Source organism: Stylophora pistillata, chromosome 4 (genome assembly GCF_964205215.1).
Source record: "Stylophora pistillata chromosome 4, jaStyPist1.2, whole genome shotgun sequence".
NCBI lineage: Eukaryota > Metazoa > Cnidaria > Anthozoa > Scleractinia > Pocilloporidae > Stylophora > Stylophora pistillata.
The window spans coordinates 29,087,643-29,158,570 of NC_142522.1; the positions used below are offsets into that span (position 1 = coordinate 29,087,643).

General features: G+C 38.2%; 4 protein-coding genes and 2 long non-coding RNA genes across 10 annotated transcripts in view; 4 read left to right on the top strand and 2 right to left on the bottom strand.

The window, feature by feature from the left end:
• Positions 1–1,104: 1,104 nt before the first annotated feature.
• LOC111328893 (uncharacterized) lies at positions 1,105–15,582 on the bottom strand. Its single transcript, XR_002694657.2, has 3 exons — positions 15,396–15,582; positions 10,456–10,560; positions 1,105–1,694 (listed from the first exon to the last, which is right to left on the bottom strand). It is a non-coding gene; the product is annotated as an uncharacterized LOC111328893 (long non-coding RNA).
• Positions 9,282–11,575, top strand: LOC148733235 (uncharacterized). The gene is made up of 4 exons (XR_015999631.1): positions 9,282–10,083; positions 10,278–10,385; positions 10,501–10,614; positions 10,848–11,575. It is a non-coding gene; the product is annotated as an uncharacterized LOC148733235 (long non-coding RNA).
• A 394-nt stretch (positions 15,583–15,976) lies between the features above and the next one.
• Positions 15,977–29,781, top strand: LOC111328872 (protein zer-1 homolog). Of its 2 annotated transcripts, XM_022933410.2 has the most exons (20): positions 15,977–16,763; positions 17,314–17,549; positions 17,858–17,979; positions 18,695–18,844; positions 19,719–19,777; positions 19,996–20,061; positions 21,077–21,131; positions 21,242–21,295; positions 21,791–21,901; positions 22,023–22,049; positions 22,404–22,454; positions 23,676–23,717; positions 23,899–23,950; positions 24,259–24,329; positions 25,020–25,067; positions 26,756–26,817; positions 27,332–27,464; positions 27,555–27,607; positions 28,366–28,463; positions 28,846–29,781. In XM_022933410.2, exons 1-20 carry the CDS (start codon positions 16,102–16,104, stop codon positions 28,989–28,991), a joined length of 2,298 nt encoding a protein of 765 aa, XP_022789145.2. In that variant the 5' UTR covers positions 15,977–16,101; the 3' UTR covers positions 28,992–29,781. The 2 variants fall into 2 exon arrangements, with proteins under 2 accessions (XP_022789145.2, XP_022789146.2); XM_022933411.2 differs by lacking the exon at positions 22,023–22,049.
• A 7,490-nt stretch (positions 29,782–37,271) lies between these two features.
• LOC111328847 (uncharacterized) lies at positions 37,272–54,876 on the top strand. 2 transcript variants are annotated; one of them, XM_022933380.2, is made up of 16 exons: positions 37,272–37,397; positions 43,158–44,033; positions 44,906–44,953; positions 45,161–45,313; positions 45,592–45,724; positions 46,005–46,090; positions 47,543–47,584; positions 47,795–47,901; positions 48,439–48,623; positions 48,826–49,107; positions 49,808–50,099; positions 50,616–50,820; positions 51,050–51,337; positions 51,463–51,521; positions 51,865–51,994; positions 52,210–54,876. In XM_022933380.2, the coding sequence occupies exons 2-16, from the start codon at positions 43,227–43,229 to the stop codon at positions 52,642–52,644; spliced, it is 3,252 nt and encodes a 1,083-aa protein (XP_022789115.2). In that variant the 5' UTR covers positions 37,272–37,397; positions 43,158–43,226; the 3' UTR covers positions 52,645–54,876. The 2 variants fall into 2 exon arrangements, with proteins under 2 accessions (XP_022789115.2, XP_022789114.2); XM_022933379.2 differs by lacking the exon at positions 37,272–37,397 and adding an exon at positions 39,522–39,919.
• LOC111328848 (octopamine receptor beta-2R) lies at positions 54,240–60,564 on the bottom strand. 2 transcript variants are annotated; one of them, XM_022933382.2, is made up of 2 exons: positions 60,453–60,564; positions 54,240–56,732 (listed from the first exon to the last, which is right to left on the bottom strand). In XM_022933382.2, the coding sequence occupies exon 2, from the start codon at positions 56,627–56,629 to the stop codon at positions 55,538–55,540; it is 1,092 nt and encodes a 363-aa protein (XP_022789117.2). In that variant the 5' UTR covers positions 56,630–56,732; positions 60,453–60,564; the 3' UTR covers positions 54,240–55,537. The 2 variants fall into 2 exon arrangements, with proteins under 2 accessions (XP_022789117.2, XP_022789116.2); XM_022933381.2 differs by having other exon boundaries at positions 54,240–56,649; positions 60,453–60,563.
• Positions 60,565–61,777: 1,213 nt separating this feature from the next.
• Positions 61,778–70,928, top strand: part of LOC111328854 (uncharacterized) — an 11,586-nt gene continuing 2,435 nt past the window's right edge. Inside the window, exons 1-6 of one of the 2 annotated variants that reach the window (XM_088758715.1) lie at positions 61,778–61,943; positions 64,861–65,989; positions 66,627–66,926; positions 68,332–68,619; positions 68,939–69,238; positions 69,979–70,290. In XM_088758715.1, the coding sequence (XP_088614841.1) occupies positions 61,941–61,943; positions 64,861–65,989; positions 66,627–66,926; positions 68,332–68,619; positions 68,939–69,238; positions 69,979–70,290 (2,332 nt within the window). In that variant the 5' untranslated portion in view covers positions 61,778–61,940. The remainder of the gene's footprint in view (positions 61,944–64,860; positions 65,990–66,626; positions 66,927–68,331; positions 68,620–68,938; positions 69,239–69,978; positions 70,291–70,928) is intronic. The other variant, XM_022933389.2, reaches the window with a different exon arrangement.

A 70,928-nucleotide genomic window follows, 5' to 3' on the forward strand; every position in this document is an offset into this window, starting at 1 on the left:
TTGAAATTTGGCGCGAAACGGTTTTCTGACCCATTTTTAGCAAAGGAAACTGTTTTAACTATATGAAAAAATTGGCTTAATTTATGGTCCAAACATTTTCAAACAGCATGTTTAGTAAAAATTATCCTACTTGATTTTCTATATTGTAAATTTGACTGCGTTTCGAAATTTAATTCACTCTTTCCAAATCAAATTTCCGCAAAGAAAAAGCTTGCGAAGGACCGTGCCTAAAGTTTGGCGCGAAGTGGTTTTCTGACTCTTTTTTCCCGCAAAGAAAATGCTTCCTTTCTCCAAAAAAACAGCTTAATTTGACCGTTAGTTTCTCTATTTTCTACATTACTCTCCTCTTTTAGAATCAATTTTTTTTTTCACAAAATTATTGAAATTCTAGTTTTTTAATTTGGCGGGAAAGGTTTTCAGGTAACGAGGTAACGAAATAATTTTTGGGGAACAGTTTTCAGTTTAAACCATCCTGAATCTATCATGAAACGTTTCTGTCGTCTCGAAGGGAAAAAAAAATTAATGACCTTTGTTTTTATCATCGTAAAAAAAAATCCTGATATCATCTCAAAGTTCAAATTTTTTGTTACGCATCCTGTACTCCTAAAATACTGTAGCTCGCTTTAAATTCTTTTGCGTTTATTCTAGTTCCTTTTTACTCGAACAATTGCGAACAGTTTCATTAGGGTTTTCATGAATACTCAAAACTGGAGAGCAAGCCTCTTGTTACATTTGCTAACTTCTATCAGCTGCGAGTTTTGTAAAAAAATAGCATGCGAACATGAAGTGTATTTTTGATTGAAACTTTTTCAAAGCTTCTTTGTTACGCTACGCGTTTTGATTGCAACTTTGCTTCACATTTGGTAGCAAAACTCTTAATCAAGTTCGCGAAACTTCTCTGTAATTTGTTAGCTCTAAATTTAGCTGAGCTCCACTCGAGAATTACACATGTGATTGATAGGGAGTTAGGTTGGTTTTCAATGCTTCCTTGTTACGCTACGCGCTTTACATTTTTTGGGATCGTTCTTCCGCCAGACATAGAATCCTAAGTTTAATCCATGTAAAATTGTTGAAATGATTTAAGCATATCAAACTAGAAAGTGGTAAATTAACATTGAAACTTTACTGAAATTCTAAATGCTTTGCAAGGCATAATACACCAACAGTTCTTTGTTTCTAACATTCAAATGGTTTATCTCATCTCATTATGCACTGTTTATGACCCTTATAAATGGTTTATCGAACATAAGCGCGCTAAAAATATAATTCATCTGTTAAATTGGCCTTAAAATTAAAGTGCATAGATTTGTGGCTAAGTCATTACAAATGCAAACTCTTGAAGACCCTGATATCTTTAAACAGGTCTCATTTATCAGTCAATATTGGTTAAGAAAACCATTTTTCTTTACATTTTCAGCCTCACTTCACTTCAATTGGAGGGCAGATCTTTAATGTGCCATCCATAACAAGCAGCCACTCCACAATCCATCCACAGGAATGACCTAACCACTATGGAGGAGTGCAGTCAATCTGAGTCAATAGCCCACTTCAGTGCAGAATTGATCAACCTTGCTCCTGATGAGACAGGTCCACAGTTAAAAGTGAAATAGATCCGCCATCCTCACCCAAGAGTCCACTCCAGTGTTGACCTTCCCAAACAAGTGTTCTCATCTTGGCTCAAATCAGACACAACCCTGATGACAAATCAAGGCGGTGGTTAGTGAAATTGGGACGGGATGGGAGGGAAGATAGAGCTCTGGTTGGGCCTTACAAAGCACACATGCATACACTTTCGGAAGAAGTCCATGTACTTCTGGTTCGGCTTAACATAATTTTTAGTTAATTTAGTTAATGGACCCCTGGGGAAGGGATGGGTCCTTCCCTTTTCCTTTTTCTAGTAGGGTTGCTTTTCAGGTTTATTCGACTGGCAAACGGACATTTGAACTGTGGCACATTTTATTCGGCTTCGATTTGCTTCATTTTGGTTTAAGTTTAACTTCACATTGGCACGATTTCAACTCTGGCTTGGACACATTTCGACTTCCTAGGACACATGCCTGCATTGATGTCGCATTTGACTCCCTGCTCAGTTGCGCCCAGGTCAATTATTTATCTTTTACATTTCACTTAACAGACTTCACACTGATAAGTGAAATATTCTTGGTAAGGTTCAACCAGATAATAACTTTTAATCCATAAAACCTAAACATTGAAAGAGTTTGGTTTTCACCGCGCCATTCTAGTTTAGTGGTCTATTCTAAGTAAGAACAATTCATCAGTTGTCCAAGGTTAGGATTCTAGGTACATATATAACCTCATGCCTTTATTTCTGCATTGCAGGCTTAGAATTAGCAAAACATTCCAAAACTGAGCTGATAAAAAATTTGGAGAGGATTTTTTTTGTAATCATTTTTTCCAGATTAATTTGAGGAAGTCTTGAAGGAAAAAAAAACAGTGAAGGAGAGAAATTCAAAGGCATGAGGGATAGGGACTATGGGACAATGCACACACCTCAGAATAGTTTTTTTTTCTTAATCATTGGAGAATCAGCCAATCAAAAAGAGGAGGATATATAGTCAAGCAGTTACCTTAAAGATACAGGCAGTTAGCATACTGATAGCCTTATGCAGTGGCAGGTAGAGGGGAGAATTTTGGTCACTAAGGCAATGTTGACACTTAGTTCATCACAGGTGTCTTCTTGTCAATCTTGCCTGGTGGTAGAAATCACCTCAATTCTAGATGTTCAACGGGTAATCTTAAAAGAAACAACCTATGGTAGACTAGTAATAGGTACATGTGCAAGGAGCTTCAAGACGACGACAAGCATGGATGCCTGGCACAAGATCATTCTAGTTTTTTGGTGCCCAGAGAATTGAAGGATTTTGACAAGTATTGCTCTGGACTGAAGCTTTAGTACATGCATTAGTTGCCAACCAGAAATTATGATGGTTGCCTTAAAAGAGGTTTTAAGCCTTAAGGCATGATCTCTTTTGCTATAACCCTCCAGTGTGTAGAGCTGTTAATAGCTATTCAAATTATTATTCCGGCCTAATTAATGGAACGTTAATGGAATGTTAGCTCTTTGAGATCTCTCCTGCCAAATTGTTTTTGGCAAAGCTTATAAATAAATAAAATAAATAATCCAATGTAATCTTTTCGTTATCATGGGTAATGCCACTATCTTGTCTCATTGTCTGCATGAAGTGCTCCTTGCCAAAATTTCGCTCTGCCACTCCTTTTACCTAATATTTAAGAACAACGATGGAATAAAGAAATAAGATAGACAACTGATGAAAGAAAACTTTCGACTGATGACTGAAGCAAGAACACAGAATAATGAAGAGATAGAAGTTAAGGGAAAAGAAAGAATGAGGAAAGGAAATTGAAAACAGAAGATCATCGAGTAAGGAAGAAAATAAAAGAGAAAGGGCAGAATAACTAAGAAATGAGACAAAAGAGGGAAGATAAATGACAATTGAGAAGTAATAATGAAGACTAAAGAATGAGGACAAAAGTGTGAAGAAAAAGAGAACAGTAATGACACAGGACTAAAGAAAAGACTATAGAAAGCTGAGGAAAGAAGACAGAAGTAAAGAAAAAGGAAAGGAAAATGAGGAAAAAAGAAGACAAAAAGACTGAAGACAGAAAAAGGAAGACTTGGAGCTGCAAATATATGACAAAAGAATAGAAGAAAGAATATAGAAGAAAACATATTGAAGCAAGAGAATGAAGACTGAAAACAGAAGAAAGAAAACTTAAGACAAAGAAAAAAGACTGACCAAAGAAAAAAGAACACTGGGAAGGGAAAAGAGGAGACTAAGACCCAACCCTAAACCTAACCCTTAACCCTAGGAGGAGGTTGACTAAAGGAGAAAGATGATTGATAGCGGAAATGAACAAGACTGAGAACTTATGAAGGAGGTCTTAACACAGAGGAAAGAAGACTAATGACAAAAGAAGGAAGACAAAGAACAATTGCCAGAGGACTAAGAACAAAAGAAAGAAGACTTAAGACAAAACAAAGAAGATATAGAAAAGAAGAAAGAATGAGGAAAAAGAAGGCTTGAATCAGAAGAAAAAAAGTGAAAGAAAAGAAAAAAGACTGGAAATAAAAATGAAGGCAGGACAGAGGAAAGAGGATTGAAGACTGAAGACAGAAGAAACAGGTCTAAAGACTAAAGACAGAAGGAAGAAAATAGCACAGAGAACAGAGGAATGAGAACACAAGAAAGAAGGATGGGTACAAAACAAGGAGGATATAAAAAAGAAGGCTTGGATCAGAAGAAAGAAGACAGAGGAAAGAAAAAAGAAGACTGGAAATGAAAATGAAGGCAGGACAGAGGAAAGAGGACTTAAGACTGAAGAAAGAAGAAACAGGTCAAAAGACTAAAGGCAGAAGAAAGAAATTAGAACAGAAAACAGAGGAATGACAGCAGAAGAAAGAAGACTGAAGACAACACAAAAAAGACATAAGAAAAGAAAAAAGACTGAGGAAAAGAAGGTTTGGATCAAAAGAACAAAGAGAGAGGACAGAAAAAAAGAAGATTGGAAATAAAAAGGAAGGCAGGACAGAGGAAAGAGGATTGAAGACAGAAGAAACAGGTCTAAAGACTAAAGACAGAAGGAAGAAAATAGCACAGAAAACAGAGGAATGAGAACACAAAAAAGAAGACTGAAGACAAAGCAAAGAAGGTATAAAAAAGAAGAAAGACTGAGGAAAAGAAAGTTTGGATAAAAAAAAAGACAGAGAAAAGAAAAAAGAAGACTTGGAAATAAAAATGAAGACAGGATAGAGGAAAGAGGATTTAAGACTGAAATAGAAGAAATAGGTCTAAAGACTGAAGACAGAAAAAAGAAAACAACAAAACAGAAGAATGAGAACAGAAGAAGCAAGACTGAAGACAAAACAAAGTAGATTTAGAAAAGAAAAAGACTGAGGGAAGAAAAGGTTTGGATCAAAAGAAAGGAGACTAAGGACAGAGAAATGAAGACTAGAAGTAAAAATTAGAAAGGACATGGAAAGAGAACTAAAGACAGAAGAAAGAAGAGAGAACAGAAAACAGAGGAATGAAAATAAAAGAAAGACGACTGAGGACAGAAAAAAATGGAAATAATAATGAAGAGAAGACAGAGGAAGGAGGTTTGAAAACAGAAGAAATACAACATAGAACAGAAAACAAAGGAAAGAGAAGAGAAAAAAAAGAGGACTTAAAAGAAAAAGACATAGAATAAAAGAAAGAAGAGGAGAGAGAAAATGAAGACTGGAAATAAAAATGAAGATGGGACAGGGAAAACAGGACTGAAGACTGAAGTCAGAAGAAATAAGACAAGGAACAGAAACCAGAGGAATGAGTACAGAAGTAAGAGGACTTAAGAAAAAATGAAAAAGAGTCTGAAATAGAAAAGAAGAAGACTGAGGACAGAAAATGAAGGATGAGATCAGAGTAAAAGAAGACCAAGGACAGACAAACAGAACACTGGAAATAAAGAATGAAGACACAAATTTAAAGTGGAAAGAGGACTGAAGACCAGAGAGAGAAGAAAGGAGACAGTGAACAGAAAATAGAGGAAGGAGAACAGAATAAGGAGGACTGAAGACAAAAGAAATAAGAAATGGATAGGGAGAAAAAAATCTAAGCACAGATAAAAGATGGCTTGGATCAGAAGAAAGAAGACTGAGAACAGAAAAATGAAGACTGGAAATGAAGAATGAGGACAGGACAGTGGAAAAAGGACAAAAGAACAGAGACTTGTGACAGAGGAAAAAAGAAATGAGACTGCATGGAGACTGAGGAAAGAAAACTGACATCAGAAGACTGAGAATAGAAGAAAGAAAACTGAGGACAGAAGAAATATGCATGAAAATAATAAATGAAGACTGAAAAGTAGAAAGAAGACTGCATACTGAAGACAGAAGGGGAAAGACTGAAATCAGAAGGGAGATAACCGAAGGCAGAAGGGAAAAGACTGAAGGCAGAAGAAGACTTACGATGGAAAAGAAGAATGAAAAAAACAAAGACTTGACAAAGAGGAAAGTAGACTGAGAATAACAGACAACTGAGAGCATAGTAAAGAGGACTGAAGACTGAAGAAGGAATATTAAAGACAAAAGTAAGAAGATAAAGAACAGAAAACAGGAGAATGAGAAGAGAAGAAAGAAGACTCAAGACAGCAGAAAGCAGATTGAGAACAGAAAGAAGACAGAGAAATGATTAGACTCAACACAGAAGAAAGAACACTACTAATGATGACTGAAGAGCGAAGACAACACAACAGAAAGATGACTGAAGATAAATGGAATAACATTGAGAAAAGAGGACAGAATGACAAAGATTGACTATGCAGAGAGAAGACTGACGACAGCAATTTGAAAACTGAAGACTGAAGAGAAAAGACTGAAGACAGAAGAGAAGAAAACAAGAATTTGATGCGGAATTGAGAGATTTAAACAAAAAGATGATACTCCTAATCATTTGATTTAAGGCATTATCAGCAATTCTGCTATTCTGCATCACTGCTCTTCTTCCTCCGCTTATGACTTAACACTATTGCTAAATGTAACTGAAGTGTATGTCTAGCAACTGCTTGTTGATAGGCCATTATTCCTGGGATGAAAGGCTGAATGTGAGTGCCATAAGGTAGGTTATACAATCTGTTCCAAGGTATGTGGAGAGTGCAATCTGTATGTTATATCCAACACAAAGCAACATCAGAACTCAATCTTCACTCAGTACAGTTTGCACAATGATGACTCCTATTGCATTGGCTTCTGGAATACTTCTACTTTTTAAAAATTTTGTTTTTTTTCATATTTGGTTGATGAGTAAAACTGTTTTTGCACATCCTTTCCCAAGAGAAATGTGAGGCTTGAAACTTGATGTGTTCTTGTTGCGTGATATAACAAACAGTTGCCTTAGTTAAGTAACTTTAAGTTTCACTTTCAGTTTTCGATTCTTTCACATTCCATCCTCAATTGCGATCTTTCAAGCTATTGGCACAATAAAGCTTGGTATCTACATTTGTTTGATAGCAGGCAAATCTTGGAAATGTGAATGGTTCAGAGGGCCCTGGGTGTTCCAGGACACAGGGACACTCTCGGCTTTTCGTGACCACAAAATTTTTAGTGTAGGAGCGCACTCCCCAACCATAGATTATTTTAGGTCCTGTGGATTTCAATCATGTTTGTAAAACAGTGTTGTTATAACTGAAAAGCATAGTAGATACATCCATCAAAGAATGGTACGGCTCATTTTCGGGAGCATTAGAGAAGTAAAGAAGACAGCAAGAAGTCATGAAGAGAAAGGACTATAATATTATTGTAACTAAAATATAATAAAATTTAATATTTCAAATAGAAAATAATAAACTACAAAACATTGTTGTCTGTTTGCCAATTCTTACTGGTTAAGCTTTTATTTTACACTAAACTTTATAACGCTAACCAGTGAGATTGTTCCATTTCAGCAATATAAATTTTTATCTTCAACAGGTGTATATTTTGTCTGCAGCCCACTTTCGGGGGCACAAAAATTGAATTGTACATTTTCGGGGACTGAAAAATTATTTCCATATGAAAAAGTTGTTGTAAGATGTGAGTTCATTCATTCAATAAAAGGCAAAAACATGATGGATTGGTTTATTTTATCAAAACAATAACTATACTAACAATAGGAGTAACTTCTTTTGCAGCTTACTAACAAAAGAATTTTATTTCAGGACACTATATGTTGTAAGGAATTTAATTCCTTACAACATATTCTTCATAAAAGATACATTGCATGAGTTCTTTTTTTTAACAATTTCATAGCTTAAAGCAGATTGCTAATCACTTTCTCTTTTCTTTTTCAGAAATATTTTGCCTTCATTATTGCAAGTCTAACACAATGTTTTGCAGATAAGGAGATCCAAGGGTTAAAAGCTGTACCTACATTTAGCTTAAAAGAAAAGGTTGATCTAATCTTGTAGCAACTTCATTTTGCAGGTTTGCCTTGTGTACAGCTCAACCATCAATAGATATTAATATCATTGAATCATGTCCTTCAACAAGAAAATAGGTCGGTATGCTTATTGGAAAACAGCCATCAAGTTGACTGTGTTACTAACAGTTTCTTGTAGATGTTCAACCGAAAAAAGTCATTGCATGGAACAGGAACCAAGATAAATCTTTCAAAATAATGCTGATTGATGCAGAAACATTAACCAAGACCTTACAGATGCCTACCGTCTCGAAGTACAAAAAGCTATTAATACAAGAGGAGAGAAACAGCCAGATCACCCAGGTAACAATGCCACAATTTTTTTCTCAATAACAATTACTGCAATTTAGTAGTTTTAAGAGAGCACACTAAAGATGGTAAGAGAAATCAAATCATGCTTTCATACTCACAAATTCATGTACTTTAGATAACAATGGGAGGTCTTTAATCAGCAAAAAATGCTACTAACACTAAAGTACAGTTAGAGTAGGAAGTATTCCTACCATATTGGGAGGGTCATTGGCTTGAGAGGGAGAAGAGGGGGGGTGGGGTGGTTAAGCACTGAAAGGAAATGCCTTGGACCTTCAGGGAGGAGAGTCACTGAACATAATTGAACAACCAAACAAAATTCTATGGAAAGGGTATGGATACTTCCTGGAACATAAATTGGCAAGCTACAAACTCATCACAAACTACTGACGTATTCTTCTGTCTTGTTCTTGCAAAGATAACAACAAAAAGTACCTGTCAGACCAAACAACTGGTATGCAAGTGCTACTTAGGAATCCTGGCGAAGGAGTGGCAACTAAATGAGATTTAAATTCAAGATGTCCAGAGCTATATGACTGTGATGCAACCGAAAAAAAGAATTGACAGTGGTTTCATCCTGTGAATAATTCACTTTTTTGTGTTTTTTTAAGCCAAGAATAGTAAATAAATAGAGGCCAACAGGACCACTAAAGAGCTACAGCAGCAGCTGATATATGCAACTATATTCTAAAAGTTATAACATCTGGTATTACATTAAAACTCTTATAGGGAGAGGATAGGATAGTCCAACTTATTGAAAAGCAAAATGATGCAGAAATATCAATTTCAGTCTCAAGTCACTTATGAGTGGAGTACTATAATTACAAATATCTTAGTCGTAATAATTATTGCATTTCTAATCAGTGATTTCTAATCTCTCTTCCTTGCAGGATTTATAACTTCAGTGTCACATTGGACTGAGATATACAGTTTGAAATCTTGTTGAGACTCTACAACACATTCTAGATTTCCATCTTCAACAGAGTCTTATATGGACCTGACCATCCAGCATTTTTTGAAAAAAAATTGTGAATTTTCAAGAGATGTTGGCTTAGACTCTTAGCAGATCTTTTGGTAAATCCTATGATCCCCTAGGAGTCACAAAACAAACTTTTATTTGAATGGATTTCTGAATAAGCAGCTAACATGATTTCCTGTGGAATCACCTTTCAAAAGTAACCCTAGACTGAATCTCATCATCATTATTATTACCATCATTAAATTATTATTATCATTATTACTAAATCTATAAGAGTTTATTGCCCAGCTAAAAATTAACTATTTAAACAAAAGCTTTGGTTAAAAAATAATCAAATTCAAATAAACAAAAAAAATTAATTTTAATTCAATTAAATAAGTATAAATGTCTTGGGTGAACATGAAAGAATCTCAGAAAATATGTTAACTGCACAAACGTCATATCAAAGAACCTTGAAAAAGTCTAATGAGAACTGATGTTTTGCCATAATCTTACAGGAACTTCTAAGAATACGTCAAAATCAGGTAGGTATCTCAAAAGGACCTCATCAAGGATCTCAATATGAGAGCCGGAAAGATTCAAGAAGTGTTTTAGAACATTTCTAATGCAGGCAAAGCAAACTAAGACTCACACAAGAAGTTGTGAGATCTTAAGAAGATTCTTAGAATTTTGTAATCTTTCAACATGATTTCAAACTGACAATTAATAGCATCCTGAGGGATCAAGAACAAGAAATGGAACGACCATAGAAGGAAGATGAGTTAGCAGAGGGAGAAGAAACCCAGAAATGCATTACAGGGAACATGTCTACAACTGAAGGTAAACATTTCCTAAATCCACATTCCATGTCATGACACATACACTTCAATCTTTACCCAGAAGATCCACCTTTTACAACACTTACAAGATCATATTTATTATTTTTCTTTTGTCTCCGGTATATCAGTATGAATAAACTTCATTACAAGATTACACACCATCTGAAACTGATTTTTCAAAATTCATTGTTTCAGAATCACAAAGCAGGAATGAAGCTGTTGGAAGTTTGACATAGCTCAAGCAACCATGCACCTAAATTGAAGAGGATGATGCTGCCTACCAAAGGAACATTCCTTCTGTTGGTAATTTGATATTAAAATTAACAGATTGAAGTTGAATTGAAAATGATGAAACAGTGGCCTGAGCTCTTACCTTTTTAGTACTCTTCATCCTAGTCCAGAGTTTATTTTCCTCCAGGAGATAAGTTACAACTTACAGAACTAACAACGCTGATCAATTGTCCTCTGTTACCTCAATCTGTGGATGGAACATTCGAGTCACCTAGTTGTCAGAGGAGAAAACAGCTGCAAGGTATGGAGATCTATTTTGCTATATCTCATAAAAGAAATTAAAGGGAGGAAGAGTGGGGATTGGTGAAAAGAAATAAAACTTCCTTTACCATCAAGTAAAAGGATAACTTAACTAGGACAGCTTGCTTACAGTAACACAAGTGTTTGGCTTTATTTGTAAAAGAGATAGCACTCCTTCACCTACAAATTGCAGCAATGGCATTTTCTAATAATTGTCCTCATTGCCATTTACAGGACTGATATCAAGAAACAACAGCGAAACTACATGACAGCCTGAAGCCACAACTCTTGTTTCTTGAAGATAACTGTGTTGAGTATGCTGCAAGTTTGGAAGAACTGGTCAGAAGATGAAAAGACTTTCTACATTTGTGCTGGAAAGAAGTATCATTTTCAGAGAACTTACCAACAGTTGTAATAACAAAAGACATAAATCAAGATGAACTGGAAAAGACAAGTGAGTTTCCATAAACATTGAACTCTTAAGGACATTTGCAGTTGCTTCTGCTGCACATTCTCATTGCAAGTGGTGGAAGTGAAGCCTGCTTGCCCTTTCACTCCCATGGGTGACCAAGACAGAATTTCTCATTACATATCAAGCAGACAAGTGATGAGAATAAGGAAAAAGAAAATCAGGGGATTTATCAGTTGATCCAATACCAAATTCTCCAAACTAACATCATAAGAACTGTATGGCAGATGGTATGGAGAACTATCAGTGATATCTTAGGTCGGAGTGAAAGGGTTAAGAACTTTGGATCAAATTGTGAAGTTAAAATAATAATATTACAAAAAAAGTTAGTTTAGTGGCTATAAGAATATAATAATATTAATTTCAAAGATCGAAAAAAAAAATTTATTAACAACCTCTGTGAATTATATTTCTCATGGAGCATGGTATAAACCATTTGAAAATATCAATAATACCCTTTTTGATGAAAATGCTGATGTCCTTCCCCCCCTTCCCCCCCCCCTTCTCAATGGAGTGCCACTCAACTTATGATAAGTGCCAAGTACAGCTGTCAGGGTTATGCATGAGTTGCTACATTAAACAGTCCTCGACCCTTCAATCAACAACAAGGATTATATCTTCTTTTATGAGTACATGTTGCAAAATTCCCCGCAGTTATTCAACATTAATAGGTGTCCCTCAGATCATGAGAACATATCAGGAAATTCTTAGCAGTTTTTCAGTTTGAAATCATTTAAACAATAACAGGGATAAGTATATACCACACAGGTGAATACTGCTTTTCGCTTGTGCTGATTGGCTGGTTTGGAGGTAATTAGCAAGTATTATTCATCTCCAAGCAGCCAAGGAGACAAAATCGTGCTCAACAATTTGATTTCTGACCAATTTTTTGGTATATTGACAGAAAAACTACCTTTTTTTTATTTCTGTGTGGTATTTACTAAAACAATTATGCAACTTAGTGTCAGTGAAAGTGGTGGATATTTACCTCACTGCCCCATGGCTTAGTAAATATGCACCACTGTTCACCTCCACTTAGGTGAATAATATTAACTATGTGCCCTTCAGCTCATGAATTAATTCCCCATTAAAAGTTAATTAGCTTTTGGAAAGTTTATGCTTTGGACAATAACATCTTTTTGAGCCTTTATTCATGCATAACAAAGAGAGCTGTACATCATTTTGAGGGTTATATTTAAACAAATTCGAGCAGGGAGATCCAAACCAATTGATGAGGAATGTGATAACTAACAGAGGCTGTGAAATAAAAAAAACTGTTTTTGAGTATCACCAGTACTAGTTGTGAGGAAGATTTGTGAAGACCACAACAAAATTCAGTCATCTCAATCAAGCATTACTTAAAAGTGCATTTTAAATCTAATTAACAAATTTGTAGAAAATTAATATTGACGACTGAATTAGAAGGTGTGCCTTGAGCAGTTCTCAGGAAAATAAGGATACTCTATGTTGGTCAGTCTCAAGCATCAACTTAGTCTAAAAATATTTTTCTAGTTACATAATGTGTCTGCCAATAGTTAGTTGAACCTTTTCCTCAGGGTATTGTGCTGCTGCTATAGTTGAGGAATACGTTTCCACCTATTTATTTACCACATCAGTTGAGTGGGGGTTTTTTTTGGTGGTTTTGCGTATCTGGCGTAGCACAGCTTAATCAGAATTGAGAAATTTTCCATTGAGTGTGAAAAGTAATGCAAGAGATATGCAAATTAGTTTTGTTTTCCTTCACTTTGTAATTAATATAGAAAATTGGCACCACCATTTTAACCAGTCAGATACAAAACTACAGCTGATTGAGAGTTGGTCACTTGTATCTTTTCTGCACTCATTTTGTAACTTAAATGTATGGGTAGAAAAAATTGCTGATCTTTTGTGATTAAGTTATGGTAAAGTCAAATAAAAGTATGTATCAGAGGCAGAATATTATCTGTTGTTGAAAATTCTCTTTGAGTAGCTTAGTGCAATTTCAAGCGAGTGTCATGAAACTTAAGTGACCCAAAGAAATCAAAAGGACAACTGCTTCACTTTTTCACAATTTTCCAAGGGAGCAATTGTCCCTATAAGAAGTTATAACACCCCCACCCTTCCCTCAAGAAGGTGATGCAGGCAACATGTCAATAGACAGCTACGTGGTCGAAATTCTCACTCTTTGCCAGCAATAAACTTGAGAGCTTTGGTGAAATGTTTCCAATTCCTGAGCCTGCGGCAATAAATTTTTTATTTTTGGTCGCAGAAATGGGTGGAGAACAATAATATTTTCTTGTACAGTGCAGTAGTGTGTGTAGCTATGGAATCAATATTGTCTCGATATACCACTAGATTCTCATAGCTACCACACAATGAAAAATGAAAGGTACTAGCTGAGTTCGGAGAATTTGCATTTACATGCTTTAGTCCATCATTCTCCTTTCGTTTATGTTTTACATTAAACTTTGAATCTTCTCAAATTTGATGAGCCAAATTGAATGAGCATGACAAAAACCACGATAGCTTCCTTGACCTTGACATTTTGGGATGGCAAGTACTTCTCTTTCAAGAAAATGATAAGTAATGGTTGTTTGGGAGGAAAAAGTCTCACCCAGCCGATCCAAATTGAATGGCGACTCTAAAAATTGTTAAATATTCGGCAAGAGTACCATATAACCCCATATATTAATTATGCATTCAGTCTTTGTTCAATTAAAACAATAGCAATAACAATAGAACTCCGCAGAGACTAGTAGTCTTTGTTTTCAAAATTCACATTTTTTTTTTAAGTCTTTTTTGAAACAGGGTAAATTTGGCGCGTTTTGGCTTTGCAAAACGGAAAACTAAAGTAATTTTCCAGAGGTTTTTAATTTTGAAATATAACTGAATGTTCAGTTTCGCTTTGAAAGCGTAAAATTGGCCGGAAAATAACGTTAAGTCTACGGTCAGGCTTTGAAGTTTGTCAATGCAAAGTTTAAATAAATGTTGTGTCTTACCTGTTCTTGTGGTTTTGGTTGATTCTTTTATTATCCTTTCGTGTCCTAGTGATGAAAATTGTTCGTGAAGGCCGGTGCATACAGCGACGCAAAGAAACCTTTGTATCTAGTCTTTCTGGACTTCACAAAGTTGGGCGATGTGTTCGCTAATGTTTCCAAAGGGATCGTTTCCGTAGTGCTGACGCCACATATATTCTTGTAGGTAGCCATCGAAAAGTCCTTTGGATGTTCCTGTTTGGGGCAAACCTCGCTTGATTCCCCACCATGTATTTTCGATACCCTGTGTGTGCGCACCGGTGAATTCAGGCGCATTGAAGCCATTCCATCGCAACCCTTTTTTGAACATCGCCACTCATACCCGTATCGCGATGAAGCACTTCGCGTCCAGCTAAGTTCATTGCTGCACCCAGCTCGAGGACATTTTACCGACTTCACAAGCAGTTTGTGATCCTTACACCACTGTATGCACCGGTCGTGATCCAATAATATTCGAGAAAGTCGAATAAAGTTCAGTCTCCCCATCTCCGAGTTGTTGCTCTTCTCCTTCCTTCTATCTTCTTCTTTCGTTGATGTTATTAGAAAGAGGTATGAATAAATTTTGTTTTCTATGTGGTATTTGGCCAATCATAGAGAAGAAGAAATGCATTCTTTAGTGCAAAGGGGGACCTTTGGTGCATTATATCAATGCACATATTGTTATGAAAATTTTTTTACTCAAAGGTAAAAGAAAATGTAGCTTTTGGAGAGGAACTCCTAACTGGTTTGCGTAGCATAGTGGTAAAGCTATGGTTTGATAATTGTCTGATAATAGCGCGTTGTCTGAGGAGCAATGGTTCAAGGCTCAGCAGAACTGCCAAGAAGGTAAAAAGGAAAGGAAAGAAAAAAAAAAACCGAGGAGAAGTTAGGAACGAAGGGGAGAAGGGAGAGGAACGTGAGAAAGGAATGGAGACGAAAAAGCTGCTTTCAATCAATTTCTCTTTTATTGAAGCAGTAAGTACTTATTACTAATGTATATATGCTAAACCCGTGGGAATAAGTCATTGTCTTAAAAACAATGGGGTGCATACATAATTAATGAAATTGAATGTAAAATTAATGTATGGGGTTATATGGTACTCTTTCCAAATATTCTTTTACTCTTTGGGTTAATTGGTCCTAACTTTGCTTCAATAGTCTTATCAGAATTCATGAGAGCACTTAAATTGAAACGAGGCAACAAGGACCAATTTGAAAGAGAGTGAAAACAATGATCTATTTGGTTCTTTAGTTTTGGGGCTCGCGCGATAACATGGGCTATCGATCAAATTATGAAGTAAAATTGTGTGGAATACCAACCTTTCTGTTGCCGATCATAACATGGCACTTCTCCGTGCAAGGACTGTGTCGCCAACTTATTTTAACTCTTTGTTACTTATCAAATGGATGAGTTGTGAGGAACTTCTTTACCAAACCAAATTCACCCTCAGAGTTACATAGCCTTCAGGCTGCAAGCTGACACGCGCGGGCTCGCAGAGTGCGGGCGTGCACGATCTCTTCGCTGCCAGTCCTTCTCGTTCAGCTGAACTGGCTTCCCACTTCTAAGAAGCTTACCACCCTGTGTGTGTCTTGACACTGGAATTCGAAACATGCGGTCGTGATTCGGAAAAAAAACAGAGTTTGCAACTTTTAGTATAGATTAGAGGCTATGAAATAATTATTTAAAAAAAAACCATCAACCAACTGGCACTTGTCCAACCCCCATTTTATGATGGAAAGCCAATTTCTCTTTGGAAAATTTTCCCACTTCCCATCAATATCAGGCTTCAATATGATAAAAAAATTTTTCTATGAAATGACTTTGCACCTTCTGTGACTATTTTTATATGAGTGTCGAGACCCCCTTCACCCTCGTCTGACCAGGAAAGAAATTTGGCCGTGTTACTACTGGGAACTACTTAAAAGTGAAAGAGTGAAAGACGCTACGAAAGGAAGAACATTTATTTTCATCATCTTACTTTTGTTTTTCGATGAGTTATCTTCTTATTACGATGGGAAAGCGCTGATGTCATCGTCAGTAAAGATGACCAAAGATTCATCACGTAAACAGAGTGTTTCATCTCTAGCTGAACTGTGTTTAAAGTCTTCTTTAAAATACCTTGAATCGTTTAAGATATGGGATGAACGATTAAATACCTTTCTACCTGAAGATATTTGTACAGCACTTATAAGTAAAAAGCTGAGTTCGGGACATTGTGATGATGAATTTGTGTCGACATATTTGGCTGACGTTAAGACAAGCAGGATTACGAAGGTCCACATGAGTGGGGCACGCATAACAGACCTTGGACTGGAATTCATTTCTCGTCATCCTCTGCGAGAAGTCGATATATCATATTGTGAAGTTTCAGAAAAAACCCTCGTCTCTTTGGCTAAATGCAGAAACACTCTGACTTCTTTAAAGATGATTCATTGCCGTCAAATCACTGAGTTTAAGGAACTCCGTCATTTGATTGGTCTTAAGAGTTTGGACGTTTCAGACACTTGGCTAGACGATCGAAATGGAACTCGATGTTTTGCAGATCTGGTCAATCTGCGAATGTTGAACTTGAGTGGAACAGAAATTGTTTCGCTGGATCCATTAAATACTCTGGCGATGCTCACAAGTCTCGACTTGTCGTTATGTAGGGAGATCGAAAGCATTAAACCATTGGAAAATATTCGAGGGTATGATTTGTTTTGTAATAATAAACACGAAAAAGTCTTTAAAGGGTGATCAATTCTTTTTGAGTGTCTTTACCAGGTTGTCTCTCTGGACTGGAAGCCTTGACTAGAGTGTGAACTTCATGGTGCTCCACAATCAACATTTTGGGACTAACATGGATAAAGATCCCATCTGCAAGGATAATAAAACTCTCCTGGTTGCTTCATGCAAAAATTCTATTGGGATGAGCAGTGTGCTCCGGAAGTACTGACCAGCAGCTGGCATTTTTAGCAACTACTTTTTTCTGAAGTGCTAGCTGCTTTAAATTATAAGCTAAAACAGTAAAGCTCTGTCTTGATTAACACTGGAAAAAAACAATAGATAAGAGCAAGGGGAATAGATGCCAGCAAAAAGATGCTTGTACCCTTTGGGCACAAGCACTCAAAAAGCTTAAGTTGTGCTAGTTATGCCTAAAACTTTTGGCATATGATATCATGATGAACTAATACTGATGAATTAGCCAAATGTTAAATTAAAAATGAAACTCTGTCTTTCACCCTTTTTTGTTTTTAGGTCCCTTCAGTGGTTGTCTCTATATAATTGTAGAAAACTGTTTTCATCAAATCAGACATTACTAGAAAGCTTAGGGAACTTGACCAAACTGCAACATCTGGACTTATCAAAACACGATCCTGATGAAATAGTGGAAATGGAGGGATTCCTAAATTGTAGTGCAGTCTTGGTGAACAGACAATTTCTGGAACGATTACTACCATCTCTTCCAAATTTAGATTGGTTGGACCTTTCAGGTTTGGGTTTTGATTCTTCAATAATGTATAATCATTTTGATTGCAGACTTCTCTTACTAACCTCTTTAATCCCATTATGCTAAGCTCAGTTGGTGTCCCAGGTGTGGACTTGTGTCTTCAGATACAATGGATGTCTGATATTATTAACCATATTTACCTGTACAGAGTTGTCTTAATAAGCTGGCAACTGGTGCATTCCACAGTCTACTCTGAAAAACACCCCGGCTATTCCAAATGCTTGTGGAAGCATGACATTATGCAGCTTACGTGTGGTTACTTAAAATCCGATTTTTTTTTTTTTATGGCAGGTAATGCCAAGTTCAGCTATAGGGACTTTGATCTCTTTAATCAGTACCGTTCAAAGATGCTGAGATTCTTGGGCCTGTTTGGGACAGAGATGTGCCTTTTTCATGAAATTCCTGCAGATGAGGCAAGTGTGAATATGTTATTGGACTAACATTTATAATGATGGGGGTAAGTTTCTAAACAAACTGTGGTGCTGCATCAGGTGGGGGAGTAGAACAAGGTAATTTTGGTTTTATCAACTAAATTGATAATGTAAATTGGCCACTCTACAGAGTTTCAAAGCTGACATTTCAAGCAATAACCCTTCGCCATTTGCTCTAACGCAGGGCTAACGCGTTAGAGCAAATGGCGTTAAGAGCGGCCAATTTACTTATATCAAATCAGCGGATAAAAACAAATTTACCTAACATTTGAAATTGCAAGATTTAATTTGATACAAGCAAAAGAAAACAGGTAAGAGGAGCAGCAGAGAGGGTGGCTCCTGGTCTAGTCTGAGGGACTTTTCAGTTGTGACTGTGGATGCTTTTATTTAAAAAAATAATAAACTTATTAAACTGGTCACATAAACAAACTCATGAAACTTAGTTAGAAGCAGCTGTTTCTCTGAATATGATATAAACATGGAGTCATGACTCGAATTGAATGCTCAAAGCCATCACTATTTTACTACTAGTTTGCCTTTTTGACTTGCAATACTCATCATCTAAGTGCAGTTAAATTTGACTCAAGTCTTAATGACATCAGATTTTGGTATATAAGCTCCTCTATCCCTAACTTAGGTCGTGATATAAGGATGTGCAGTAGATAACATGGAATTCCTTTTATTTTCATGGTGATAGGTGTCTGGAAGGAGGAATATGAAACAGGTCACCTTTTCTGTGTCAATTTATCATAAGAGACCTGAATTTCTGGTCAGGGCCCTGCAAGATTTGTTTAATTTCCTCAGTATGGATGGAGATGATGGCTTCAGTCCAAAGTTCGTTTGTAATGTAAGTGCCCAACTCTGTCATTAATGCTATTTAAGGGAAAATACTGAGGTTTAATGAATGCTAGATTACCTTTAGTTTAATAATTTATGATAACTTAACATATTTCTCTGTATATGTTGTAGTTCAACTTGATGCTTGGTTCAAATTTTATTTTCCTTTGTTCTCGGTCATGTTAATGTATGATAATGAGTTTGAAACAAAGGAAAAAAAAATTTGAACCAAGGATAAAATTGAACTACAACATATACCTTGAAAATTGATTGCTCATTCAGGAGTTTCCCTTACAATAGTTCTTTAGAGTAGAGAATACATACATACATACCGGTACATATACTTTATTAATGCTCGAAATTTACAGAGTAGCTGTAGAGCTAATATCTTCCAGAAAATACACTAAAATAAAATATGCTATATTACAATTCCAATATTATTTATAAACTATGTACAGAAAATTCTGATGAGCTTACAGACTATCCTTATTTACCTCTCACTTTCCTTTATAAGCCCCTTGATATTTATTCACCCCCCTCTCACCCCCCCATGGGAAAACTAAGGGGTTGGAAGCATCTCTCTCCCTCTGGGAGGAGTGATTATTTATGGTATAGAAATAAGCTTGGGTAACAAACATCTGGGTAAATAAAAGGAAAAGCAAGGATTAGAAAGATGGAAATGAGAATCAGATCCTAATACTAAACAAGACTTACACACACTTGGGGGATGTACAGACTTTTCTTTGCAAGTACATGAGGAATATAATGATAGTAGATCCATTATGAGACATGAAATTTGGAAAATATATCAGAATATTTTAGGTGAACTGTTTCTTAACTCCTTTTTGAACCATCTCATCTTTTATTTCATTGCATTTATATAGGTTGTGTTAGGTGCCATGGAGAGTCGCCCAAAAGATAAGCGTGTTCAACTTGCTGGGAGGTAATAACCAAGCCAGTTACACACAGTCACCTAATTTTTTGCAGTCCTTTGCATGATGGGGTCCATGGTTACTTATTTATTTTTTTTTTTTAAACATGTAGAAAAATTGTTTGTACCACATAACAATCTGTTGTTTACTTAGGTAAAGAAAATGTTAATTATCAAAAACAAAAAACCTTTTCATAATGGTCATTGATTAATCCTTATTTTGCTTTTAGTGCATCTTTGTATCATCTATCCAGAGATGAGGATGGAAACGTGAATCTGTCTGAGGAATTAAAGAGGTGACTCCATTTTCCATTAGTCCAATAATACAGGTGTACTTAATATGCAATACTACTCTTTCTCCTTTTTGAGCACCTTCCCATGGGAATCCAAGTTAGGAACCATTGGATACTGCTTAACAGGCTGCAAATGAAATTTCTAGTTTAGTCTGTTTATTTTAACTAATACAAAGCATCCAAATATTCAGTATCTCTGGGTATATCTTAAAAATCGAAGTTTGCAAAGTACTGAGGATTGTGCCGTATAGTTACAGTATGAATTTTTTTTACCATGATTGTATTTCACCAAAAGCATATATGTTTCTGATTTCAGTAATTTTATTACAGTTGAACCTCGATTTTCCTGAACTTGATTATCTGGATTTCTTGATTATCCAGACTTTTTCCTCTGATCCCAATTTTGTCATGAATAGTTATAAGTATGATCAAGATCAGCAGCCATATTCTTTTTAAAACTACAGTATTGAAAAGTGAAGTAGATTCAAGTTTGTTTCACTCTCAGAAAGCAAAAGCAGCACTTGCACATGTCGTAACTAATGAAGAACATTTGAGTGATGTCTGATTGGCTTATAGTTGCTTGTTGCAAAGTGAAATGGTTGTTACCTGTATACCATATTTTGTTCAAAATGATTTATAAATGTTTTGTTTTTATGATTAAATGTTGCTTTCTTATTTTAATCAGTTTTTGTTCTTCATTAATATTCATATTCTTGATTATCTGGACTGTTTTGTCTTGTCCCAACGAGTCCTGATAATCAAGGTTTTACTATCAGTAGAGTTATAATAGACTCAATTAATTGGATAGATTGGTAGGTGTCTGTATAATATTATAATCAAAAAGTTTTTATCGCTCTATATTTTAACAAATGGATCACCTGATATACATACACTCTTTCAATGCCTAAACAGGCATAAGCCTTTTTTTATTTTTTTTCTCTTTTTCTGTGTGACTGAAAGACGAGTTTAACTTTTTATAAAAGTCGGACTATATTTTTGCTTTATTTATTTTTCCCAGACGTATTATTGAGGTGATTATTGGTGCAATGGATTATCATGTCGCTGAGGAGCAGGTATTATTTACAAAGACAGTTTGAGTATGGCAGTTACAGTGAAACCTGTTTCAAATTGTCTTTTTATTTTTAAAAGTCCAGATATACATGGGCATGAAAATTTTCTTTAGTTGCAGAAAAACTGTTGTCTCACTCTTTGCAACTTCAGAATTCCAAGTGATCTGGTGAGTATGCTATCATCCAATTTAACTTTTGTGCACAAGATGAATTGTCTATTTATTTACTACTCTGGTTTTCTTGCTTCTCAAAATGTGCTCAGTATCAAAATAGATGGGTAATTTTGTTTCCTCTTAAAGAAATTAATATTATGGGTGGCTTTAAGTGGTTAATACATTTGATCTCAGGTTGAGAGGTTCCCTTTCAAGCTTAGGTATGGTCAATGTATTTTTTCTTTTTTCGGTGCCTTTCAAAAAAATTTCCGTTAATGGTAGAAGCCCCCCTTGAAGCAAGCTGACCTTTAGTTGATTACCAAAACCTACTTATGGGGTTTTGTATGAGCAACAATTCTGACCCAAATTTTATGTTTCATATACTCTACAAAGGTTTTCTGATTTTAAAATGTGATTTGTTACCTGCCAAAAAACCAAATTTTTAGGAGGATTTGACATTCCCTTTTTATCCTTGTGTGTATTTTAAAAGGATCTTTTCTTAACTTGCAGCCTTCTGACTTCAGAAAAATAGTGGAAGTTTTACTGCGGACTGCCACGATACATAAACGTGACCTCATTCAGAGGATTGCCATTGGAATTTGTAATATGGTGGTGTGTCAGGTAATAGTTTGATATGTATGACTGTGCAATCATTGCAACACCCCAAAAGTGTTTCTAGAAAATAAGGTAAAACTGAATACAGAGTGCAATTTAAACAAACTCTTTTGTTTTATTTTTAAAGACAACATCAGAAGTAGGAATATGGGAGGTAAGATAAACATGATTGAGAACAGAGTATCCCAACAAATCTTCTGAAGATTGTTTACATAGTGATAATGATTGTAATTGCACCAGTGGTATTAAAAAAAAAAGTTTAACATGTAACTTATTGTCACAGAAGTGGGTTAGCATCCAAAGTAAAAAAAAAAAAAAAATTATAATTCCTAATTCAGTTTGAGATCCTTGATGTGAAAGGGTAAGAAATAATACAGGGAGTTAGTAATATCTCTTGAGTCTTCTTATTTAATCTGGCTGCCTCTCAGGCCTGTTGATCTGATGACAGGGTATATCTTACATGAAGATGGTAATTAATTTTTTTTTTCTTATGTCTCAATTTATTTAGATTCAAGATTCACCCAAAATCGTTGTGGGTAGAGACTTGAAGGGTGTGGAGGTAACATCATGATACTTCTCGTATCTAAAAGCGAAATATTGTGTTAGTTATGGGTTCAGAAGGACTTTTATTGGAGGATGACCTGACTATGCTGTGATATTAAGGCTTTTTGAAGGACCTTTATTGGAGGATTTAATTAATTTAATTTAATTTATTCAACTTTGCCGACAGGCAGGACACTGCGACAGCTTGCGCCAATTACCGCAGGCCCAGTAAACCCACCCATCCCACCCCAGGGGAGGACATCCACCACACAGTAATCTCGTGTGTGGGAAATTAACGTCTCCTACCCCTAACCCTGCAGGAGACGGAACCTCCATTTATTCATCCCTATCCAAGAAGACTAGAATATCTAACCATTTATTTGATGTTATAGAAAAGTAGCATATTCTTCTCAATTATTTTAAGACCTTGAGTGTTGGTCTGGCCGGGGCGCGAACCCTCGACCTCCCACACAACAGTCCAGCGCTCTATCCATTGAGCTAACCAGGAGGCAGTAGTCAGGATGACCTGACTAATCTGTGATATTAAGGCTTTTTGAAGGACCTTTAATGGAGATGGCCTGACTATGCTGTGATATGAAGGCTTTTTGAAGGACCTTTAATGGAGATGGCCTGACTATGCTGTGATATTAAGGCTTTTTGAAGGACCTTTAATGGAGATGACCTGACTATGCTGTGATATTAAGGCTTTTTGAAGGACCTTTAGTGGAGATGGCCTGACTAATCTATGATATTAAGGCTTTTTGAAGGACTTTTATTGGAGGATGACCTGACTATGCTGTGATATTAAGGCTTTTTGAAGGACTTTTATTGGAGGATGACCTAACTATGCTGTGATATGAAGGCTTTTTGAAGGACCTTTAATGGAGATGGCCTGACTATGCTGTGATATTAAGGCTTTTTTTTATCCCATCTGTATTTGTAAGATACAGTGCCACTCCTTTATAATGAAGACCTCCCTTAACAAACGTTGGTGTTACCTTTTTGGAGTATAACTAAATGGTATTTTACAGTGTCCCCTTTAGAGTGCTTTTCAATAGATTGTAGTTATTGTTAACTATTAACTGTGAAACCAAACCAAAATAATCATGCAACGGTCAATCACTAAGAGAGCTTCTTAGCGAGAGGAGCAGAGCTGAAAAATGGTGTCTTTTGGAGTCGTGTATCATCTGATCAATTAATAATTTTCTTATTAAACAAGCGTGTGTTTTCCTTGCAGAAAATTCTTCAAATTATACGATACAAGATGGGAAACAACCCGGTAACGATTTCTTGTTCCTGTTTATTTCCACTTTACTGATATCTATTGCAAACAATGGGTAACCTCTGGAGGGTCTTCTTTCATTGAGTTTATCAGACTGGATGTAATTCTACGTAGTGATTGGCTCTTGAGCATACAGCTTCAACTGATGTGACTGATACACTAAATAACTTTTGTGTAGGAGCTCGGTGGCGTCATGGAAGGCTGTTGGAGTGCTTTGTGGAACATGACAGGTACAAAAAAAGTGAATTAAGCAGTGTTTGTGAAGACTCAGTGTGCTCCTCTCCAGACCCTCTTCTTTTTTTGAAAATTTTAGTTCCTTCATGATAGACAACCAATAGAGCAGGTTAAGCAAAAATCTCATAATTCCCAGTTACAGCCCCACTACAAGTCGCATTGGTATCTACCTACTCTGATGAGAGGTGATGTAGCCATCATAGAGGCAAGCGTTGAGTAGGAAATATGACTATCCTTCGATATTGACGTAGTAGTGGTTAGATAAAAAAAATATTCAATTGAAGTTCTGTTGTACCTCACTTAGATGAAACGCCTGAAAACTGCGCACTGTTTATAGTTCACGGAGGACTAGAGCTATTCAGGAAATGTCATGAGGTAGGTTTTCGTATCTTAAAATTCTTTTACATGTAAGATTAGAGAAAATAGCACGAGGATCCCCTGTCATTGGATCCTAAGTGATATGCAATGAAACGATGTTCTTGGCGGTGTGTGCAGGTGGGTGGAAGTGCACAGGGGAAAAGTTCTGTTTCTCTCTTCTCTGAAAGTTCTTCCAAACCGTGATCTTCTTTAGTTCTTGTATTTTGATAATTTATATAGGTAATCACATGGGGTCGAGTAAAATTAAGGATTAATATCACTTGTGTTTTCGGAAGTTGCTGAAATTGCCCGAGTCGCGCAGCGACGAGGGCAATTTCTGCAACTTCCGAAGACACAAGTGATATTAATCCTTAATTTTACCAGGAACCATGTGATTACTTGTTTATAATATAAGGGGCAAAATGTTTTCTTACTGATCTCGCGCAAAACGGGACGCCATTGTTACAAAACAAACAGAAATTTCTTTACCTTGGCAGCCATTGCTAAGCGATTTTCAGTCAATCATTTTCAAGTAATTTTGCCCGGGGCAATTACAAAAATTAAGAAAAAATGCCCTTTTGTCTTGACCAATCACAATTCAGTAATTTCGCCCCTTATATGATAATGATGTTTATTATTGTTATCATTGTTGCAATCATCATCATCAGTAAGAGATATTTTTCCTCATTTTATTCCTTTTTTTGACAGAGAATGAGCGATCGACGAGATCTGGTGCGGAACATGTTAGGACTTATGGTGAGTGACACCCCCTTTCCACTGGGCTCTAAGACGTGATTGGCATGCAACTTTTCGTGACAGTGCCAACACATTATCCATCGAATAGGCGAGCAAGACTGAGAGACAAACGAATCAGCTAGAGGGCGTATTCTAATCCAGCACCAAACTGTCCTATGTTACTTAAAAGGAAGTTAACAAAAGCTGGAAAATTGGGAATACTGTCAGACTTTTTTGCGTCTCGTAGATGTTGTAGAGGCGTTGTACCTGTCTTTGAAATCGTGGTACTAGTGGTTCTTTGGGGCAATTCTATCCACTGTAACCTTTAGAACTTTTATGACGACTGCATTCTGGGTGTAAAGAAAACTGGTGGGACCACTTTTAATCTAGTCTCCCTCGCAGCCGTTTTTTGGATGTCACGCAACGCTCCCCCAAAAGAACGGCTGCTGACATCCGAACTACATTCCTTTCTCATTGTCCTTGCGGTTTGTTTGCGGTCTATTGAACAGACCAATCACATACCAGAAAATCTGAATGACGTAAGGTTTCACGTGAAAATGTGGATGTGGCAGATGATCTAGCTACCATGTCGGGAGAAACACTGAAGAAAATTGTCAATGAGAGCTCAAAATGTTTCACATGTTCATCGTTGTGCCCTGGTAAAGATAGAGTATATATTTTTGGGAAAACTTCTCACAATTTCGTTGAAATTATAGAATCTACGCTTAACATAGACGTCAACTGCTACGCCAACGACACGAACGCTAGATTGTTTGAGTGATTGTTAAAGTTTCAGCGAGCAACTGAGAAGTAGAAGCTAAAAGCTGAACTGAAACTCTTTATTCGCACTACTTCAAGAGGTTACTACAGATTATAAAAGTCAGAATATATAAGAAACAGTAAATTACATCAATAATCAAAATGAAATACAAGACGCATTTCAATCGAGGCCAAGGGTTAAACGCTTGCTTCGCCCTACAGATGGAGATCAGGAGGAAAAAAGCGCGTGCTTGCCGTCAACAAACCGGGCGAAGGCTCTGAGAACACTGCAATTTAGGTCGGCCAACGTCTCCTACACTACTTGTATTTCTTCATTTGCCAGTCCGCTGCTAGCTGGAGTGAACCCGATTAGTTATGTTCGTTGCTTCTTATCACCGGTACAGGAAATCGGCCCGAATTATCGAGTGTTTCCGCACGTTGGTACAACGCAACAACAATAACAATAATATGACCACTTTCATCGGTAACATGGTCAAACACGAGCGGGAGTGCTTGATATATTAACGATTTCCCGGATCCTGTAGGCAACTTAACAAACACATCTTCTTTCTCGACTAAAAATTTTCTAATTGCAAGCTTCTGGTGAGCATTAAGCTCGAAAATTTTGAACTTTGACGACGCTTTGCGAGAAGCTCCTTAAAGCACCGCCATTTGTCTTGTGTTTTCCACATGAGGATCGCGATAGAAAACGATATCTGATTGGACGAATCTCAAAAGGTGAGTCTGGCGCGAAAAGGTTCCTGAAAATGGAACCCGAGCTGTGATTGGCCAATTCGGAGAAAGGAATGTAGTTCGGTTGTCAGCAGCCGTTCTTTTGGGGGAGCGTTGCGTGACATCCATAAAAACGGCTGCGAGGGAGACTACTTTTAATCCCGTGCGCATTTGAAACCTCTTTCTTTCTGTGATCTTTTCCTTTTTGTCGTTGTCAGGGTAATGTGGCAGAAGTGGCTGGACTACGACCAAAACTGATGCCATTTGTTCATGTTTTCTAGTAAGTTTAGCTTGTCGCTAAATTTCCTCAGAGTTAAAGAATAGAAAGCGTCAACTTAATCCAGAGAATTCTGCAAATCTGATTGAAATAAAAGTGAATTGTCAGCGGACTGAAGAAACATTTGAATGATTAACTATTACCGACAGTAATCTGGGATTATTTTGGGTTTTCTCCCCTCCGTTATGTGATAGATCCAAAAGATTCGCGCAAATTTCCACTTGGTCATCGGCAAATTCCTGCGCCATGGGCAGATGATTCGTTTTTACTGAGTCCACTTTAGTTCCTTGATATATTTTCTGATATATTTTCTTTTGCTCTAATCGACCTTTGTGATTATTATGATTTTGGTTTTACGCAAATCAATAGAAAAGCATTCTTAAAATACACTTGACGGGTGATAACTTAAGATTAAGACCCTTGACAGCAATCATTCTCTTAGCTTGATCTTCTTGTGCACGAGCCGTACACTCACAGAGAAGCTCTTTAATTTTTTCAATTAACTTGTTCCTCTTAGCGAATTGTTGCTCACTGAGGGTGAACTGGAGGTGACATACAATGCAGGAGGGATAGTTAGTCACCTGGCTTTTGATGGAGTAAACAACTGGACAAGTCACACCGTCTCTCGTACACAAGCGCTGCAAAGATTGGTAGGTTAATGTTGAAGCCCACTTTGTGTTTTCTGGAGTTGTTTGACACATTACTAACCGCTTACTTTACTATCATTTCTCTAACTTCAGGCGGAGACAGTGGATAAATGGGACATTGAAACAGCACGACAAATGAGCTATCGGTAAGATGATTAATCCATGAATTAGTCTGCGCGACAGACGACAATTTTTTTAACTTATCTGGCGAGCGGAGTGCAAGGCGATTGCAAAGGACGATTTGCACACTAGAAAAAGGGCGAGAAAAAAACAAATAACGACGTTTTCTTTTTCGCGTGCTTCACTTATGCGTTACTGATGCACGTCAGAAAAACGCAAAAATGACGCCTGATCTTCAGGCTACCCAATCAAAGTACTCGATCGTGTAGTGTGACCGTCCGGGCATGCGTGGTCATGAAAGTCAGATGAAGAGTTGTTTGTCAGTCAAGTGTTAAAAGTCTGGTCCGTGAAAACTGACTGTTCGGCTTTGCTATGATGCTATTGGCTGGAATGCTGCAGTGGTGTTGGTCAGTCTCAATCCGTTAGTGACATAAAATCGCTCTGTTCAAAAAACAGACTTACAGCATTCGACAGACAAACAATTTCTTATTTAACATTGATGATGCTCTCAGTTCAGGTCACAGTGTCAAAGCGTCTATCACTGTCTAGACGGCAGGACAACAGTCTTTTTCAGTTCTACTCTTATCTGGACGATTTAGCTACACTATCCCATAAAAGATTTATTGGGGCGCTCGCTAGAAATACTCGATCGGATCTTGACTTTTTTTTCCCACAAATGGTCCACTTTAGTTCGTAAAAGTGAGCCATTTTTTTTAAATAATCATAAATTGTTTCTGTTATATCGTTATTTGTGTTCACTCTTTTTTTCCCTTTCATTCTTCAGCTCCTTTGCTCCAATATTAAAGCTGATATCAGGCTGTGATACACCAGAGATACATTACTGGGCTACCTGGGCACTGGCTAACCTCTGCAATGTTGACCGTAAGTTAGAAGTGTTGTTTCACTCTAAAGGCTCTGGTTGTTCAAAGAGCGGATAACGCTATCCAACGGATAAATCGCTATCCAGCGGATAAGTGTTACCAAAACGTACTGCACTATCCACCGGACAGAGATTTATCCAGTGTATTGCGTTATCCATCCTTTGAACAACCGGGGCCAGATCGTCGAAACAACTGTGCACTCTCTTCTGTAGGACAATCTTCATACTTTGATTCCCTGTGTAGTTTACTACAAGTTGATCAGGCTAAAACAAAGAGTAATAAAGAGAAGTGTACGAAAAACGCCTTGATATGGGATTCAATGTTTTCGCTTTTTTTACCTTGTCTTGTATTTGTTTAAGCCCTATCATTTGATCCTATTTCAGCTGAGAAATATTGCAAACTGGTCACCGACGAAGGTGGTGTCGAGTTATTGCAAGATCTACACTGCAGCCCCAGGACTTCTCAGAGGGTCCGAGAACTCGCCGACCAGACTCTTCGTCGGTGCCGACTACACGCCGGAAACGTCTAAAACGTGGAGGTTGTTTGTTCATACTTAGGCAAATCAGTCGACTGTTAGTGGTAATCAGCCCTAAGAGGCTATGAACTGGGTTACTTAATGTAGGAGGAATGTTTCAGCAGGTGGTCTCTCGCTCTCGCCTTATTTTTTGGTCTGTTTGGTGTAGGAGACAAACCTTAATTAACGATTCAAATAAATCTTGATGAAGTTTTTAATGAAAAGTTCTTAAATGCAGGTATGCAATCTGTATGATTTCTTTGTAAGGTACGTTTGGCTAAAAAAACTGTGCCAAATATAAATTTTGATATATTCAGAACGGTAGCGTCGAGATAAATACAAAAAAATGATAAGAGAAAGTCAGTGGCGGAAATTAAGCTATCCATACTATGAAGGAAATCCTGCTAGCCTGCGGAGCAGGCATTCTAGTGGAGTTTGGGCGAAAATTAGACCGCGCGAAAAATGGAGCGAGGCGAAAAATTTGGAGGTGGGGGAAGGGCGGTAGGAGAGAAGAGTTCCCCTCTCTCCTCTCGCCCTCCCCCCCACCTCCTAATTTTTCGCCTCGCTCCATATTTCGCGCGGTCTAATTTTTGCCCAAACTCTACTAGTACGCCTGCTCTGCAGGCGAAAATCCTGCTAGCGAACTGCTCTCACTTTCTCGAGGCCTAAGAGATATTGTTTGTATGTAGGGAAGATGAAAAATGCTTTTACCATCGAAAGGCTTTAAAATTAATCGGTTTAGGAGTCAACAGCCTCATTGTCGCTGGACGTGCTGCAAAGGAATGAATAAATGTTACTAATCCAAGTTTGTTTTGTTTGTTTGTTTGTTTGTTTTGTTTTTTTTTTGTCGTTGTCGTCGGCGGTGTATCATGATTGCTTGTGAACTAATTATTGCAAGAAGAAATAGGAAACATTCTTCTGATTTACAAGTATGAATTGCTGTTAACTTTCTCCAAATAAGGCGAAATACTCTTTGTGCGCTCTTGTTAGAAACGAGCTTTCCCAGAACCACGCCAGGACAATATGAGGGACCTAACGCAACCACGACGGCGACGGCAACGAGGACGTGGAAAAACAAGAGATCTAATTGGCAGAACAATAGCTCAGCACGTGCGTTTTAAAACTTTGTACATTTCTTAGCCGTCCAATGCAAAACAACAACGTGAAATCGCCAAAATTTGCGTCGTCTGCGAACCGAAACCGCGACGCCAAATTATTTTAATTTCCATTTGGAACTCAACGCTACTTTTATACGTCATGCTGAAGTTGAGCCGTGGCGCCGTATAAGACAGTAAGCTCCTGCAACCATTTTTAAAATTCTAACTAAGAGTATAAATTTATTTTTTAATCGAAGTCTTCCTTAGCGTTGCCGTCCTGATTGCGTAAGGTTCCTATTAATTTTGAAGGAATCAGATCGTATACCTAACTGTGTACAATACGTCCTATTATGAGAGGGGTAAATCCTGCGCACATTTCACGCATATCGAAAAATAGAAATAACAGAAAAAGCAAAAAATTCACGTTTCACGGGGTTTTAATGTTGTATTTTCACTGGAAATTAAAAACGATTGATCCCGTGCCCACCTCCATCAGTCCTGACAATCAAGCGTTTGGAATTCTGAACAACACTCGTCAGTGGACTTTTTTTCCATGTCCACTACTGTTCTGCTTTGAAAGTATATTAATTTTTAGATAATGAGAAGGAATTACAACTTGGTCGCCCCAGAGAGTGCGGGATTCAAAGACTACTTCATCGGCTAAATTTCTCCTCCTCATCAGTAATCACTTCTGTGATAATTTTGCGCCCAGATTTTCCGGTCTCCGTAAGCATAGATAATAAAGTAACAATCCTGGGCAGATTTTCCATGGTCGGTGAGTGGTGTGTATGCATAGTTAGATTTTATTCAGGTGTGGTGTCATCATTAGAGTTAGAAATCTTTGTTAAGAGCAGGTACAATCACATTGAACAAGCTGTTGGCACATTTAAGTCGTTTTATTCTATTTGCAAAAATCAGTCACATGGACTGGACTCATTTTGTGTCGTAAGTGATAAGCCGGGAAACTTTCACCATACCATCAGCCAATCAGATGCCGTTAACAAGTATTTACAGTTGAGTTCTTATTGGCTATTAGAGAATGAATCTTTGTTGTGGTTGGCCGTTGTAGTTACTTTGGTTTTACACCGGAAACTCAATCGGAAAGCTTTTCAGCTGCTATTTCCGGTTAGCCCAGCACGTACGACGTTGATTTTCCGCGACCAGTCAAGTCATCTTTCAACAGGGACACCACGCTTGGGATAAAGTTTTTTATACTATTATTTGTATCCAGTCAAAAACAAAAGATCGCACTCGTTTATCTTCATTTGAATTCAGAAACATGCTAGAAAAATTTGTCTTTTCAGCAAATTCGCAGAATAAACGGATGTCCTTAATACCCGGAATGTGGGGTGATTGAAAACTGAAAGATACTGCGGATTTTCTTGGAATTAGCGAGGGTACTTGATCTTACGGATGGGAAAATAAAAATATTTCTCGTAAAGAATCTCCAAAAAGTGAAAGCTGTTTCACATTTTGGGGAAAAACAGAAGACTACTGTGAGAGCATTTTGAAAAGATTGCTTCGAAGAATTTCGTAGAAAACGTAAAATTGGAATCTTTACGCACTGTGGAAGTCTTCAACTCAGGTAACTCAAACAATTCTTAAGCAAATGATCAGAGCTGAGAAGTACGTAATCTTTAAAACGTATTTTGAAAACAGGTCCCTTGAATTCAAGAGAGTAAATACCTGTTCAATTCATTCAAGACTTGGGTAAACTATTTTTACTCTTTCTCTAGCGGGAAAATTCGATTGTGACCCAAACGTAGTTCACGTTTCCACGAACCAAGCAAGTTTCCGTGCCCTTTTGTTTTGCGCCTCAGTTTTGTAAGTTGATCTGGATCGCCGGCTGAGACTTCAATGAGCAGTTATTTGGTCTCAGGCGTGTTTCATTTCAACATATTTCGATGACGGATTTATGGGAAGCGATTCCACTTGAAAGCTGTATAAACTAAGGAGTCAAAATGTAGACTAAGCGGAGCAGTAAAGAAATGTTACCCTCTTAAGCTTCTTAATTACCAATTCAAGTAGATTCATCTAAAAGGGGTCTCTTTTATTCATCCCTTTTATTTATGGAGCTAAACTGTACATAAGCGACCCGTAAATAGCAAGAAGAACGTGAAAAGAATATATAATGTTGGAATGTTGAATAGTGACCAAACTCCAATCGGTGTATTTAAAGATATTATTAAAAAATGAAAGAAATTTACCACAAGCTATGGGGGCACCTTCGAGGAAATATGGAGGTTGGTTTGCTTTTTGGCATCTCAGGTTGCAATTTTTGAAGTGAAAATTATGGCCTAATTGTTTGTCGATTGGTTTTTGCTTTCTTGATTCAGTTGCCAGGTGGCAGAGAATCACATTACTTGTCCTATATACTGATCAACATTTTATAAAAGCTTGAAAGGCCCACATCAGCGCCGCCCGCACTGAAAAATTTAAGAAACTAACACAACGAAATTTCTTAATCGTGTTAAAATGCAAGCAGGTCGACCGCGTTGTTTAATGCTCTCAGGAGACGTTTTTGTGAGCATAATTGAAATTACGCTTAGATTCTATTATCGCCTAACATTCGACCGAGAAACATTTTATTAGAAAACGCTGCAAGCTGTAGTGTAGTCATTGCGACTGCAATATTTCACCTTGAACAGTGGAGAATGAACGAATTCATCAAAGCAAGTAAGGAGTGCCGGACATAGGTGAACCGTGCATACCAAGTGTACTGAAGCTTTATGACTGTGCAAATCACAGCACGGATCGCATATTCTTTTAGTACCTCGTCATCACGCTCTTTCTTAAAGAGTTGTTACACTTTGCCGCATATCTGCGCAAAACACTTATTTAATTTACTCATTATTGTAATGGGTAAAATGTTATGATACAGCTTCCAACTCAGTGCGTGCCGGTCATCGCGGAAATCGGGGAAGGTACTTTAAATAGCGTATCTTTCAGTTTATTTGTTCATTAAGGTACCCATGACACATTTAATGCACCTAGATCCTTCAAAATCTTTTAATTCTTCGTCATCTGTTGGTCTTGTCCTAGCCCTTTCGGGGTCGGTCTACCCTAGCAATCCAATAATTATTCCTTTGTTTCCATGCAATAAATGGAATTTTTCATCGACTTAGAAAAGGAAAAAAAACAACTCAAGAAGTAACTTCCTCACGTAGCCTTCTTGAACTTGGGATAAACTCTGATACAAAGCCATCAAGCTCGAAATAACGAGATAAAAAAGCATTTGTATGTAATGCGAAATATTCTTCACGACTCACGATTTCGAGGTATTCTCTTGTGGATTATATTCTAAGTCGAAGATGAGACAAAAAGCTTCCTGAGCCCCTTCCGAAAATACTCAAGATACGTTTAGGAATGTGGACCACAGGGGATTGTAGCAATTGTGATTTATTTCCCTATGGTTTTTCATGAAGCAGATGTGTTTAAGCAAGGTTTCAGGATTCTGGGGCTTCGTGCTTTCTGCGCTTGTCAACTTCTGGGATGTTTGCTTCCGTTTCGAACCGGAAACTGCACGGGAGTATGACGTGTCATCGAGATTAGCGCAAATACGTCAAAGTGATATTCTGGCTAGTAAAGGTTCTATGTAGGACACTAAGCCTGAAAAACACAGGTTGGCTGACGTATAGTAAGAAAAACTGAAGGATGTCGCTCGATTTAACCTTTAAGCACTAAGAGTGACCAGCTTCTAATTTATCCCCACAATAACAGTGCTGGATCATTAACTCAAATCAGGAAAATGAAGGGAATGACTCTTTCATTCTTAAACAAATTCTACCCGTCAGTACCAAAGGAAATGTATAGAGAACAGTATGGAGAATATGGAATACTGATGTTAAGGTATAGACGTAGAACGTCAAAAAATTTTCCCTCGATCGTCACTTCCCAATTTGCAAAACTTTGAGGTTAAGTGTTACGTCTATCGGGAGAAGGAAAGCCACGATGATGAGCCTTCTTGCCCTGATTATCAGCTATAATCTAAACCAAGCTCTGTCAACACGCTCTGCGTGTCTACTTAAGACGAGGGCAAACACTTTTTTCTCAAAGCCAGAATTTCTCACTCAGAAGCACGTAGAGTGTGGACGGGAATTAAAAAAAAAACTTTATACTAGAGTTCGAAATCCATGCGAAAAACATCTTAGAATTTGCTAGAGGTAAAGAACCGAGTTTACTAGAAGGGACTCAAGAATATAATGATCAAAATTTACATCTACAGCTACGTTTCAACGAGAATTTAGTTGTAATTATCTAATTTGGGAACTGACGGTTTCATTATTATTCATTAAATTGCTTAGAGTGGTTTGCAAGCTCTCATTCTGAACTTGTTAAGTTAAGCAAATTTTTAAAAAAAAAAAACTCGTTTTTAAGGCCGACTCTAAGTGATTGGACTCGTGAAACAATACATGTTAGTGGTAAGTAGTATTTTGCTGTGTGAGTTGTTCTTTGGTCCATACACTTTTTGGAGGACCGAGTCTTACTGCGCAAGTTAGTATAGGCGCCATTAATTACAGTGATTACCGATCATTCCAAACAAGTCTTAAAAAAAACCTTTTCGATGGTAAATTAGATTCATAGTAAAATTTATTCTATTTTATATTGATGTTGATAAGTTGTCTGGGTGAAATAATGAGAATCTCGGTACAGCCTTTAAATGTCGAAACTGCAATCAACAGGATGGACAATAATGAAGTTTGAGTGAAAACTGATACAAATTTAATGCAGTTAGAGTAGTTTCGCATCGGCACATAAAACCCTTTAATCGTGCTGAAGATACAAAGCCACGAGCCTGATAAAAGTCGTGAAACGTAACCAGTAAAAAAAAGAGCGAAGTGATCGAACTTTTATGCAAGAGCGTCGTCCCAGCCCTCTTGGGGCTTTTTTTTTCGTTCCTCTTTTTCTGAACTCTGTTCGAGAGCATCTGTCTAAGTCTATTTATGCACGGGGGGCTTTTGACATTTCCGATCCAGGCTGTGTTGAAGATGCTGTGTTATATAAAGCTGGCATATACCGTAGCCAAATAGCGAGCTGTTTGTGGCCGGAGTGGAAGATCTTACGAACACGAAAATCAGGAAGTCTGATGTTAGAAATATTTTCACTGACTTTTTCCCAGGCTTATGGCAAATGAATATCCATGATCTGACGAAGTCACTGGGTTTAGCTCTGTACTTATTTTTAAAATCAAAACCAAATTTGAAACAATGGTTCTACTCTTCCCCTGTCCGCTAGTCAGTAAAGAACTGATACTTTCTCTCCGAAAACAAAGATGATATCAGCAGTGTCTCCGTCTGACATTTGTTAGACAGAGTATCGGAAAATTGCTAGGTTGAGGGCTTTTCGATTAGCGTCGTCAAACCAAAACCAAATTTATTACAACAGCCGATCAGAACAAAGAAAAATGTCCGCACAAGGAGATCGTGAGAATTCAAAGTGAAAACAAGTTAACTGCCTGAAGAGCTTAAAAACAAGAGCCGGTGGACCAAGTTGCGATTGGTTTCAAATTAAAATTAAGTAGAAGCTTGAACTTGTTTGCCTAGTAGAGTGCCGCGAGTTTTCCGAGTCAGCGGTCAGCTGGGAGCATGCATACTGAAAGCACTGACAACCAAAACAGTCCAGGTACACTTTAGAGACTCAAATGAAAATTACACTATGATTCTTGATTTGGTTCAAGTAGGCTGTAAAAATGAGATCACTGTGAACTGGTTGAAAGCTCGTTTTTTATTTTTTTCATTTTATTTTTTTTTAAAGTCAACTTGCTCATGATCCACTGACTTTCTTGCTTTAAATCGAAGAAATGGAGGAAAAGTAATTTATTGTAGAATCGTATTCTTAGTTGTCCAAAGCGCGCCCGACAAATCTTTTGCCTTTGTCTAGTTTAACTACGAACTCAGAAATTCAGTTTTGACTGTTTAACTCGAGGAAATTATAAACTTTTCCTTGAATTTCGACATTTTCTGAAGCAATCACGTGACGAGAAGAGAGCACAGACGAGCTCATCATCAGCCACAGTGACAGTCACCTGACACAGCATCACAAATTCTTCCAAAAGGTTGAAAAGAAAATGTATGGCTGGTTTATGGGAGAATAATAGATTAGATCGCCAAAGGCAACAGGGTTAACGTTATTTCAGCTAGTTCTGTCATGATTTAGAGGAAAAGGTTGCAAACGCTAACTATTATTGTGTTGCTGATTGCCTGGACAGGCTAAGATTTCCTTTTCACATCTGCTTTTACTCGTCTAAGTACTTGGGATGTTTGATAAAGATGGCGACGTTTAATTCCAATCGTAAAAACAAGCGAATTTGTCGCCGTTGAAGCATTAAAAAATTTTCGCTTTCAGAAAAAAACCGGCATGGAACTAGGGGTAAATTAAACGAATAGACTTGACCAATAACAACCACGTCGAAGCGACAAACAGATTGTTTAGTTGTGTAGATGGAAAAATGCATTAGTCCTTTACCAGTTGTTTACGATCACGTTAATTAAATTGTTGTTTAAATTATTGAAACTTTATCCTATTATGTTGTCGTTTCTAAAAGTTACCATAGTTTAGATCAGTTAACCCAAGAAAGTATTTTAGCAATGATGGTGAAACACAAGAATGTTGCTCAAAGATAAACCTCACTTCATCTAGGTGAATTTCTACCAGAGGTACTTAAGCCCAAATATGTTTTCAGTGTCAGTGCAACACCTGTTAAGCCGTCGACGCTCTATAACCGTATGATATTTTTTTACATACTTGGCACGGAATCCGCGAGCTCCCAAGATCTGCTGTTTGTCAGCCAGAGATTTCCTGTCACTTGTTCAAAACCTGTCGATCACTGGAATTTCCAGTGTTTCAGAGCCATATCATTACGCATTTTGTTATTGAGGTGCAACGGAGAAGAGAGAACGCCAGCCTTCGTCTTGAATCTGACCGCATAACCTTGACTGATTGTTGACAGTTTTTTTCTCATAATAATTTCTGATGCGCAATCTTTGCGGTGTAGTCGAACCAAAATAATCCTTCGGCCTCAAAAAATAGCCTATTTTTTGCCGTGACATGACCGCGGTAAACAAAACACCACACCTTAATCTGAAGCATTTGGTGGAACAAAAACCAGTGAATAGTCTGCCTCAAGTTCTATGGCGTAATTCTTTTTTATAAATATTTTTTGTTTTTCTCAGCAACGAATAGGGCGTTGTGACTTATAAGTCCGCGGCGACCTCGAGAAAAGCGGTTATTAGCGAGGTGGATAGTGTTGAGGAAGTGCAGCTGGATCTGGATTTAGACGGGAAATTTCCCCCTCTGGATGGACTTGAGTCCAGATGACTGCAAGGTCAGTTACAGTTTTACAGTCCTATAACTGTTATCTTACATAAATTTTCAGTCATTAATCAAATTCTCTTTCTTGTAACTACGATATAACTCAGCTAAAATTTGGCCTGTGAATTAGACCATGTAACAACTTTACAAAACCAGTTTTCATCATTTAACAGCGAGTTATATCCCACACGTACTTTGGTTGTTTTCGAAACGGAAGCATCAACAAACTATCCTTTCGCTTCCTAGATCTTCAGCGATTTATTACTCTCCTTATATCAGTGGTTTGTGTTAAATCAATAGTGATCGTTATATTATTGGAGGAAGTTTAAGTTTGATGATAAAAGAGCGGAGGGATTTTCGGGCCGCCTACATCCTTTGGAACACTTCATTAATCACCTGTTGCATTTCGATCTAAATTAAATTTCCCTAGCCACGTGCGCGCATGGGCTCGGCTCTGCATACATCAATTTTTCGGAAACAGAATTATTGTCAAAATTTAAGTCCCCAACGTGCTATTTTTAGGTTTATACATTACTGGAGAAAACTGTTTAAAGGTTATTCCAGGGTTTCATTGGGAAAATACGAGAAAATTTGAGAATAACAACGGCATCTACTGTTGCCGGCTGCACTTGGTACATTTGTCGTACCTGTAAAAGACCTGTCACGGCTTCGGCAAAATAGTCAAAACTTCCCCTGTAGAAAAATAATCTAACGTTATTCAAAGCTTTATTTTAGGTATCTAATTGCGGATCGAACAGCCGATCGCTGTAAATGGAAGGGTTATTTGAATTTTCCACCCTTTTACACCACCGGAAGTCGATTTAATTTGAAATTTCCTTCTTATACTTCAAACTGCGTGGGCTCTTTGTTCATTAAGAATCTTCTAATTTCCTCCGTTTAACCTATCACTGGCTAAATGTAGTCAAGAATCGTACGCTCTTGATCAGTTTTTCAGTCTCACTGGAATAATTATTCAGACTGAACGCTTTGCCAATTTTTGTGAAGCAAATATGAAAAAAAAAAACAAAACAAAACAAATCGTGGAGCAGCGATTGATGAACGATGTCTTCATTTTTTGCTTTCCGCCGTGCTGACAACCCATTTCCGGTTTTTACGAAATCAAGTAACTCGTGACTTTGTCTTGCACGTTGCACGATGAATAAAGCTATTCTGATTTAAGCGGAACTATGTAAAAGTTTCCCTTAAATGTCTTAACAGAATACATTGACACCCACGCTTAACAACACTTAGTGCGCAGGGGTATTGTTATGATAGCGAAAGGGGGTGGGAGAGGAGGGTGTTAAAAAAGAAAATCTTGGGGAAATGTTTAAAACAGCAAGTCGACACGAGTTTAGCTGCATGATATTATTATCATACAAATGCTATTATTCTATCGAAACTCAATGTTCGTACTTGCAGTCTGGCTCTAGCTAAGCCGAAGGATTTTGTATTTTAGGGTACATGTATCTAACACTAACAACTAAAATTGTTGAAGTAAACAACGATTAAACAAATACTGCTAACAACAGGTGGAAAAGTTTCAGGGTTCAAAGCTTCGAGTTAAAAATATATATTGTGCGATAACCGTACTGTTTTACATAATCCAGACTCTCCGCTCTCACTTGGCTCCACAAAAATTTTTATATTGACATGGCGACAAGAAGATTCAATTTACAGGTAAGATCGTTTGTTGGACTTGTCAAATGTTTTGATCCTTCGCTGCCGGAAAACAAAGGAATCTGTCTGGGCCTGTAGCTCAGACAAGTTATATCCATTCGTATTTAACAAAATTAAAACCGAAGATTTACAACGATTTCCTGATCCAAAGTCCAAAGAACGAGTCCAAAAGAGGGGTGAATATTATATAACGATGATCTGTTGAAAAAGCGATCTTGCTGAAGGGAAACGCCTTGAAAAGTGTAATGCCTAATTTAGTTTCAGTGTGATCACAGCTGATTTAGCGTTGCGTGAAAAAATATTCTAGAAACAAAGCACCTCTCTACCTCGCCCCCCTCCTCTGGGGCGGTATCGATTCTTTGTTTTCCAACCAGACCAATGAAATTCGATAACTCCCTTCTAATTAGCCCATGGTGCAGGCGCAGTAGCTTACCAAGGGATGACGTTAACCCCGGGGGGGAGATACCGTCAGTTGCTTTATCCGGTCAATGGCGTATATCATCGGTCATGGAACTGACGAACCTCTCGAGCAGCACAAGCTAAAATCCGTCCACTCGAATAGAGATTTTCAAATGTGAGGTGTTCACCTCATTCGCCAGAGTTGAAAATTTCACCATACTTCCTTTGGGAGTGTTCAACGACTCAATAACGACATCTTTTGTGTGTCTGTACGCTTAAAATTCCTCTTTGGGAAACGAAACTCGACTTCCTTGCGGGGAGAGATCCGAATAAGTGCGATTTTGCTGCAATTCATCGTTGAGTTCTTGCTTTCTTGAAAAGCCTTTTGGATAGGTCAAGGCATTGTTTGTGCGTGCAAGTGTTTTCCAGTGTTGGATAGCAATTTTGTATATGTTTAAGGTGAGTGAATGAGGCGTGAAACGAAGATCGCTTTTGCAGTCTTGGGAACGTGCAGAAACATGTAACTTTGCACTGTGCTACGTGTAGGGGGGTATCGATCTACCTCGTGTATTTTTCCCCGCATTTATATTAGTACTCTTGAGTCCCACGACTGTAAAAGCGATTCTTTCGAGAGAGAAGATCGGTGGATTTCAAATACGATGAAGCGCTTCTAAATCGGGCGCTTTGTCGTAATGTTGTGGTTCTTTGTTCGGGCTTGTCAACTGTTCAGAAATTTTAATAGGAAATATGCTGCTTATGTAGGATCGCGTTTGTAAAAGCAAAGACCTTCGTTTCTTGCGTATTGTTGTTTCCAAAGTGCTTATTTTGTACTCAAGTAAGATTTTAATTTTGGTTTAATCTGTACTTTCTCAGTGCGAAGAGATCATATTGAGCTTTGTTATGCATTCGTCAAATTCACATGACCTCAAGGCAGTCCCTAAAGAATTTATTTCATAGCTCGGCACTTCTGACAGTTTCTTCTTTATGTATGATGTTGAATGGATGAAGTTGTATGGTTTAGTATTATAGTGACCGAAGTCTCACTTAAATGTTATTTTCGCCATCCAAAGTCCACGAAATGTTCAATATACTGCAGTGTTCTTGTTTGTGACTGTACTTCAACAGGAAGTCTCGTAGTTCAGTTTATGCTTATGAATGCATATCTCGCTTTGGTCACGAAACATCTTGCTCGGGAATTCGAAAGTTCAGAGAGCTCATCTTTTGTAATCTTTCAAAGCACGTTCAAATTAAACATTTCAAAGTTGTGGAAAGGGCTTTGATCGACTTTTACAGGTATTCGATTTCAATCCCAGCTGTATAATCTCGTTAAAAACATAAATTAACATTTACGTAACTGTCGCCAGTTCGATGCTGTTGTAATATTTTGGAAATGTTTCTCAAGTTTTTCGCGGTAGTCATAGCTTATTGATGACCAGAAGATAATTTACTTTGCAAAAGGAAGCAAGATTACTTTCAACATGTTCCAACATAATCAACGAAAGAAAAAAATAATTTGCAGCCATTTATAGTAACATACACAATGAAGCTATTTACTGGTCCATACGTATATCATATACGAGCATTGTGTCTTGGCACACAGGGCTAGAGTGTTGTACTTAAGTAATCATTGCATGATTTTTTTTCTAAGCTGTGATTCTGCTTTACCTCTTCACACCACCAGGAATAAAATTTTACTTCAGACATGATGTACTGGAAGAACAATTTTAGAATCAAAATTTAGCATAATATCTTTTACATTTTGAGGAGATGATGTATCTTTGCTTTGATTATGGCTCGCTGCTTTAGAATTTAGTTTCCACTCTTCTCGCACTTTCAAATAACTTTGGAGTCATTAAGTGATACGGGGGGATTTTGCCATCGTTGTGTATGAGGAAAGAGTACAATTTTGATTTGTTTTCTCGGAAATGAAACTGCATCAACAGAAATAGAAGTTTTCTCGCACAACTTGAGTTTTTGATGAGATGTGCTTTCAGTTATTTTCAAGTTGTCTGATTGCCAAGCTGTTGGTAAGTGTTTCTAGAAGAAAAGGTGTATTATGGCACAAAATTCTTTCATGCAAGGCTGACTGAAATATGTGTAAACAGGAAGCTCTTTCTTCTTTCTTATGTTTAATTTACAGTCTCTAATTTTCTTTCTAAGACATAATATAGGTATTTTGTTGAATAATCTTCAAGTGTGTTGGGCACTATTTGAAGTTTTATGTATGAAATTAAATATGTGGACCTTTATGGCTTTTAGAAAAGATTTACTTTGTTTGCTTTTCAAGTGATGTGGAAAGGTCACTAGAATTCAATTCTATTTCTAGAGATGTGAAAGACTGGTTAAATTTAGTACAACTAGTGGGTTTCAGTATTTGAAACACCTAGAGCTAGAATAGTAAGGATGCAGAGTAATTGTCTTTTAAATTGTCTATAAATTCTTATTGTACATGTATTAAGGAGAGCATAATATTATTTGATTATGATATCTATCCATTCAGGAATGTAACCCTGACTTAGTTATATATGTGTACTAATTTGAGTACAGTCTACAGATTGAAGCTTTATTTTCTCTGTTTTTCAAGTAAGGAAATAGATTATCTGATGGTGGTGACTTTACATGTACATTGGCTTGTTTCCTTTCCTAGAAACCTGTTAGATCAGCATTATAGAAAGTAGTTTCACTTCTATCACATGACTGTATGAGTCAGCATAATTCAATTTTACTGGCTCAAAGCCATCAGGAATCACATTGATGAAGTGGTTGTGAGTTTACTGTTTCTCTAAACTGTAACTTAAAACTGTAGATTGAAAATTTAGGGAATTTTATGGTATCAAGTAAAAGCAGCAAAAATCAGGGACTTGTCTCTTTGTGCAACTTTTTGCTTGCCTTTCATCAACTTTTTTTTTGTTTCATGGATTCATATTGTATTTGTAAGAACTTGTTGATGAGGGTTACTTCCTTATGATCTGGAAAAACCTTAAGCATGCAAAAACTTATTTCCAAAAAAGGAAACATTTGAAATTTGATCAGACATACATGTAATTCATGTTTGTTTGAGTTTAGTTTGAATATGTCAGAAGAATAGCAGTTACACAATTTGTACAGTTCCTTGTACAAATTTGACATATTAACTCATTACATACACCTTGAAAGAGGGATTTTAGAAGTAGCTTAATCAGTGCTATAAGTTTTCTTTACATGACACATTGATGTTTGGTACAGAAACTACCTTAATAACTTCACATGCGGCAAGTTTGACATAAAGATGAGGTTAACATTTATTTTGAAGTACATGTATTAGTTTTATTGTTAAGGTTATGGGTAAACTACTGGCTACTGACTTTTTTTACTGACAGTAGCTGTATTGGAATGCCAGTGGTGTGCTCTGTTGAGTTAGATGTCTTGATATTGATGTTGGTTAAATTGTTATAGCTTCTGTTTTTTTCCTTTTATTGTTATTGAATCCTAGTTTAGTCTTCTTGGCTGTGACATGAAATTCCTTTCAAAGTAAATTCAAATTGTAAAACTAAATTGCAAAACTTACTTTTCAGCTGAAACAGTAACGGATATTAATGTGATTGCTTATTATCAAATGCTGGCAGCTAATTAGAGCACTAACAATTTATGATATTCCTTTAAAATATCTGTAAATTTGTAACAATTTCAAGTCTAATTGTTCATTATTTCATTGCAGGATACCCATGGTATTTAGCATCAATTAATTTCCATAAAACTGCAGTGTGTGCATTAGCTAGCATCAGTCATGCCAATTCAAACGCCTCAGTGGACAGAATTTCTTCAGTGCCCAATATGTTACAATGAATTTGACAATCGTGACAGGCAGCCAATCAGCTTGGGATGTGGACACACATTATGTGTTTCCTGCCTGTCAAAACTGTCTAAAACACAGTGCCCATTTGACCAGGCTTCTGTGGAAACAGATATAACCAAACTTCCATACAACTATGCTTTGCTTCAATTAGTTGGAGTGGAAATACCAGACAACGGGCTTCCCCCAATTGACAGTGTTAAAGAAAATGCCACTTGTTATAGAAAATCAACTAGCTGTATTGAAAAGCTTGCCCTGTTCTTAAAACCTGTCAATGGCACTGTCAATGGTACAGTGAATGGAAATGTCAATGGCAGCACCTGTAATGGTTCCATCAATGGCAATGGGAATAACATCCTAACCAGACCCATGCAGCGGAAGCTTGTAACATTAGTTAACTGTCAAGTTGCAGAGGGAGATGGACGAACTAGAGCCATGCGTGCGGCCAGGAGCTTGGGAGAAAGGACAGTTACAGAGCTCATTTTATTACATCAAAATCAGCAACAACTTTCAGCTAATTTATGGGCTGCTGTGCGGAATCGTGGTTGCCAGTTTTTAGGACCAGCCATGCAGGAAGAAGCTTTAAAACTGATTTTGTTGGCTCTTGAAGGTGGAGAGGCTTTGTCGAGAAAGGTTTTGGTTCTTTTTGTGGTCCAGAAGCTGGAATCTCAGTTTCCACAGGCTTCCAAAACAAGTATCGGCCATGTAGTGCAGTTGCTTTACAGAGCATCCTGTTTTAAGGTGAGTTTTTACCCCCAAAAGGAGGATTGTAGTGGATTGGAAGTCTGTCAATTGAAAAACACAGTTCAGGGCTCGAAATTAACAGTAACTTGTTAACCAATGGTTAGTAATTTTCAACGTTTGGTTACTAAAAATGTTTCCAACTAACCCGACATGGTTAGTAAAATTTTCTAACATATTTAAATTATGTTATGGAAATAGCCTTTTTACAAATAAATACTAAGTTTTAGGAATGGTTTATGTGTTATTTACTTGCATTAGCTTGTTTTCTGTCTCAAACAATTTGTTCTTGCCATCTTTGGGATCGAATCGAGCTTTACAGCCATTTTGAGCGCTAAGGCCCTGAATGCGAATTTGTGTTGAATGTGGGGATCTAGACACAACTTTATCAGACCGCCACATTGCAGATATTTATTTACACCAAAATATTATTGTTCACGAGGTTCTAGCAGTTCGGCACTGAATTATGCAGAGTTCTTTAATCGTGGTAAATGAGAGGGAATTAAAATAGGTGCATAACTGTCAAGGTTTTTAAGGTAACCATTCAATTTCAGCTGCTCTTTAATTTGTCTTGGTTGTTATTAGCAAAATGTTCAATATTTGAGATATTGTAACTTGTGAGCTTGGATACCAAATTTTATAATTTGGATAGTAAAAAAGATGTCTACTAACCCAAAGGGTTAATGATCCAAAAATTAAATTCGAGCCCTGCAGTTTACATTGAGAGATTTCTCATGTAGGTTAAGGAGTGTGCTATGCTTATATCAGACTACATGTGCCAGTGGAGGTTTCTGTGTGATGCACATTATAAATGTTATTAATGTATTTTAAAAGTGTTGATCTGTCATTGTTGACTCAATTTTTTCATTCAGGTTGAGAAAAAGAACAATGAGTCTTCTCTGATGCAGCTCAAAGAACAGGTACATGTTTTTTTTGGTTCTGAAGATAAAGGGGCAAAAATGATGGAAAAAGCTGTTAAGTGTTTTTTAGATGAACAGTGGATCAACCATTCAATTCACAGGATTGGTAAATTTTTCTAGTGAATAAACAATGGTTGTTGAATGTGTTGGTTGTAATTGTTAGACATAAAATCACTATTTTGCCTTTGTTGTTGTTTTTGTCATCAGTACCGCACCTATGATGCATTGCGGAAAGAACATGATGCACAGATAGTGCAAATCGCAACAGAAGCAGGGCTGCGCATTCTGCCAGACCAGTGGTCTTCACTTCTCTATGGTGACATGGATCACAAGTCTCACATGCAATCTATCATTGACAAGGTGTGTTGTTGAGTTACATGGCATCACCTTTAATGATATAAAACTGGGTACGCAGTTAAACCAAACCAGTTTAAAGTATATTTGACTTATTTCATTGTTGAAGAGGTGAATCAGCAGTATTATCACCATCACAATTAGTATTTCTGGTACAGGTAGACCTGTAAGGATCTTTCAAAGGAGTGGGAGTGTTAAAGGTTTCCTTCACTGTTCTACCGCTTGAAATGGTAGCAATACTGTCAAAACTGATTTGTTTTGTTTTTGTTTTTTTTTTTGTTTAGCTCCAAACCCCTGCCTCATTTTCTCAGAGCATCCAAGAGCTGATCATTGCACTGCAGAGATCTGGTGACCCTGGGAATCTCTGTCAAATGAGAGAACAGTTTGAATTACTGTCCAAGATTGATGCATCTCCAGGTTTGTGTGGACTCTCTTTTGCTAGAATGGCAAGTTATTGCATACAGAAGCACATGCAATTAGACATGTGAATGTCTATGACCTGCTACTTAATATTCATTAATAAAGGTATTTTAAGGTAAGCCTGTTTTGCCTGTTTTGCCCAAGTTGTTCACAATAGCTGTGAGATCATATACATTTAGACACCCCAGTTACACAACTACTTGTACTGTGCTTCAAGGCCATAAACAATTGCATTACTAGTTGAGATAACATGTCTTTGATTTTTTTTTTCCTGCAGAGGCAATGTGTCCAGCCTGGAATGAGCTAGAACAAGCCATGGTTTCAGTGCATTCTGTGGTCCATGGACTGGTTGATTTTTCAAAGGTGAGTGATTGTGTTTTTGTGTTTCAAAATAATACCACTCAATCCTTGATTTGACTGTCTTCTGATTACAAGAAAACTACTTGGAATAGAGAGTTAAAAAGCTGACGTTTCAAGTGTTAGCCCTTTGTCAGAGCGAAGGGCTAACGCTCAAAATGCCAGCTTTTTAACTCTTTACGGTGGCCAATTTACAATTTCAACTTAGTTGATAGTACCAAATTACCTTGTTACCCCCATTGACGCAGCACCACAGTTTCTTTAGAAACTTACCCCCTTTACTCTCACAATGCCTCTCTCCACTCAGGGGTATAATTGGGTACCGGGGGTAACAAATAACCTTGTTACCCCCACCGACGCAGCTTCACAGTTTCTTTAGAAACTTACCCCCTTTACTCTCACAATGCCTCTCTCCACTCAGGGGTATAATTGGGTACCGGGGGTAACAAATAACCTTGTTACCCCCACCGACGCAGCTTCACAGTTTCTTTAGAAACTTACCCCCTTTACTCTCACAATGCCTCTCTCCACTCAGGGGTATAATTGGGTACCGGGGGTAACAAATAACCTTGTTACCCCCACCGACGCAGCACCACAGTTTCTTTAGAAACTTACCCCCTTTACTCTCACAATGCCTCTCTCCACTCAGGGGTATAATTGGGTACCGGGGGTAACAAATAACCTTGTCACCCCCACCGACGCAGCACCACAGTTTCTTTAGAAACTTACCCCCTTTACTCTCACAATGCCTCTCTCCACTCAGGGGTATAATTGGGTACCGGGGGTAACAAATAACCTTGTCACCCCCACCGACGCAGCACCACAGTTTCTTTAGAAACTTACCCCCTTTACTCTCACAATGCCTCTCTCCACTCAGGGGTATAATTGGGTACCGGGGGTAACAAATAACCTTGTTACCCCCACCGACGCAGCACCACAGTTTCTTTAGAAACTTACCCCCTTTACTCTCACAATGCCTCTCTCCACTCAGGGGTATAATTGGGTACCGGGGGTAACAAATTACCTTGTTACCCCCACCGACGCAGCACCACAGTTTCTTTAGAAACTTACCCCATTTACTCTCACAATGCCTCTCTCCACTCAGGGGTATAATTGGGTACCGGGGGTAACAAATTACCTTGTTACCCCCATTGACGCAGCATCACAGTTTCTTTAGAAACTTACCCCCTTTATTTACTTGAAATAGAGACAGGATGATCTTTGCAATTCATTGAACATCTGCAGGCCAATTGTTGAAAAAGTACATAGAAAACATCAGATACATACAGAGGCAGCAAGGGCAACAGTTGAATATGAAGGAGTCTATTTTGTTTGAAGGACAAGTCTTGCATTTGAAAAATAGATCATAACTGTTAGTAACAGCTTTAGTCATCTAAAAAGTGATGAATGATCCCAAGCACAGCTTACATATTTCTGTTTTTTTTTTTTTAATATTAGTCACATGGCAGAGGAATGAAAGGATCAGGTGATCCACCACAAGTAAGTACAGTGTGAAATTTTTTCTTGTAAATTTCTCTAACTTTAGTGATCTTGCTCTAGTCTTGCGCACTGTACATGTGGTCTCATTTGTGCATCAACTCAGGTGTATTTGAAACTTATCTTGGTTATCCTTAAGACTGAAATGATTTGCCTGGTATATACATTGTTTCTATTCAGGAAAATAGCAAAATTTTTTTCTCTCCCTTTTAGCCACACAACAACAAGTTTAAAACTAGCATGTGCAGGGATCACACCAGGGGAGGATGTCCGAGAGGTACCCACTGCACATTTGCACACTCAGAGGAGGAGCTAGAGAAGTAGGTGTTGTTTTGATTCTCTTCCATAAAGTTTGCAAATTTGTTTCTCAGGTCCAACTATTAATGTTTGGGCAGCATTATCCTAAAGTAATATTTTGAAATCCTCCAATTAATAAAGATTTTAATGTGAAATACAGAAGAACTATCACTGACTAGCAATATCAGCTATGTTCCAATGATCTTGGGTTTCTTATTGTGTTTTTGAAAAATGATAAGAATAGCTGATGTAAACATATCAAACATTATCTTTTTCAACAGTCAGAGCTTGAGTAGTAATCTGTGTGCTTCTGTAACGTGTGTCACTTTTGCTCCCAGATTATCTTTTTCAACAGTCAGAGCTTGAGTAGTAATCTGTGTGCTTCTGTAACGTGTGTCACGTTTGCTCTCAGATTATCTTTTTCAACAGTCAGAGCTTGAGTAGTAATCTGTGTACTTCTGTAACGTGTGTCACTTTTGCTCCCAGATTATCTTTTTCAACAGTCAGAGCTTGAGTAGTAATCTGTGTACTTCTGTAACGTGTGTCACTTTTGCTCCCAGATTTGGTAAGAGAAGAGCTCAGAGACCTCGCCCCTCACCCGTTGCCAGAGGACCAGGACCTTCTGTAGCACCAGATCAGTTTTCACCCCTTGAAAATGGTTGTGATGGCAGTCCAACTGCTACCCAGGCTCCTGCAAATGGTGTCAATGGCTCTGCAAGATCATCTCCTCTTTATATTTCTTCTGGTGAGAATTTTTGTGAGTTTATTACATCGTAGTCCCTGACTTTTACCCAGCTCCCTTTTCCCTCATGGCCAATTCAGCATAAATATCATTTTGTTAGCCCTTTACATGAATTGCCCCCTAAATCACTTAAGCTTTTGTTCTACGCACCCTTTCAATTTATCTTTGCAATTCATCATTGAAATGACACTGATCTGTTCTTCAGGTGATGTGCCACAGTCCACTAATTGTTTTGTACCTCAAGCTCAAATGGGTCGCCGTGACAGCCAGGAACAAATTCTAGCACACAGAATGAAGCAAGTATCCTTGCATTCAAATGAAACTCAGTATTCAAATGGCTACTGTGGACAACGTCCAGCTTATGATCACTATGTGTCTTCACCTGGAAGGGACAGGCAGCAGTTTATCCAATACTATACTCCTCCGGCCGGTCATCCTTCCAGTTCATATTCCAGTGTGGTTTCAAGGGGGAAGGATGTTGCAGTGGGTAAGAAATATTTCTATTTTTCATGAAATGGTGGTTGACACATGGCATGGAGAAGACTAGCAGTAGAAAGTCACAACCTTGTAATTCACATCAGAAGTGACTTCATCTTGAGAGAAATGAGAACACTGTATTTTTGTTAAGTGTTCTGTGTTATGCTATCAGCTTGATTTATGCAGTAACTGAAAGAGGAAGAAGCTATTGATTTGGAAAGGATAACTGTTTACAGCAACTTCTTGGAGCAGGGAGTCATTTTCCCTGTCAACAAGACAAGTCTAAATCCATTAACCTCCTAGAGTGGCTAGCATCAAATTTCACCCTTTGGATCACCCTTGGTTCATCTTTGAGTCAGATGTCAAGGTCATGAGAATAAAAAAATGTTGTTTAAGGCTGTGCTCTAAGGAAAACTGAATGGAGCCCAGTGCTTTGAAACTGTGAAATCCAGGGTGCTCAGCATATGCTTTGTATGAAAAAACTAAGATTCCTGAGCTGCCCGAGAGCAAAAGTAAGGTGTCAGGGGCCACTGGGCGCTGCTAGACCACAACCTTGTTGTCAGCTGAAGAAGTGTTTAATTATTGAAGAAATGCTCCATATCAGTACTCTAGTAAAATCACATGTAAGGTAGAACGGAAGGGAAAACACCTCTATGTACAATTTTGGTAGAGTGTGGAGGGTTAAAGCTGTTTTTCCTCCATTTGTACAGGTGTTTTGACTCCACCACGAAGTTCTCCTTTGACTGTCCATGATGAAGGATTGAATGGCATGGGGAACGGATTGGCAAATGGATTGACAAATGGGATAACTAATGGCATGCCAAATGTTTCAACAAATGGCATATCAAATGGCCACATTGACCATCACATGGGCAGGGTTGAACATCCTCCTCTTTACAATGGTAGACACAGACTTCGAGCCTTGCCTCCTCAGCCTGCAAGCTATCACACCTATGATCATTCATTTGGTGGCTTTTCCTCAGACTCGACACCTTATTACAGGTAGATTGCCACTGCTTGTCAAGGACATGTAGCAATGTTCAGATTGAACTTTAATGTGCATGTGTGTTTTTTAGTTTTGTTGAATGAAAGATTTAAGGATTGAATGGCAAGATGTTGTCCCTTGGTGTTCACCCTGTCTGGGGCTGACTGAAATGACGGATTTGGCTGGACCGTTGTGATTATTAACAAAATTCTGTAAATTGAGTAGTGTAGTTAGCCAGTTGTTGGAGATATTCAAAGTCTTTTAAAGTTAATTGAAAATGTCCTAAAACTTCTGAATATTGCAACAAAATCAAAACACAACTTTCATGTAGATTAACATGTTTATGAGGAGGTTTAATTTCCTGGACAACAACTCTCCTGCATTCAAAAGAGTTATGCATTTAATATGCGATTTGTATGGGATTAGAGTTTGCAGACCATTAGAGTTCTTAGACCAGTATTTTGTGGTAATCCTTTTACTCAGACACATCCTCATGCATTCTTCCATTTATCTTTCATTGCCTTTGTGAACAGTGCACCACAAGTAGACTACTACAGTTCGCACTATTGTGGGAGACAGTTGTCGTATGAACAAGTTCACGGTGTCGTGGGGTACCCATTTGCACATCGCGGTGATTACCCCTACTCAAGGATAATTGACTACCCTGATGCTATGATGCACAGAGGAATTTTACAGCCAAGGAGTCCTTATATTCCATCGGATGTTAGTGATGAAAAGGTTTGTTCATCTGTTTATGTTTTCCATGTTCACTCTGTAATCTGATTCTCTCCGAGTGTGAATAGTCACAACAAACCAGCTCTACATATGGACAATGCTTTCCAGTTTTTGCTTGTCATTTCTTGTTAAAAGTCAGCATATTTTCCCTTCATCTGTATTTCAGTAATGTAGAATGCCTTGTCAACATTTTCCCCTTGTAAATGATGTTATTTGTGCGAAATTTTTACAGAATGACATATTATCCCAGCGGAACAGCGATGCAACCCTTGACTTTGATCCCTCAGAGGTTTGGAGGAAGGACAATGACAGTGGTGTCAGCTGTGGTTCGCCACTAAGCCACTCTCCTGCAGCTAGCCAGTCGTCAAACTCTAGCTTGTCACCAAGGCAACAGTCCCCAGTGGGGTGGCAACATGGTAATGATACTGACATTTGGAGAAATGAAGACAGCAATGGTTTCCCGTCGCCTTTAACCATTACTGACTCGACGCAAATTTGGAGCCCACCTCGTGGAAGTGAGGTATTCTTGAAATGCAATTAATCTTATGTTTTGAATCGTTGTGAGCTTTTAGCAAAGGAATTGATCTTAAGACTTTGTAGCCTTTGTGTGGTTGTCTTAAACTAATTTACTCAATTTATTTTTAGCATTCTCAGGTTCGCAAGTTATGGCACCCACTTTATGACTTGAATGATGAATGGTCGAGGTAGGCATTAAGAGGTTCCGTTTTTGTTTAAAGTTATCTGGTGGGGTGGGGGGGGGTGGCGGGGAGTGAACGGATTGGGGAGGGGAAGGTTGTGTACTATTAGAACCCGCTGTTGGCGAAGGAAGCGTTAAACCACTTTAGACACAAGATAATTGCATTTAGGTAGTATGGAAGGATGTTTGGATTTTTCTCTTTCTGAGTAATATTTAAACCTAGGATAGGTAGAGTATTTTAGCACATCTTGCAAGCTGCCTACATTTGTTAATTGTTACATAACGGTGAAAATGTCTTTCTTGATAAAAGCGCACGATTCTAGTGGTTTGCGTTTGTTCTTCTTCACCAGCCAAGAGGAGCAGATCAAGAAAGATGAACAGTTTGCACGAGCTCTTCAGGAGCAGCTAAAGCAGGGTGAAACAACATCCCCTCCGGAAACAAGAGGTAGCGAGTTGCCATCACAGAGCCGTGACCCACAGGTGAGTGAGGAGGTCAGGGGGGGTGCATTTACGAAAGCTCGTTTGTCTTGTATAACGCGGTTTCAGTAAATTCAAATTTTGATCGTCAGTAGTATTTTCAAATTCTTTACGACACGCTAATTTGTCTTCGAGGTGTTGTGTTATCTTCTCTACCAGAATTTTTCTCAGCAAACTGTGATTTCTCCATGTAATCTGTCTCTCACTGTCCCCTCCAGGATGTTCCCGACCGCGGCTTGACTATTGACAGCTTGGAAGCCGAAGCCGAACTGAAGCGAAGAAAACACGAGGAACACAGGCGCCTGCTACAGGAACGCCGACAACTTCTCCAACAACAAGAGCGAGAAAAACAGGAACGTGACGACCGCAAACTTGCGGAAGAATTGGCTCTCCGAGATGCTCAGCAAGCCGGCATAGTACCAGATCCTCGCTGTATCGTGAAGCCATCTTTTGCTAACGTGATCTCCCGCGGGGCCCCCATGGGGCTTGGCTTTAGTGGCAAGGGGAGTGATATTCCAGGCGAGCATGACCCATTCCGTGGGTTGAGCAGCTACCGCAGCTCCTGTGCGTCCTCATGGGCCGGAAGTGATGACGTCATGGATGCTTCAAAGGTGACGTCAGGCTGTAATGGAGATATCCGTGTGCAAGAGTGAAGTGTTGTTAATGTTTAAATAAGAATCGTCATTGTACAAATTGCTAGCTTGAATAATAACTTGCAAGAGTATTGTGGATTATGCAAAGAATCAAACCCTTGTCGGTGTTTTGTGGAATGTGTTCATTTTTTACTTTAGCTTGATTATCTCCCAGTCTAACTGGATATTTCGTCTGGTCTTTTCGTAATCGTTAAAATGAAAGCACTTTTAAAGTGCCGGTCAGTAGTTAAGGTTTTCAGTGAAATGTATTCATGGTTCGTAGGAAACTGGTTGTACAAGCTTGAATATGGATTCTGTAAGCGTAATGATAGTGCCAGAACAAGTTTCAGAAGGTTTGATTCCGAATTTTTGTGCTGACTTTTTTATGATAATCGGGGGTTTGAATAGTCATTCACACTTCAACTCTTTCCCAGTCTCTTTCAATCTTGTTTTTGGAAGGGAAAAACTGGAAACGAGGTTGAGCCTTAAGCGAGAATGTTGTGATGCTTGAACTGTTCACGATCAAAATACTTCAGAGCGGATGATTATCACGTGATGAGACTGCACGTAAACTAATGTGATTGACATCAAAGGGTGAACTTTTTATTAATACAAACAAGGACAAGATCGTTTGAATCAAAATGGTTAATTTTGTTTGATGTAAATCTATCTTGAAGAAAACATAATTTAGTGTTGAAGATGAAAGGTCAGTCACTGTTCTCTGCTTGGATCTCAAAGGCCTAAGCGAAGTACAGGTTTCCTCTCCATTCTGAAAGAACATTGGGAAAAGAAAAAAAAGTGGTAGAAAGCTCAAGAATGATTTGTGTAGACGAATGCTTTTTAATCTTTAGAAGGACAGCGACGTTTGTTGTCGTTGATGAATTAAACTGGACTCTTGTCTGGTGAATAAGTGAAAAGCATGTCTTTGTGTATTCGGCCCAGGTGGCGGAAGGAGATTTGAGAGGCAAAATCGTATTATATTAGCTCTTTCACTGACCGAAGGCATTTGTATATTCTTTCAAGAATCGTTTGATTAACTCTTGACTACCGTGGTTTCCATAGATAAATATGTATCGTAAGTAAAAAAAAAAATTACTGTGATTTGACTTGTTGACAATTTATCGTGTCGTGTAAAACAATGGATGTATTTCGTCATTTCAGATAGAGTTAGTATTAACGAAAAGAAACTGTCAATTAACGTTGTCAAGTTATATTTTTGGCTAGGTCAGCGATGAGATTGTCTTGTTTATTTTATTTTAGTGATTTAGTATTGCCATATCTTCTGTATGTTACTTTTTTCAAACATTTGCTCAATGGCTGTCCAAATTTTTGGCATTGTTAATTTTTTAAACTTGTTATTGCTATTATATATACATATTCATGTCGTGAGTAAGTGGCGATGAATTCGTTTGGTAGTTAATGTTGAAACTCGGTGATGAGAAAATGTGTTTTGTTTTTCTTAGCTGTATATTTATATTGCGTAGTTTGGGTTTGAGTTGGGGGAGTTTAGCTGTTAAATTTTAGATACAATCTGCTCTGCTTTTTACCGTGAGTGCTTTCTAAAGTTTGCTAGGAAACGATTTAAGTTAATGAATTAAGCCAATCTTCACACAAAAAAAAAAAGCAACCAACTCTCTTTAAACTTTGGTTCATGTTCTTAAAAAAATAATCCCTTTGAATTCAGGTTCTCAAATGCGTGTTAATAATACTCAAGAGGGTTTGAGATTTTGATATTTAACGAAATACCTCAGTGGCGTTAATTATTATTCGCTCTGATCTGTAGTGATGGACTATGTGGAAGGGTTTGTAATTCTAAGAGTGGCGATTTGAAGGCACTACTCAGCCTATTAATTATTGCTATTAAAAAGAATTATGTATGATATTAGTACCCATTAGAAATATTAAATTGTAGGTCACGACAATTTTGACCCCAAAATTTATTTAGCGCCGCAAGTGCGCAAGTGTGCGGTTCGCCACATTTGGACAACTTGTCGTTTCTTTTCGTCGAATGGCTTTCATTTTTTCCAAGGGGAGGAGAGACTCCAAGTTGTGTATGAAATCAAATGGAAGCCTAACTGTCGTAAAGCAACGGGTTGTTTGCGTCTTAATTATCATGATTCTAGCGCGAAGAAGAAAAAAAAAAAGCACCAAACGATTGTAAACGCGTTGTTATAGTATATTTTAATGTACAATAAATTTGTATCTTGTTTACCACTGGAAAAGGCTAATAAAAGTTGGTGATGTGAGTTCAAAGGTTGTTCTTTGATTTGGCTTTAAGAAGCAAAATGGGTTTTAGCTAGAGATACGCTTTTAGTCCTTTCTGCCAGAGGGAAAAAATTTAAATTCCGTTCCCGTTTGTCTTCAATTTTCGGCACTGTTGAAAACGGAGTTAAAAGTCTTCTCCTAAATATATCCGCCCTGCATTTGTTACAATAAAGCACGCGACTTATGAATTGCGAATTATGTCAGACGCAGTGTTCTAGAAAAGGAAGTAGGCGTGAACAAAACAGGCCTGATTGATGGCCTGTGTTGTGAACGAGTAGCTCGTGTTTTTATTTAACTGCAAATATAATCAAGACTTCTAAATGACTTATTGACTTCATCGTGAGTGATTTTTACTGCTTTCTTCTCAAAGCTAATCTAGTCAATCTAACGTTTCTTACCAATCAATTTCCAGGTTATTTCCATTGGCAATGGCTTACCTCCTAGTTTTCCACGTTGTATAGAAATGAATTTTGTGACCTGCACAACTGGAGAGACTTTGCTCGTTAGCTACGGTCTAAGGGCGTGGTTGCGAGCACACGGCCACGCAAAGCTATGTCATCCACTCTCCTGGTACACAATGAACCTGTTACATCTCGAACAAGGCTAAGATCACTGTAGAAACATTGTGGAATCCCACTAAGCCCTACATCTATCCACGGCACGTTATACATTTCTTAATTTCTTTCTTTATATCCCTCTTAATCAGTCCGTAAAAAATGGGATTCAGGGCAGAGTGGACCAGTAAGAACAGCCACGACAAATTCATGGTGGTGTGAGCCGAGTGAGTCATAGCTTCTGTTTTGCTGAAAGATTGTTTAAAATGAAGATAGGCTGCAAAGAGCCAGCACCCGACAAACACCAAGATCACGATGCCAAGCACTGTGATAGACCGATCGTGATTTGGGTGTCTCGGTTTTGTCTTGAGAGGTGCAGTTTTACCATCTGTGGAGCGTTCCACATCAGATTCTATTCCAACACTTGACAATTCACTCTGCGCTCTACTTCTTGTGCTTGCCACGGTCAAATTCGGTGTACTGAATTCTGTTTCTCTCAGAACATCTTCTGCAGACATAGTAACGGAGTAGTTAAAGTCCACTTGATCTTTGATGCGCTTTTCCTGTTGCTTGTGTCTCTGTATGATGCACACGATTCGCAAGTAGGCCAACGGTAACACAATGCAAGGAAGTCCCACAAAGAGGAGTGTTTCGACGATGGCAAACGCTGTCATTCCTGTCCTCTGATCCTCAGGACTCTTCAGCAGATAGGTGAAGTGAAGGAGGGTCAAGACAAAAGGAACCAACCAACATACCAGGATAGGGATCAAGTATTGTTTGATTTCAATTACAACAGGATACGTTAAAGGCCGAGTGACAGATTTGTAACGATCCCAAGTCACCAAACATAAGCACAACAGTGAGGTATAGACGAAAAATTCGTACATCGCCAATTGGATCTCCCTGGAGCAAGTTGTCCAGTACGTACACAGTAACTCAGGTGGGGTTACAAACAAGCCCACGCAAAGGTCCGCCAGGTTCAAGGACAGGACAAACTTGTTTGACACGTTGCGTCGCAGCTTCCGCCTTGTTACGAGGAGAAATATCAGTGGGGTATTTCCGAGAATCGTAAAAATTGCGAGAAACACTCGTATAGTCCAGTACAAGCGGTTCGTCGTAGGATTGAACGAATGAAGACGCTCTGCCGAGGGCTCCGCGTAATTTGAAGAGTTTGAATCAGTTGCCATTTAAATGATTGATCCAAGTTCTGAAGCAAGAAACAGATCACTGCATAAGATATTACCTTGATGTCTTTGATATTTGAAGAACTTTTTTATGATAATACTTGGGCTGAAATCAATAAGATGTTAAGAAAGTTGGTTCAAAAAACGTACTTATCCTGGTAATAGAAGACAACTAGAGAATAACGAATGGTTTTTTTGCATACGTTTGCTCTGAACAAAGAGCTTGTCGTATTACAATAACCTTCAGGCTCCACCTGTTCCTCAGAGCATAATTCTGTCTCCAAAGCAAGTAGAATCACAAGCAGAAAACGCTATGTTTAAGAACTGGGTCGATGGTTTAAACTTTACAAACTCTTTACGGTGCCTTGGCCAATATATTTAAATTATGATATGAACTCAGTCGATAGAACCGCTCGATAAAACCAAATTGTCTCGTAATAACCCTCGCCGACGTGGCACCACAGTTTCTTTAGAAACTTAACCTCTATTGAGGTTAAGTTTCTAAAGAAACTTAATTCTTAATTAATTCAGGAAGCAGGGTTGGCGTAGTGGTGAGAGCGCTTGCCTTCCACCAATGTGTCCCGGGTTCGATTCCCGGACCCGGCGTCATAAGTGGATTGAGTTTGTTGGTTCTCTACTCTGCTCCGAGAGGTTTTTCTCCGGGTACTCCGGTATTCCCCTCTCCTCCAAAACCCATGCCATCATCATTTGAATTTATTTGCATTTGCACACGACCCCACAAGCTGTTCAGCTTTAAAAATTATCGCGTCTAAATAAAGGTGTTATTATTATTATTATCTATTCGTTATGTTTAATAGTTTGGCTAGTAGATATGACAAGCATTGAAAGCCCACACAGAACAAAGTCAGAGACATAGAAGACAGCTAATAGGAATTACTAGCCTGCTTTCGCCCTTCGAAGTACATTTTGCTTGTACATATTTTTAACTGGTTTTGTTTGCTAAGACGGGCAAGTTACTGGAAGAAAATAAGAAACAAGAAAAAAAATAGCCGTCAATTAGATTTTACTACCGATTCTAATTTTTTGGGAACCCTGACTTTCACAAAGCAAAAACGAAAACGTTGCTTGCTTTGGGGACAGAATTCTGTTGTTCGAATAAACTCATTATCAATTGTGCTGCTGTGTTGAACATATGCAAATACATAAGACGATGGGATGTTTATCAGAACATCAAAAAGAAGAAATTGATTATGATGAAAATCCTTTATTAGTTATGACTAGTGGTTTTCACAATATTGGTGTGGTTTTGTCTAAGAAACATTAGACGCTGCCTGGGCTGATATACGCTAATCAAGGGTGTGGAAAGTTATACGCGCTCTATTTTGAATGCTACTGAATTAATATTCTTAACTTTTAATTTTAATTTTTCTTATAAATTTCGTATGGTTTACACTTGAATAGTGCGCCGACACTAATGGAATCGTTCTCTAAAAATAGATGCGCCCAACTAGTTGCATTCAAATTAGCAGAGTAAAGTTTTTCGATACAGGCCCAGTTTCATGATCATTCTCTGCCTTCGAATCGTGTTCTTGCTATGCTAGAATTTCAATTTACAATATTTTTAAACAGCATCAATCATAATCATAGTCCCGCGGAAGCGCTGGGATTGAGATATCTTACCATCCTTGTTGATATGTTTTTGTTGAAGATCGAATATAAGAGAAACCCTGGTTAGCACTATTGGCCACTTTTTTTTAATCTCCCTTAAAACTTTCTGCAACTCTATGCGAACAGTGGGTGGGTTCTTTCACGTCTTTTATATCTAAGACACAAACGTGCGCCTAAATGCTACAGTTCTTGGCCAGGAGGCGTAAAACCACTTTCATATGTTCATATGTTATTGCGAGGACAGAAATTCTCAGTTTTTCAAGATTCCGAGTGTTGATCCAGTTTGAGCTCCAAGCATCGACCACTCGTGCGACATAACGGCGCTCCTCCAATTTATCGATTCGAACTTCGTTACTCTTTTTCTCAGATCTACCTTTTGAATCATCAACCTTATGTCTAGGGCTTCATTTGAGGCCAGTTTACAATATAAACCCAGTAGAATACCCCTAATGACGCGGCACCACAGTTTCTTTAGAAAGTTACCATCCTTTATTCATTTGTCATTTCTGGGCACTATAAAAGAATTGTTCTCAATTTAGGAAACTCGCCGCATTCGAATGAATTTATTTTCAGTCTCAAGTGGCGCCAAATCTCTTATCAGCTTAAAAGCTTATCCTTAAGATGTCGATATACTGACTCAATCGTTCAACTTCAGCTACAAACAACATGCAGTTGTATTACAATACAAAGTTTACTATCATCATTCTGAAGCTATAATCGACTTATCCAGCCACTGAAAATAAGCTTGTATCACCTGGCAAATTTACCTTATAGAGCGAAAGAAAGAAAATGGAAATTAAGGAAAAGGTAAATGTTTATTGAGAAACTAAACATTGTAGCTTGAGGGAAGAATTATCCGGGATCATGAATGTAGCCAAAAATAGGAGGACCTTAATTAGAAGCTGTTAGAGCCATCATGTTGAATTCATAAAGCTAGTGTTTATTGCTTTTAAAATTAAAAAGTTTAAAACACTAAAAGTGACTCTGACGAACGCAATTTCTGGACTTTCTTCCTTACAGTAAGTATCAATAATAGCGACTTCGTATGATTTTTTGAAATGGGAGTGAAAAACATTGCCGTTATCAGTCAGCATTAATGAATTTCTGGGACAATGTCCACTGAATTTACCGCGTGCTGCATATAACACCGGCTGTCATTCTGCTGCGCCGTGTAGAAAACGTCAAAAAGAGACTAAATATTAATTAAGAAGAACGCCGCAATATTTCAAATGGTTAACATGTCTTGTTTGCAATAAGCTTTTAGCTTTACCCTTCAATGTAATGTCAATCATTGTCCGTTTTCACAAAGACAACAGGACCACTTTAAAATTTAATTCCAGTAGTTGTTAATTGTATCAATTATTGATGACATATGACTCATTTCTTTTTAAGACACAGTCAAAGGGACTTTAAAAGTCGACAACTCAGTAGAATGTTTAATTGTAGCTGTCGGCAAGTGGCATGAAAATGATTAAAAATTCAAAATGTCTTCTAAATCTGAAATATTTTCTGACCGTACGTGACTCAATGGAAAATAATAGAAATACTGTCGTCCACAACCTCTTGAGGTTTCACCTCTCAGGGCTTTTTTTGTGGATTTTATCGTTTCAGATTTTAAAGCAAAATGGCAAAACATGTGACTCGCAAGCTTGAATTTTCCTCCTCAAAAATACTGTCTATTGAGTGATTCATTAGCACAAAAAGACAAACAGAGCAAAAGCCTTTCCTGGAAGTCAAATGTACGATTTCAAAATTTGAATGCTATTACCATTTCCAGTTCTTCTTTAACTTACGATAACCCGTTCCACGGCAACAGAAAGCTTTGGACAGAATGTTCTCCTACACATTATCATAGGTGCTAAATTTCAATCTACAGCCGACTATTATTCGAGAGGGCATAATTTATTCGATGTATATACAGCGACAAATATTTGGCCATGAGAAGCCGTTAGACCAGTCAAGGAAGAATGAAATGAAGATATTTTAAAATTGACGCCGATAAGAAAATTTAGGAACGAAGCAAATTGAGCAAATATCTTTTAACAGACGTTGGTAACATTTATTTTGCGAAACGAGTTTTCCTGCGCAGATAGAATTATATAATGCCAAATACCTGTTACGAAAAACGATATGCACGAAAATTTGGGGCTTTAAAAGGGCTGTCTTATGCACAAAAAAGCAAAAGAAATAAACCCACCTTTTTGTCGAGGAAGCGCTTACAAAACCTGTTTTGGCGATACACAAAACACTCCGTACTTGACACGAATTGTTATAACTTTGGTTCATCCGCGTGTCACATTAAAATTAGACAGCAGCAAAATCAATTGGTCGGAGCTGTCACGTGGTCAATAATAACAGCCTTCCCACTTATCAGTCCACTTACTTGGGATGATATGTCTCTTCACTCACCGAAAGCCAGGTTTTTTATTCTAACAACTCTCTGAAAATTTACTTAAAACTTTCACCCGCGAAAAAACATTTCAATTTTACCCTTTATCTTCAAAACGTTCAATTTTACATGGTCGTGCAATGAATAATTTTTTCGTTCGTGATCTTCAATCAAAACCGCAAGATTTAAAATTCATACACAAAATTGAGATTGAATACATTTGAAACCAACACCTGTAATTATTTCCCAAAGCATACTACTTTGTTTGAATTATTCATCGGAAACATGCAAGACAGAATGATAACAGAGGAGAATTCTATTTTTAGTAAATGACAGCACTGGTGACTGAATGGGGAGAATTGTCTTACCCATTCGAAGGAAAATTATTATTTGATATAACACAAGAAACTTCTTATTCATCAACAATAAAAATGTGGCAGTCGTAAGGAAGCATTACGAATCAAATCGTCCTTAGGAGTGTGAACTTTTGGACCCTTTGGTCAAACCGGTGAAAAATAAATAGATAAAATTAACTTGTTTTTATTATTTCTGGATAAGGGTGGCTGAGTATTTAGTCAAAGCATCCAAAAACGATTTAGATAAGAATTGTGGAAACTTGGTTTTTCAAGATTTGGCCTTTACTGATGCTGGCAAAACATGTCTGACTTCTGAAGCCCTGTCTCGAATACTTTACGTAGTTCAATTCCTTGTCGGCTTGTCATTTCTTATCCCGATGTCATTTATTTCTTCTTTTAATTTCGCCGAAATCAAGAGGGAAAAAGTCTCCAACTTATTTTTTTCGTCCTTACTAAATAGTTCTATTCGCCAGGCCTGAGAATTTTTGTTGCAGATCGTTCAGAACGAATTTCTAGGAAAAGGTAAGGGCCTGATAGCAAAGTGACTGCCATCGCATTTGGAAGTCCTTTCTCTTTGATACTGAAAGAGATGAAGCCACCGTTGTAATTAAAGGTTGCATCACGCCCTATGAATCATTACTGTTACTATCATGAACATTTTATCGAGAATCAAAAGAATAAGAAACGAGATCACTGCGAATTTTTCCTCCCGTGCCCGCTTCTAGCCGTTTAGGACTTGTAACCAGTCTCGTTACCAGTGTCCCACAGACACTGGGAATGATTTGCATTTCACTTCCGCAGTTCATGGCTTCAAATGCTTCTAGAGGCTAAATTTTAATAATTCATAAGAGTTGAACAAATTTTTTGGCTATTTCTGAAGATCTGGTGGTTGGTTGTAGTGAGTTTCATCGAAGAAGTCGCTGAAGCCTTCGCGAATAACATGGTAAGTTTCTGCTAATTACTTTCTGACCTCTAGAAGTACGTGAACTCGACTTCGATGCAAGCAATTTGAATTCTTCAGGCCAGTGTAAAGATAATTACAATTTTTTCTCACTGCAAGAATACTGGATACCATGTATGAGGGTCTCCATGGGGTGATGGCGTTTACGGCTAACGGTTTGGCCTATTCACGGCTCACGGTTAATATCTTTCCATTGTGGTCACGGTTTAATTCTCGCACCCAAGGGTTAAATATCTTAGCCATTTTACGGCTAGCGAACCGTTAACCCCATTGAGATCCTCATGTAAGCCACAAAGTTTTAAGAGTTGAATTGTTAGATTTTGATCCCGGTTTCGCTTTTGAAACGAGAGACTAATTTTTCGATGTCAGGGTTAAACATGCTATTCGACTTTACTGTCACGCAAGCGGGGCATAGATTTCTGTTTAATAAACGTTACAAAAGGCTGAGACTGAGCTAACATTGTGTATCGCAGGACCCATGTTGATAGCAGTTTTTTATAACTGAATTGGCCATCCTGCATAAATATGTTATTATTATTATATATTATTATTATTATTATTATTATTATTATTATTATTATTATTATTATGGTATACATGTGTATTGACGTTTACGTTTATATGCATCCTGTGAAACCTGTAACCTCATCACGGTTTTTTAGTGAAAGGGGGAAGAATAGCCCTAAGTTGTTTGATTGTGAGCCCTAAGTTGTTTGATTGATACTGAGCTCAGCGGTTCGTATTTTGATAATGGTACATTAATTTCAGGCTACGCACTTGAGATGAATTGGCTTTAATTTTTTTGGAGAAAGATAGCACTGATATCCCACGTTTTAATGCTATACCATGGTATATTTGCCGTATCTCTAGTGATCATGAAATAAGATGACGTGACAGAAATTCGTGTTCGTGGTACGGTTATTTTCACTTGCTGTGTTCCATTTGCGACCACCTAACTCACTTTCATTTCACTGAACTTTTATTTTTTTTCGATTATGATGACCATGGAAAAAAAAACGTTTGATTGTGGTTATTGACTGACTGTAAAGATCACTCGTACCTCGATAGATCATCAATAGCCCGGGTCCGTTTAACCCCCTTAACCCCCCCTAAAGGTGATTAGCATCTTAATTCTCCTTACAATATCACCCGTGTATCAAACAGTTAAGGTCACAAGAATATAGGAAATGATCACCAACTAAAGAAGCTCTTGATTGTCAGTCAAAATTCTCCTTGTCAGCACCTTAGGAAATGTATAGAGAACAGTATGGAGAATATGCATACTGATGTTAAGTGTAAAGGGTTAATGATGCGTCGACGTCAAGTTTACCTTGCATCACCGAGTGGATTCGCCTCGTCTCTGGCTTATGAAAACTTGATTGAGTTCAATCGTTTGACACAAGAATAACCAGAGTTATATCCAAATTAGTTAGCAAAATTTAAGTGTTGTTGGCTGACCTTTAGTCTCCCTCGCAGCCGTTTTTTTTGGATGTCACGCAATGCTCCCCCAAAAGAACGGCTGCTGACAACCGAACTACATTCCTTTCTCCGAATTGGCCAATCACAGCTCGGGTTCCATTTTCAGGAACCTTTTCGCGCCAGACTCACCTTTTGAGACTCGTCCAATCAGATATCGTTTTCTACCGCGATCCTCAAGTGGAAAACACAAGACAAATGGCGATGCTTGAAGGAGCTTTTCGCAAAGCGTCGTCAAAGTTCAAAATTTTCGAGCTTAAAGCTCACCAGAAGCTTGCAATTAAAAAAGTTTTGGTCGAGAAAGAAGATGTTTTTATTAAGTTGCCTACAGGATCCGGGAAATCGTTAATATATCAAGCACTCCCGCTCGTGTTTGACCATGTTACCGATGAAAGTGGTCATATTATTGTTGTTGTTGTTGTTGCGTTGTACCAACGTGCGGAAACACTCGATAATTCGGGCCGATTTCCTGTACCGGTGATAAGAAGCCACGAACATAACTAATCGGGTTCGCTCCAGCTAGCAGCGGACTGGCAAATGAAGAAGTACAAGTAGTGTAGGAGACGTTGGCCGACCTAAATTGCAGTGTTCTCGAAGCTTCGCCCGGTTTGTTGACGGCAAGCACGCGCTTTTTTCCTCCTGATCTCCATCTGTAGGTCGAAGCAAGCGTTTAGCCCTTGGCCTAGGTTAAGAGGTGTCTTGTATTTCCTTTTGATTATTGATGTAATTTACTGTTTCTTATATATTCTGACTTTTATAATCTGTAGTAACCTCTTGAAATAGTGCGAATAAAGAGTTTCAGTTCAGTTTTTAGCTTCTTCTACTTTCTCAGTTGCTCGCTGAAACTTTAACAACCGCTCAAACAATCTAGCGTTCGTGTCGTTGGCGTAGCAGTTGACGTCTATGTTAAACGTAGATTCTATAATTTCAACGAAATTGTGAGAAGTTTTCCCAAAAATATATCCTCTATCTTTACCAGGGCACAACGATGAACATGTGAAACATTTCGAGCTCTCATCGACAAATTTCTTCATTGTTTCTCCCAACATCCACATTTTCGCGTGAAACCTTACGTCATTCAGATTTTCTGGTATGTGATTGGTCTGTTCAATAGACCGCGACCAAACCGCAAGGACAACGAGAAAGGAATGTAGTTCGGTTTTCAGCAGCCGTTCTTTTGGGGGAGCGGTTCGTGACATCCAAAAGAAACGGCTGCGAGGGAGACTAGCTGACCTTGTGAAAACCACACCGTTTTCAAATTAGAACTACCGTATTGCCGCTCGCATTCATATTGAATAAGGACATTCCTTTAATGATAATTAAGTTGTTCAGTTGCCTTAAAATACTAAACGAGGGAAGCGCTATTTATAGAGTTTAAGCAAGAATTTTATGTCTCAAAAAGGTTTTTATGTTTTCCATAAAGGCGGAACTAAGTTCCCCTGCCATGGCGTCTACGTCACATTCTTTTGTACCAGCTGGTCCTGAAAGTGAACTAACCATACCAAAGTACAGTAACTGGCTCGCTGTGGGTCATGCCTTAATAACAGTACTTTGCAATGGTCTGAGGCCTTATGTCAAACGAGAGATGAATTCTCTGTATGAGCACATACAGAAAACAGTTGAAGCTCTTCCTGGTGCGGGGCCCTGCCAATGTGAAAATCTGGCCCGTCATGATTTGGGAAAATGTGCATGGGCATGTGAACTAATTACTTATCACCGTGGACCAAAACCACAGTGGAAACAAAGTGACCCCAGAAAGTGGACGGATCCGAATCTTGGTCCTTGGGAAATAGCTAAGTTGTACATACCTGATTTGGGTCCAGGCTCCATTATTAATGGTGCGGACGACATGGATATTACTGGTATCTTGAACCTCATGTACTGGTGCAAACAATTCACGATTCCACAGCCTCTGGTTGAAGATGTTCGAGAAGCACGTAATACAAAGTGGGCTCACGTGCCGAAGCTAGAACTAACAGACAAAGACAGACAGGCTGTCTTTAATGCTATTAAAAAACTGCTCGGAGATTCGCAATTTGACGGGGACGATGCCGCTTTAACGGCCCGAGAGAAAATATTGAACTACGTGTCCGACGCACAAACAGTCGAAGCCCAAGTATTAATTCAGTATACAAATGAGACGGAAAGAGATCTTTCAAACATTAAGAACGAGCTGAAAAGTCTAACGACTGACTTAGAACACAATGAAGAATTTCGAAGGCAGTTGGGAGAAAGTCTTGGTAACGTGGAGATGGCTTTAGAAAATGTGGACAAAAGGATGCAGGCAAGCCATTTGGAACACGATAAAAGGTTACGAATGCTGTTTGAAAGTCTTCATAACATGGCAACGGCTTTGGAAAACGTAAACAGAAGGATGCAAGAAAAAATTACCCTCAGAAGGCTCGTCCAAAATGGCATATTGTTCGTTGAGTACTGCCTTATTATGTGTTCCTGGGGATTAAGATTAAGAGCAAGACTGCTTGCTCCCTGGCTAATAATCCTTTTTTTGTGCAACTGCTTCACGAGTCTAGATCGCAGATCATTCGAGGATGGTAGGTTGAGCAAGTTACTTGCAGTTTGCTTAGTCGTCATCAAGAACTAACAACGAAACACCTAAACAATCAAACAACTAAACAAACAAACAACCAAAAAAAATAATAAAGCAAACGAGCTGACAAACCAACAATCAGTAGCCAGATACCGACGAACTGACTAATAGACTGACCGAATGACTGACTAACTGACAAACTGGTATACTATTGACTAATTAAGTAGCAACTAACCGAGTTCAAGAAGATGCCAAAAAGACAGAAAAAATGAAAAGATTAGTCTTCTTATATAAACATAGCTGGAATTGAGGAAATTTTCAAGTGCAGATCAAACATATAGAGAAGGTGCGATCCGAGCCAAATTCAGTATCTCATCACACAAAATGTATTTTCCGCTGCCTTTTTTTTATCTCTAGTGGTGTCTATAGGTCAATAACAATCGATTGAATGTTACCAAAATTTCAGTAACCGCGCCCTGCCAACTTTGGAAGGACAAGATTTCGTCCTGGAATACTTGCGCCTACTGAGCCATAAGGCGGCGTCCACACAGCGGCTGTACCTCTCCCAATGCCAGCTGCTGCTTTTCGTTTTTTCACTGAAGTCTGATCATTTGATTTAAAAAAAAATTTTCGAATTTCAGCACTCGTTTTACCCTATGAAACGATCGGATGTTTTCAGGATCACGGTGACCGAGCCATACCGACATTGGAGGGACAAGATTCTATTTTGGATGGCAGCTACAATACACGACTTGAAGCTATCAATAAATGCTATCAAGCAGCTAAGAAGCGAGGATTCCAAATGTTTGCAGTTCAAAATGGCGGATGGTGCGCCTCAAGTGCTTTCGCCATTGGAACGTTTACCAAATATGGCAAATCCTCAGCTTGTAAGTCAGACGGTGAAGGTGGACCATGGGCCAATCAAGTTTATTATATCAAAGGTTGGTATATAATCATACTTTCGTTCGCTTTACATGTGGTAGTGTAATCTTATTGTCCAGGTGAGTGTAATCCTGAGAGGGACTGTTCTCGGTAGAAGTGACTGACGTTTCGAAAACCTGAGCGGAAGTTATCTTCAGAGTCAAGTGAATAGTTGTTGTCAGTCAAAAGTCCTGTTCGTGTAAAATGATTGGTCAGTTTAGCAGTGATTTTTTTTTTGGCTGTAGCCTAAGTCAATCGTGATGGTCGTTTTACAGTTGTTTGTCGCTGGAGTCGTTTTAGGGATAGTTAGTTCGTCATGTTAGTTTTAGTGTCTCGCGATACTACATTCGTGTTTCCAAAAAGAGACGACCGGAGACGAGACAGGTTCAGGTAAACAATCGGTAACACAGCTTCTTGAAGTTAAAGTAAGCCACAGTAGAAACTTTAGATTTGTACTTTTGAAATGAAAACCAACATCGGGCTTTATGAAAAAGTGGAAAAACCCCTCAAGATTTTTCAATCTGCAGCCATCCTGGACATGAAGACTGTCAAATGTAAATGTATAGAACTACGATTTTGTTTTGCTAGTTTGAAGTTATGATGTATCCTTGGTAAGTCGAGTTGGCATTGTTGTGAGATAAGAAATACAATAGTTTATAATAATAAACAATACCAATTTGCATATGATGCACGATCCTCGCAGTAGATAGCGCTATTTAAGCAATAGCGAAAATCAGACCTGAAAAAAATCAGGCCTGTACGGGATTCGAACCACTGACCTCTGCGATACTAGTGCAGCGCTCTACCAATTGAGCTATCAGGCCAACTGGGAGCAGGCCGTTAAGTTGATTTGTAATAAACCCGTGAAAGTGATAAATGAGATACAATGAAATATATGAAGTTCATATATTTTGTACTGCGGTATTAGATACATATGATGCACGATCTTCGCAGTAGATAGCGCTATTTAAGCAATAGCGAAAATCAGACCTGAAAAAAAAAAAAAAATCTGGCCTGTACGGGATTCGAATCCCATACAGGCCTGATTTTTTTTTTTTTTTTTCAGGTCTGATTTTCGCTATTGCTTAAATAGCGCTATCTACTGCGAGGATCGTGCATCATATGTATCTAATACCGCAGTACAAAATATATGAACTTCATATATTTCATTGTATCTCAGTACCAATTTGGCTATGTCATTACATCGCTCGCAGCGCCTGTGGGCAAGATGAAGCGAATCCTGTGTTTTTTTTTTGGACCTCGACTTCGTCTCGGACCATAAAAATGCAAAAAAAAAGAACTCGACCAAGATCCAGCCATGTTGACCTCATGCTTGGTTAAAAACGCACATGTATGAGAGCACTCCCTATTTAAGGTTTGGAAAGAATTAATTGAGTTGGCCTTTACCAAATTTCCTTCTCTTAGGTTATCAAGCCGTAGGATGTTATAAAGATACTTCAGATCACCCAATGGAAACGCTAGAAGGAAAAGATTCCATCTTAGACGGCGCGTACAGTTCCCGTGAAAATCCCATTGCAAAGTGCGCCGTGGCTGCATTGAGAAAGGGTTACAATTTATTTGCAATTCAGGATGGTGGCTTGTGTGCAGCAAGTGCTATTGTGCCACAGACCTTTGACAAATATGGAAAATCTACCACTTGTAAGGGTGATCGTAAAGGTGGACCCAGGGCTAAAAATGTCTATGTCGTCAATCGTAAGTTAGAGTAAAGAAATTGTGCTTTTGAGATCATTTGTTCAACAAGTATTTAGTGAAATTCGAAAACAGATTTGCCTACAAAGGGTCTACAGAATACGAAAGATTCTGACAAACAGGACAGCACAAGGAACTTAAATATATCACGGTTGTTGTATGACTGAAGTGACATATACTTTGTGTTATATTTCTAAGTGGCGCCCGCTGAGCCATAAAGCGCACACACAGCGGCTGCACCTCTCCCAGTGCCAGGTGCTGCTTTATGTTTTGTCACTGAAGTCTGACTATCATTTGATTTAAAAAAAATTTCAAATTTCAGCTCTCGTTTTACCCTACGAAACGATCGGATGTTATCAGGATCACGGTGACCGAGCCATACCTACATTGGAGGGACAAGATTCTATTTTGGATGGCAGCTACAAGGTACGACTAGAAGCTATCAATAAATGCTATCAAGCAGCTAAGAAGCGGGGATTCCAAGTATTTGCAGTTCAAGATGGCGGATGGTGCGCCACAAGTGCTTCGGCTGCAAAGACGTTTACCAAATATGGCAAATCATCAGCTTGCAAGTCAGATGGTAAAGGTGGACCATGGGCCAATCAAGTTTATTATATAAAAGGTTAGCTTAAAACACAGTACAAGGTTTGAACCCTGGGCCTAGTTGTTAAAGGCTGATTAGCGCTAACCCAGGGTTAAATTTTAATCCACGATTCTTTATCCCATTGTTCAGAAGCCTTTCTCAGATGAATAAAGGCTGATAGTTTCTAAAGAAACTGTTTGGGGCTCCGTCGGTGGGGGTAACGAAATAATTTGAATATATCAACAAAGTTGAAATGGTAAATTGGCCACCGTTACGATTATAAAAGCTAACGTTTCGAGCGTTAACCCTTCGTCGGAGCGAATAGAGGAATTGTGAGTTGTGTGTGCTTTTAAAGGCAGAAAATGGAGCTACGTTATTGGTGGGAACATGGCAACGAGAAAAACACAAATAAATTAGTGGAATGAAAAGTAACCTTTCCCAGATGATTGCCTCTATTCTTTGAAGGGCATCCAGTCATCAAACTATAGAGAAATATAATTGTAGTGAATTTTCTTTTAAAGCTTTCAGATCTTAGATGACATTTCACACTAACCCTGGGCTATCTTAACCCAGCCTTGAACAACCCGGTCCTGGAGTAACAGTTAGTCGTATAGTGTGCTGTTCGTGAGAAGGAGTTCCGAAGCTTTGTGGGCAGTCATGCTCGTCAGACACCTGCAAAAGTCTTTTTCAAGGTAACCCTCATCCGGACGATCACACTATACTGACGACCGCTAATTCATGGTATGGTTTTTTATTTTTTATTTTTTGTAATTCTTTAGGTTATAAGGCCGTTGGTTGTTACAAAAACAGCTCAAATGAGTCACTGCCTGATATGGGAAGTCGCGCAATTGAAACATTAGAGGGAAAGGATGCCATCTTTGACGATGCTCACAATTCTCATGCAAATCCAATCGCAAATTGCGCCGTGGCTACTATGAGAAAGGGTTACAGTATCTTTGCAGTTCAGAATGGCGGCTGGTGTACAGCAAGTGCTACCACTTTAGAGACGTTTGACAAATATGGAGAATCTATGGATTGTGAAGCTAATGGAAGTGGAGGACCCGCAGCTCACAACATATATTTACTCAAAGGTAATTATGAACTGCCTTCAGGAACACACAATAAACGCCACTCTTTTTTATTCTTTGTAAGGTTGTTGTGTTTTGTGGAAATTGAAAGGAAGGGATCACTACAAAATCCTAAATTTTCCAAGACCCTTTTTCCAATTTATTCGTAAGAAAAAATAATTAGCTCTGTTGTACAAGAAAATTTTATCGACACGGAAATAAAATTATCTCTATTACTGATTGTGGTATGATTTCAAAACATTCTAGGACTGTACCACGTTTCAGCGTTCGATGTATTTCAAGTGGTGATTGATTTCAATTTCATGTAACCTTCTTGCATACTTCCAGCTAAAGTTTTATAGAGAACCTTTTCTCGAAATAAGAAATATTTTACTTGTGAATGGTGCTCTTTACAGAATGCTTTGGTGGTATTTTAAGGGATCACATTTTCAGGGGAGGAGAGATCAATGGTCTCTAACGGAGTTTAAAGGGGAACACTCTAGAAAACTGACTGTCAGTGAGGTGGGGGGGGGGGGAGGGAGTGTAGGAATATTGCAGAGGCTATTGGGAGTATCAAGTAATTTTTTATCATGACAAAACCAACATCCTTTGACTCCCCTCCTCCCCCTCTTGGAGATAGATAATGGCCAGTCCCTAAATTA

Excerpts from the sequence above, each read along its gene's own strand:
- LOC111328872 (XM_022933410.2), top strand. The coding sequence starts at position 16,102 with ATGTCATCGTCAGTAAAGATGACCAAAGATTCATCACGTAAACAGAGT. Across the intron at positions 17,550-17,857 it reads AGATTGGTTGGACCTTTCAG|GTAATGCCAAGTTCAGCTAT; the intron begins GTTTGGGTTTTG and ends TTTTTATGGCAG. Across the intron at positions 23,718-23,898 it reads ACAAGATGGGAAACAACCCG|GAGCTCGGTGGCGTCATGGA; the intron begins GTAACGATTTCT and ends ACTTTTGTGTAG.
- LOC111328847 (XM_022933380.2), top strand. The coding sequence starts at position 43,227 with ATGCCAATTCAAACGCCTCAGTGGACAGAATTTCTTCAGTGCCCAATA. Across the intron at positions 44,954-45,160 it reads TGATGCAGCTCAAAGAACAG|TACCGCACCTATGATGCATT; the intron begins GTACATGTTTTT and ends TTTTGTCATCAG. Across the intron at positions 48,624-48,825 it reads TCCTCTTTATATTTCTTCTG|GTGATGTGCCACAGTCCACT; the intron begins GTGAGAATTTTT and ends TCTGTTCTTCAG.
- LOC111328848 (XM_022933382.2), bottom strand. The coding sequence starts at position 56,629 with ATGGCAACTGATTCAAACTCTTCAAATTACGCGGAGCCCTCGGCAGAG.